The sequence below is a fragment of the Populus trichocarpa genome, chromosome 19, assembly GCF_000002775.5.
Source record: "Populus trichocarpa isolate Nisqually-1 chromosome 19, P.trichocarpa_v4.1, whole genome shotgun sequence".
NCBI lineage: Eukaryota > Viridiplantae > Streptophyta > Magnoliopsida > Malpighiales > Salicaceae > Populus > Populus trichocarpa.
Window position 1 is genome coordinate 10,861,747 of NC_037303.2, and position 62,964 is coordinate 10,924,710.

The following is a 62,964-nucleotide window of genomic DNA, read 5'->3' on the forward strand; positions in this document are numbered from 1 at the left end:
AGGAGGAGAAGAGAAGAAATTAGAGGAGCCAGGAAGAAATGAACCGCAGAGAGGGGGTGTCGGTTTTGTATTGCAGGTTTACCGACGGAATTCCCGATGGAACATAGAATAATATTTTTTTGGGCAGTGACATTAAATTCCATCGGTATTCTTTTGAAATTCGCACTAAAATTTTGAAAATCTCTCCAGATTTTTCGACATCCGTCGGCAAATCCATCGGTAACTGTGTGTCAGAGCACGCGCGTTGGATTTGCCGCCTCCATCAGCAAATCTTTTGGTAAATGTGCCGACCGACCAAGCAGTCTGACAGTCGTGTGCGTTGGAATGTGCGCCATCTGTCGGTGAATGCGTCGGTATATACGTTGGTGAATATGGCAGGGGCCGTAATTTTTTTGCAACTCTCGGTAAAATACCGACGGGTACCATTCCGTCGGTATAGCTGTCGCTGAGTGTGGCATAATGCCGTAATTGTTTTGCAACTCTCAGTACAATACCAATAGGTAAGAAGCCGTCGGTGAAACTGCCAATGTTTTGCAAGTTTTGTTTGTATTGCCTGTTTATCCTCTGCACAAAAACTTGAATTGCAAACTTACAGCACGCACAACACAATAACAAGAGCAAACAATTATAAAATAAATATTTCATGTTCCAAAATATCATCCATAATATTACATTGTAAAAATAAGGCTTTACAACATATTTAGTCAGAATTTTCATCTCCATCCTCAATTGAATTGTTATCAGTTTCATCGCACTCTTCAATGTGGTTATCATCTTCTTCATCAACATTCTTTAGTCCACTAGAGCTCAAAACAACATTCAACTCCTCTGCGTCAACATCAATAAGACTATCATCGAAAATTCAAATTTTATTCTAAGTCAATCGAAGGAGGAACTCGTTATGGTTCAACCAACTCACTAGTTTGAAAGACTTCATCTATCACACTTTTGTCTTCGTTCTCATCTTGAACAACCTCGACACGACTCCTGGGTTTGGTTTTTAAAACGGATAACCAATCAACTCTTGATTGGTCCTTTCTAAAGGAAGGGGTGTATGTGTAATAAACTTGTTGGCATTGCTTTGCGAAAACAAAGACATCGTTTACGTTGCGGTGTCTGGCTTTTGAGTTGATTTCAACGAGACCATAGTGAGGATCTACTCTGATTCATCTGTCAGTTGTGTCATACCAATAACATTTGAATAAAAACACTATATTCTGCTCGCTATGATATTGCAGTTCGATGACCTCTTCCAATCTACCGTAGTAGTCAACTTCAAACTCATTAGAAGTCGATCCCTTAATATAAACACCGTTGTTATATGTCTTTCTTCCATGCCCATATTCTTTAGTATGAAAGACATATCCATTGACAAAATACCTGTTATAGCACTTGACTTTTCTTTCAAGTCTCAGGCTTAGTAAAGACAGTGAAATAGCAACACTGCCTCCCATTTGATAAACCTTGTATATCAAATACAACAATAATCAATAAACGGATATTCTATAGAATTGACGTACAGTTAATTACCTTGCAAGAGATAATGAGTTTGTGATAGGACTTACATGTGTTCTAAACCACGTGGCAAATTGTTCATCTTGTAATTGAAAGATCTGAGATTCGGTCAGTTGTGAGTTATTGGACAGTAAGTATCGTCGATGTTGCCTGCAAGGTTGTTCCAAATTATATGAGTTTATGATATCACAATATATAAAGAGTACACTCTTGACAAAGTTTAAGTCGAACATCTACTTCCTTAATAAAAGGTCTCAGCTCATCACAGTTAAATATGACATAATCATGTGCTTGTCTGAACTCTATTTCAGACAAATATCTTTCCCTTACGACATTTTTAGGTGTGGGTCGTCCAGGATTGGAGAATATTGACAAGTTCCCACTTGAAAGCACTCCACCACCATCATCATGTCATGGAACACGGTTGATCCTCGTTCTCAAATGAGGTTCAAAATAGTATTAGATAAATGTTGAGATCTCCTTAATAATTTAGGCCTTACATATTGATGCCTCAACATGCGCCTTGTTCTTAAACTTTTTTTTTTAAAGATTGAACAAGTACCTGTATTTATAGAATTAATAAAAAATTATCAATTAAAAAAAATAAAAAAAACTTTAATTATGAATTACAAAGCAACTATAATATCTAACCTCTCGAATGGATACATCCATCTGTACTGGATCGGTCCTCCAACTTTTACCTCAAACGGTAAATGTACGGGTAGATGCTCCATTGAGTCAAAAAATGATGGAGGAAATATCATCTCAAGTTTGCATATTGTCTCGACGATATTCGTTTCAAGCCTTTCAAAGTTATCAACATTCAACTTGCTGGAGCATATATCTCTGAAGAAATGATTGATCTCCATAAGTGCTTCTCATATCCCCTTTGGCGACAAATCACGAAAAGCTAATGGGATGAGTGTTTGCATAAACACATGGCAGTCATGACTCTTCATTCCATATAATCTGCATTCCTCCGTATTAACCAGCCTTGATATGTTCAAGGCATATCCATCAGGGAAACGCAGACTCTTAAGCCATTTGTAGACTAGTAGTTGTGCGTTTTTCTCTAACACGAAGCTTGCTCTTGGTTTTGCGACCTGTGACCCATCACAAACCAACTCCATAATTTTACAGTTACAGAACAACGCTAAATCCAATCTAGCCTTGATGTTGTCCTTTGTCTTCCCCTTCACATCCATGACGGTGTTGAAAATGTTCTCAAACACGTTCTTTTCAATATGCATGACGTCAAGGTTATGGCGGAGAAGATTAGTCTTCCAATAAGGAAGCTCTTAAAAGATACTTTGCTTTACCCAATTATGAGTCAAACCAAAACCAGAAAAATTCTGCTTTCCTGATTAGAGACCAAACACAATGTCATCGTACTCTGACACAACATCATGCAATTCTTCACCAGAAAGACGCTGGGGTGCAACATGCTTTTCAATTCTGCCAACAAAGAAATCCTTTCTGTTTTTTCTGTACCTGTGATTCGGTGGCAAGAAACGACAGTGACAGTAAAAAAAAAAAGCTTTACCCCTATTTATTAGCGTGAATGCCTTATTGTTTTCCATGCAGTATGGACATGCTAGTTTTTCATGTGTGCTCCAACCAGAAACCATTCCATAAGTTGGGAAATCATTGATAGTCCACATCAAAGCCGCTCTCATAACAAAATTCTGTTTCCTCGAGATATCATACGTTAAAGCTCTTGAGGACCACAACTACGTCAACTCATCAATCAACGGTCGAAGACAAACATCTATATTTCGTCTCGAACTGCTCGGACCTGGTATGACCATAGATAAAAACATGAACTCCGGCCTCATACACATCCTCGGTGGCAGGTTATAAACTGTTAGTATGACCGGCCAACAAGAATAAGGAGCAGCAAATGACCCGAATGGGTTGAATCTGTTTGTACACAACTTAAGACGCACGTTCCTTGATTCAGCTGAAAAGTGAGGATGCACATTGTTAAAGTGTTTCAATGCTTGTCAGAAGGATGCACCATCACTCCATCAACCGCATGATGTGATTGGTGCCATGTCATGTGCTCAGCAGTCCTTGGTGACATGAATAACCTCTGCAGTGTAGGTGTGATTGGGAAGTATCTAAGTTTTTTATATGCCACGAGAGTCTTTCCCCTCCTGGTTCTGGGTTTGTAACGGGAATGCCCACATGTCATGCACTCGGTCAGCTCAGCATTTTCAAGGTAATATAACATGCAGAAGTTATAACACATGTCAATTTTCTGATATCCTAAACCGAGGGGTTTCATCATGGACTTGGCAGCATAAAAGTTCTGTTTCAGCCTGTTCCCTTCAGGTAAAATGCTTCTCGCCCATTCGAGTATACATACAAAAGTTATAATTTTTTTAAAAACTTTTTTACAGTTACTGAAAGCAATAATGCACAATTATCTTTGGCTTAAGTAGTTGTCAAACCTTTTATAAATGTAAAGAACTTGGGACAAGTTGGAAGAATGCGAGAAAATGATACTTTTACAATAATTAAAAGAAGCTAAATGGACAAGTTGGAAGAAAGTGAGAAAATGATACTTTTATATTAATTAAAAGAAAGCTAAATAGCCTTGGAAAAATACGTAATATAATGATAATTTTATTTTTTCACCTAAAAGAGTTAATACTAGATATACATTGAGTCACTTGGTTTTACCTGCTCTATTTGTTATTATTAAATTGACTGGGAACAAATAAAGTTTTCTTGATCTTAATTGCACTGTAGAACAACTAAAATATAATTGGAAGCAAAAAATTTAAAACTAGCATTAATGGGTAATTTTGTATTTCCACAATGGTTTTTTCGTTGTTGTAGTGTCAAGTGAGGAGCAATTTGCATTTGATCAAATATAAAAAATTATTAAAAATTAAAAGCATAATGAAATGAGGAAATTTCTCTTAAAATCAAAAAATTTAAAATTGAAGTTAAAGGGCTTTTTGTTCTTCTTACAATGGTTTTTTTTTTTTGTTATTATTAAGTCATCTTAGGAGAAATTTGGTATTTGACTATACATAAAACAACAAAAAGGTAGGGCGCACGAAGATCACTCCCTAAAAAATTATAATTTGGTCTACTTTGTTGTAGGTTTTTCAACTTCAGTCCTTATTCTTTTTATTCTAATTTTTGTTCTTGGCTATTTTATAGAAGTTTTATTTATTTTCAATTTCATCATTCCATCTCAATTTGCTATATATATTTTTTTTCTTCTAATTTGATCCTCATTCTTTTGATTATATTTTTTAGGCCTTTTATTGAATTAATGTTTATATTTAATTTCACCCTTCAATCTATAATTTTTTATTTCAATTTTGATCCTCATTCTTTTGATTCTTTTTTTAGTCCTTTAATTCAATTAATTGTTTTTTTCAATTTCACCCTTCAATAAAAAATAAAATTTATTTTGTATGTCAATTTTGATCCTCGTTCTTTTAACTATCATTTTTTTTATCCTTTTGTGTGATTGATATTCTTTTTCCAAGTTAATCTTTCAACATTTAATTAGTTAGGAATGGAGTTTCATGTTTTTTTTTTTTTCATATAGGGTATTTCCAATCTAATATCAGGGGTCAAGGATTTGAAACGTTATAATTCTTTTTGTTTTTTTATCAAGTTATTCCAATCTCATGATCTAGATTGTGAATTTGGCAGAATATCTCGTGTTGGCTCGACCTTAATTACTGGAGTACTTATAGGTTTGTCATGTTAACTCGGGTTAACAGGAACCATTATTTTTTATATCCTTTATTTACACCATTTTGTTCTTCTATATTTAATAATTTGTAAATTGAGATATATCTTTTATCTCTTTTTCTAAAAATATATTTTTGTCATGGTATCCCAATCACTTTTCTTTTTGAATTTGATCCATATACTATTGTTTCTTATTTTTTTATATCTAATTTAAAAAAAGTCAACTTATTCGACCCAATTAGATCTATGACCTGAGTTGTATTTTTTCTTTTTTGTTTTAAAACATATTTGCGGCACCTGAACACTAGTTTTTGTACAAAAAAATAATTTGGCCTATGGGAGTGTGAGCACAAGGCTAGTAATAATCTAAATTACTTCTTGCTATCTTACTAAATATAAGTCGACTTTGACACAAAATTAAGGCAAACTTCAAGAAGAAAAATCCCTTTGTACCAATAATTATCTCAAATAACTGCTGACATAAAGAACATAAGAAAGATAAATGGTAGTTATTTATAACATGTGGTAAAAAATATAAAAAAAGTATTTAAGATTTATATTAATAAAAATTATTGTTATTATTGTTATTTGCAATTCAATGTAAAAGTTAATATAAAACACCGTTGACATATTATGGTTGGCAAGGAATGGTATAATCTGCACTACTTTAAATTTTCTAGCCAGAAAACAATATTATAAACCTAGACCAGGTTTTCATATCCCTAGTGTAATAAAGAGCCAGAATTCATGAATCATATTCTTGTACACTGCTATGAACCTTGGAAATTATAGAACCGATTCATTAACTGACTAGGACTAACATGGTGCATGCCGATGATTGTTGAACAAACCTTACAATAGTGGCATTTTCTGGGTAAAGGAAAATTTTAGAGGAAGGCTATCTATATGTTATCTACTGGCATCTTGTGGGGTATTTGGCTAAGTCGTAGCAAATTGATTGGACTACAGTCTTGATTACTACAAAGTGTTCTTAAGAATATAGAAAGTAGAAATAAAAATAATAAATGAATTATTTGCCTTTTTAAGTGGCCTGCCTTCTTCAAGTCAATTCGATTTCAAAGCACAGAAAACCCTTGAAACCAAACCTCCGTATTTGTGTCTCTCTAAGTAACTTCGATGCTCTAAATATATTTTTTACAAACCATTCTAGTAATAGAATTCAAACAACTTTAAACCTTGGGCTCTTAAGAAAGTTTTTGTTTCAAATAAAATATTTTATAGAAAAATATTATTAGTATAGGGATTGGAGTTGACTAGTTACTTTGTAAATCCCCAGCTAGAATATTTCTGAGTATAATAAAATGGGTTAAATAAAAAAACATTAATTAAGATAAAAAAAATGTGAAATTAATGAAATGAAGAGTGAATATAGTACTAAATTGTTAGAAAGAAAAATATTATGGGGACAAAATATAAATACAAAAAAGAGAGGGTCAAGGTTCAATTAACAAGAGGATAACACTATAAATACACTTCTATTAGAGGTGTTCACGATCCGGTTCGGTCCGATTTTAACCCAAAAGTTCAACCAAACCGGAAAATAATATTCCTTGTTAAAATAACCTGGACCGAATCGAGAACCAGTTCAAACCAAACCGGTTTTGTTCGGTTCGGGTCGGTTTTTTAGTTTTAAAAACCAGAAAAACCAGAAACCAATGAATGGCTGAAAACACTTGCACGGTGTGTTGTTTGGTGTTCATGGGTCAGTGGAGGGATGTCCTTCTTGTCATTCAGTTTCCCGTCTAGTGTTAGGTAATCAATGCTCCATATCGATGGTCAACAATACAACCATTTGCGAAACATTAACTCTAGATGCTATTGAGAGCTTGGGAAAAGGCGATGTTATTATCCTAAAGAACCTAGAAGACTTCTTGTTGTAGCTTTGCCTTAGCATCTTGAAAAACTTTAAGACATCCGCCACAACATGAAGACTTGGTTGTGAGACAGGGCTATAGGAATTTGAGTAGAGGGTCAAGACAAGACACCTCTTGGAAGTATTGGTTGGTTGCTTCCACCAATTTAAGGGTTATTTATTTCAAAATCAAGAAGGTCGACTTTGTCACCATTATTGCTGGAATTGGGCGAAGTCTTCGCATCATTTTTATACCATATGAGAGAAACTGAGAGAGAGAGCACAAGGGAGGGAGGGAGGGAGGGAGGGAGGGGTGGGGGGCGGCTGGAAAGAGGGAAAGGGAAAGGGGAAGGGGGTAGGGGTGCGCCTGGAAAGGGAAAAAGGGATAAAATGATTTAGGGTTGGGGATGTTTCTTTTTATAGCTTTTTTAAAGTTATTTAGATTTAATTAACCGGATCAGTTTGGTCTAATTCAATCGGTTTAAACTTTTTTAAACCGGAACCGGACCGGATCGGGTGGTTTTTTTATTTTTTAATCGATTTATTGGGTTTTTTCTATTGGTTTGGTTTGGTTTTTTCAGTTAATTTTTTCTCGGTTTTTTTTATTTAATCCGTTTGTCGGTTTTTTTGAACACCCCTAACTTTCATTCTCTTTCATGCTATGATTTTTCAAAAACAAAAGAGGGGTTAGGGTTCTTTGATTTCTTCCTTTTTTCTTGATAAAATCCTCAACAAAAGACTAACTTGGGGTGATTAAAAAAGTTGGTAAGTGATCATAAAGAGGTATTTGAGTGATTTAGGAAGTTCTAGAAACTTAAAAGTGAGAACAAGGGTTGGTGAGAGAAGGAAGAAAGAAAAGGATAAATGGTTGATTTCCATCTTAAATCTCTTTTGAATCTTTGTTATTTCAAGGTAAGCATGGCTTTTTATTGTGTTTGATTTGAATAATTCCATGAATGAGAGCTTGAATGATGTTATGTATTATTATGAAATTTGAATTTGAGGAATTTGTTGATTTAATTTGGAATATTATGGTAGAATCTTATTTATAAACATGAATAAAGAAACATGAAAGAGAAATTTCTCATAACTAAAAACAATCTTGTCATTTTAAAAAACAGCTAGACCGATTTAAGAAACAGTCGGACCGTTTCTCAAAATGATCAGATCGTTTTGGCTACTGTCTAGTTTTGGTCTGATTTTGTGTTTGAGTTTTTTCTTAGTTTTTCTTTTTTTGTTCTTTTGAGTTTATTTAAGGGAGATAGGAATTGTTTGATGTAATTTAATATAATATGAATGTTTAATGATGATGACTGAAACACTTAATGTGGGGTTGAGGATCAAATTGCCAAAAAAAGAAGAAAAAGAAATGGACATTCATGCATGGTGAAAATTTAGAATTTTCAATTCGATTAAATTGAGAATTTTAAATCTACATGGAGAATGAAATTGATTTTTATGGTGATCAATGACAAATGACATTGATTCTAATAGTACAAGAGAGGTCACGAGACCTATTCAATAACAAGGAACCATTATACGCACTTAGACACTAGATGGATGTTCGGCACCTTACAACTATAATATTAGTTAAATTGTAATTGCAATTTTCTTTAATCGTATCTCGATTTTTATTTGGAAAATATTAAACAATTAGAAAAACTAATTCTCTGGTTAATGGGATTAATGTCATGATTAATAGGCGATAGAAGAAATTAATTCTCTGGTTAATAGGATTAGTGTTTTGATTAATAAAAAATTGAAGAAATTAATTTCCTGATTAATAGGATTATTGCCCTGGATAATGAAAGATAAAAGAAACTAATTCCCTAGATAATAGGATTAGTGCCCTGGTTAATGGACAATTGAAAATACTCATTCCCTAGTTAATGGGATCCTTTTGTTAATAGGATTAGCATCTTGGATAATGAGCAATTGGATAAAAATAACTTTATGGTTAATGAGATTAGTATTTTGATTAATAGGCAATTGAAGAGATTTATTACATGGTTAATGAAATCAATGTCTTGATTAATGAGCCATTAAAAAACCAATTGATTTAGTAATAGAATAAAAGCTTGGTTTAAGTTAGAAATGATATTGGCAAGTCTTTAAAATTGTGCTATTAGCATTGAATTGCAAAGATAAGGATATATTAAGAAATTAATTGTTTGATAAATGTTCTTGTCAATATATATCCAGGAGATAATATTAAATTATTAAATATAAAACTAATTGTATTAGACATTAAATAAATTTTAAAGTATCTCGCGCAACACGATGCTTAGTAGTAGATTCATGAATTTATATATTTTTATTTAATCAAATGATATAATTAGGAGAAGAAAAATTTTTCTTTGTAATATTATTTTGTATCCAAAAATATATTTACATATCTAAATTAATTATGGATAATACATTTAAAATAATTGTTGTTGAAGCATCTACCTTCAATTTTTTTAAAAAAATGAACGTGTGTCTTGACTTATGTTGCAACTAATTTACTTGTCATATTATTTGTAATACTTGAAGAAAATGAAAAGTCCATATGGTTAGATTAAGGAAGTCTCAAATGGTGGAACAAACATTGGAATTACTGTTTGCAAGTTATAAATATTTTGGAATTGATAACTTAGTACTAAAAATAATAGAGGAAATTCTGTCCGATTTTTAGTTAAATACAAAAAAAAAAAAAAAAAAAATCTTGTACTTTCAATAATAATAAAAGAGGTAGAGGTAGAGGTATACATAGAATGTTGTGTAAATAAAATTGGGGTCGTTGTTCCGCCAATATTAATTAGTGTATTTGAGACAACAGTACTGACAATAAAAACTAGAATACTTTCAAGAAGAAAAAATAAATAATAAAAATGGAAGGGGTGAATTACCGGATGAATCGAGTTAGAGATTGAAGATGTGATGCCCTGTAGGAGAATGAAATGGGCAAAACTCAAGAAGCAAAGGAGGACATCAAGATAATCAGACAGGTAGGATATAGACTTTTCCAGCTCAGTCTTGAAGTAATTTGAATATTTCAGTAGCAGTTAAACCAAGAAGATTGAATTCCCTCACCAGTAATGGTGTGAAATCTCGTCAGTTGTCATCCTGGTGGCTCGAATCCTCATCACAACTGCTGGATCGATTCTTATCAAATAGGAAATAGACCCCACACCTTTTGATCTTGGAATGCTCGATTTTGTCGTAGAATTCGAATGTAACTTCACTGCCAGAATATTCACTAGTAAGACCTGTTCTTGTGCTCTCATACCACAATAACATGTGATCCGAATCATCTAACTTGAATACAGCAGCTTTTGGCTGTGGATCCAAATCATACCATAATAAATTGACATGATCATGTTCACCATTATCACTTTTGGCATCGCATTTGCAACTAAAATTGGCACAATCAGACAGAAGTGGTGTGGGAGATGCAAAGACTATGCAGAAAGCAATTCCCTTGATCTGATGACAGTTTAAGGGCAACTTTTTGGTAACTGAAGATCCCATATTTTGACCGCGAAACCATGGTGGAATTTCACTCTTTGGTAAAACGATTTGAAAAATCTCACCTTTAATCTCTCCAGACTGTGACACCGAAAACATAGAGGAGAAATTAGAGATTCAAAATATAATTGATGATCGTGAGAAGCAGAGAGAACTTATGAAGATTCACCTGAATTTTACATTGCACATCTGCCATTAGTTTCTTTTGATCCAATTTGAAGCAGTTTGCAAAGTTCAACTCCTGGAAATTTCTTAGATTGAACCTCGATAAGGTTTGAAGTGATTTACAGTCATTTACATCTAGAGCTGTAAGTGACGATGGAAGCTCTGGTAACTCTTTGATACCCGTTCCGCTTAAATCCAGATGTTTCAAACATTTCAGATGTTCAATTGAAGAGGGTAGCTCTTTAATAGCTGTTCCGCCTAAATCAAGATGTGTCAAAGATTTCAGTTGTGCAATTGATGAGGATAGCTCTTCAATAGCTGTTACACCTAGCTTAAGCTGTGTCAAGAATTTCAGATATTTAATTGATGAAGGTAGCTCTTTAATAGCTGTTGCATCTAACTCGAGACGTCTCAAAGATTCCATGGGCTCCATGATTTCTGGGAAGTTCTCAAGTTTTGAGCAACCTGAAAGCCCGAGAACTTCAAGGGATTTCAGTTTACAGATGCTGCTGGGAATACTTGAGAGCTGTTTGCAGTTAGTCATATACAATCTAACAAGTGCTGTGAGAAACTCAATTGATGAAGGCACCTCTTCGATTGCCGTCCCTTGCAAATATAGATATTTTATGTTCCCAGAAATCTCTGGAAACTTTGTAATATTTGCGCAGAATTGTAGATCAACCTTTCTAAGAACTGGTGAATTTCCTGAAATTGCAGGGCATATTCTGACATTAATGCAATGATATAGATCAAGAATTCTCAAAACTTTCGAACCAATCCTGCTTGGAAGACTTCTAAGATTGTCACAATAACTGAGCTGAAGGACCTCCAGCTTGGTGAGATATTGAATAGAGGGGTTCACCTCTATTAAACTTTTACAAAATTTAAGATTTATACTCTCTATATTTTCGGCCATGGAGAGATCAGGGATTTCAAGCAAATATGGGGAGCCACTGAGATCCATACGTCTTAAATGCACAAGGTCCTGTCATAACAAAACAAGGGGGAAAAGTATAACAAAAGATTGACTATCTTTAAATTTATAATTCATATATAGACATGATCATACCTGTACACCTGTCCAAAGCTTTTCAATCTTGCTATCAGGGAAAATAAGCTCAACAATGTTTTCAGCACAAAAACTTTGTGGCAAGGTTTTCAAAGGGAACCCATCCCAATGGAGATATCTCAGCTCATCAGAAAGATAATCGAGGCCAGAATGAGGAAGGTGCACTTTATCTTTGTTGTCCATTATGAAAATTTCATCCAAGGAAAAATGATTAAAAAATTTGAGAATTCTTAGCCGATCCATCCTTGAAAAGGCATCAGATTTTAAGTGCATTTCACGTGATTCAGAGATATCCAAGCATATGCCTTCAACTGCCTCCGTTCCCTAAAATCAAGGGTAGAGAATAAGCAAACAATATACTCATCTCCGACTACTTGAAAACATGTAACAACATGGTAAAAATATCACATGCGGGAAATTAAGAATAGTTAGTGACTTTAGCTTTAACCTTCTTTTTCACCAATGCTTGATATACATCCTCAGGATCACATAACCTACTACGTTTGCCTGGAATTTTAGATTCTTCACGAACAATGCTAAAAGCCATCTCTCGTAGTGAATCATGCATGTTGACTGTGCAACCAGGTGTGGTGATGAGAGACTTTTCAAAAAGAACACTTATATCCAAACAAGCAGCTGAATAACAACCATCCAAAATTTTTGTAACACGGTCCCTATTTGCCCCATTGAAAAAGAATGCAAGATCAAGAAATATCTCTTGTTGTTCATCATCAAGCCCATCATAACTAATTCTCAACACATTCTGAATTTCACGGCTAGAAACTTTCCCTAACTTATTCAAAACACTACACCATTCCTCTTTGCTTCTACCATAGAGAGCAGAACCTAAAACTATAAGAGCCAAAGGATTGCCTTGTGCATAATCTACTATCTTTTCTACCAACTCACTATGATCAATTGTGGGGTTGTAATTCTTGAAGGCTTTCATGTTAAAGAGTTGAAGAGCTTCATGGTGGTTCAATCTCTCAACATCATAGATTTCATCGACCACATTCGTAAGCACTTGCTTATCCCTACTTGTTAAAAGAATTTTACTTCCTGGACCAAATGAAACATGTGGCTCTGGTAACAATTCTTCCAGTTGCCTTGAACTATCCACATCATCGAGAACAATAAGAACCTTTTTACGGAGAAGTCTATCCATTACAAAAGCATTTCCGAAGCTCAAAGGGCCAGTGTTCAGAATGTCTTGGTCTAGTAATTCTGGAAGGATATTTTTCTGCAAACCAACCACTGAATGTCTTTTTATTTCTTCCCTAACATTTGCAACAAAGAGGAACCCTTCAAATTGAGCAGAGACATTGTCATATACCGCTTTAGCAATAGTTGTCTTACCTATACCACCCATTCCCCATATCCCTACAATCCGAACATCTTGGGACTCCATTTTCAACAAAGTTTCAACCTTCTTAATACGTGCATCAATTCCAATCAGACTCGTATGATGAGTACTCATAGATGTTTGATGCAATTTGTTCAATATATCTCTAACAATGTCATCAACAAATTCAGACTCGGATCTAATAAACACAAAACACATATTTGTTAGTTGGAGAGAACCAGAACAGAACAATAGGCACTCTTTAGCAAAATCAATGCATACACCTTTAAAAAGATCATCATTTCCCCAAAGACTAAGTACATTGTTATCGGTAACTGATAATGCAACATAAATTAATGAAAATAAACACTCTTAAACTACTACAAATCAGATTAAAAATGATTTTTTTAAAATAAATCAAATATGCAATTGCCAGAAAACACTAGAGTTTCAAAATATGAAAGCCCAAGTTGAAATTCAAGAAAGCAGAAGCTTACTTAATGTTATGTGAATCCCACCCAGATAGATTGGCTGCCTCCCTCATGGCCGCTCTCCAGTTGAGCACCTTTTCCATCTTCTCCTTCAATAACTGGTCATGCCTAGCAAATGCATCGGCAAAACTTCCAGTTTGATTCCTAACATGAGATGGATCAACCCGATAGAAAACGGGTATAACCATCTGCCCTTTAACTTTCTTGCATTCAAGAATTTTTGCAAGTTCCTCCAAGCACCATTTGGAAGACGCGTAGTTGTCAGAGAAAACAACGACAGAAAGCTTGGAATCTTCAATTGCTTTCAAAAGGGATGGAGAAATTTCTTCCCCTCTGTTAAGTTTGTAATCGATGAAGGTTGAGATTTGTTTCCGCTTCAAAGCAGCATAGAGGTGGCTGACAAAACAAACACGAGTGTCCTCTCCTCTGAAACTAAGGAACACATCGTATTTTTCTTGAGGAGTGGTTGTTGAAGAAGAAGTCGAAGCCATGTGAAAAAAAAAAAATTACAATTCCTTGTGATTCAGCAGATCAGAGTCTATGGCGAAGAAAGAAAGGAAATGGGGCTTGCTTTGAACCGCGTTTTTGGGCATCATCACCTTCGAAACCTACTTTGACATGAAAAAATACCCCACTTGGGGGTTTTTTTCTTGCAATTTGAAAGATGTATTTGGTAAATAAAAGGGTCTAATTCCAAAAAAACAAATAAGTACAAAACGAACAGGTGTCCCAATATAAATGATCACTAAGATTAAAGTGGAGTATAAATAAAAGAATCAGAAAATGCACTCCTTCGACATTTCAGGTTTCTTTAATGGATTTTGTTTGGGCTAAAATATGGTTAGTTTCGAAGCATGGTTGGTCTTGATCAGATCAATCCTAAAATAATATTGTTTTAATAAGTTTTTTTTAATAAAATAAAGTGAGATTGTTTTGAACAAAAATTTTAAAAAGTGGAAACAATATAAATTGAAAAAAAAAAGAATTTCTAGAGTTGACCGAACCAGGTCTTGTCTAAATTTAATCAGGTCTACTAATTTATGAATTGACCTACCGGTCACCTAGATTTGATCGAATCAATGTCCATCCTGATTAAAAAATAAATTGATATCAGGCTAGGCACCAAATCAACGAATCATTAGATTGATCTGTTAGGCCAAGCCGAACTTGATAACTATGATCCAAGTAGCTAAAATCTACTCCTAAATAAGTCTATTATAAAACAAGAACTACAAAATGTTGAAACAATATTTTCAAAGAATGATATCAATCCAAAAGAAAAATTACAACATAGATGGAAAACAATAAAAAAAAACAGAAAGCACAAGAATATATAATTATATTAAAATCCCAATTAAAAATTTTATTACTTGTTATTTTTTATTCAAGTAGTTTGTGTCTCTAAGAGATTTACAACCTTTTAAATAAACTCAAAAATTAACCTAAACAAATTAGAAAATCTGAAAATAAAAGAAATGCAATAAATGTCCTAAACAAGTTGGGAAAAATAAAATTTTTAGGCATAATATTTAATCTCTTAAACTACATAGGAAAAAAAATAAAAAATAATTAATAAAACAAATAATTTTTCATAAAAATCCTCATGCATCAATCTCTTTAGGTTAAAAAGAAATTGCCCTCGAGTTCAAATTCTTCTTGCTTCAATCTCATAAATGTCTAATTAAGAATTTACAATTATTTTCACGCTCAGTCTTTCCATTATAAACATCATACCTATTAACAACTAACATGAGCTTTAATACCAACTAACGCACACAAGAACAACACAAGAAAGATAGCAAGCATAAAAACACAAAATTATACTAAAAAATATATCATGTATAATCTCTAATTTAAAATTTTATTACTAAATATTTTTTGTTCAAGAAATGTGCTTCTTTAAGAGGTTTACAATTCCTTAAATAAATACAAAAACTAATATAAAGAAATTAGAAAATCTAAAAATGAAGGAAAATCAATAAAAGTCATAAACAAATTAGAAAAAAATAAGATTATTAAGCATAATATTTAATTTGCCAAACTAGATAGAAAAACAAAAACTAAGAAAACAAATAACTTTTTCTAAAAAAAATGTCCAAGCCATGGAAATCTATTTGATTGTGTTATTAAACTAGACCTAGTGAACCAATCTTCAAAATCTTAACTCGACTTCTTGCTTAGCTTGATTTTAAATTGATCAAGTTGACTTGGTGGATCCAAAAGTAACTTGGACAACCTGAAAAAAAAAAAAACATGATTTGGCTTTAAAAATAAAATCAAAAAGATATTTTTTATAAAAAAAAATATTGAGATAGTGATATATTGGATCAACACGGGTCAAATCAGGTTAACTTGTTAAAATTCACAACTTAAGTCATGGATAAGACCATAATAATCTAACCTTGTTGCACCATTTGTCTCTTTCTTTTCCCTTCATTTCTTCTCTCCTTGGTTGGGCATTTATTGAACTCGGGTTGGATGAAATATGAGACTAAATTGAAGATTTATTAAACAATCAGGGACTAAATTAAACGAAGAGGGCAAAAAATGTGTGTTATGTGTAACACTCTTGTTGGCGTGTGAGGAAGCCACCACTTTTAGGAGGCGCATGCAACTTTTTTCAAGCGCTAATGAAGGCCTTCTTGGTGCCATTGAAATCGTCTTAGAATAGGCTTCCTTTAAAGGCAACGCGTGATTGCGGTGTAGCTCTAATGACCCATTATTCTCTTATTTCTCTTCCTCTCTCTTTTCTCTCTTATCACCTTGGTTTCATGCATGATCTCTTCTCTTCTTCTCTTTAAGGACAAAAAAGGACTTTTTTTTTGCCTCATTTTCAATTGTAGTCCCTTCATTTTCAATCCTTTAAAAAATAAAAAATCCAAACTATTTTTCTTAAAATTGAGCGCCAATCCAATGATATGATTTTTTTAACCCCATAAGAACCGCATAACTAGTCATCAAAACAAACTATTAAGGTCAATCTGGAATAAAATAAATATGGAATGACAACAATAAAAGAAGGCTAATTGACAAAAATAAAAAGCAAAAGAAAAATAAAATAAAATGAACCCACAATGCAATTGGATATAAAATTAACAATAAAGCAATTAGCTTTTAATGTTTTATTATTTTTTCCCTAATGAAAGATGTAAGGAATAATAAATAAAGTAATTAAAAAATTAATTAGGTATCCATAGTTGGGGAAAATTTTAAAGACTCGATCTAATCGATAGCAGTTATTGTTCATTTTTAAACACTTTTGAAATGTCATCATGAGTGATAAGTAAGTATCCTATATTTCTTTCAAGACTTAGAAAATATAAAATTCCTAAACTATTTTATCAAAAAATTAGAACATACTGCAATATCTCATTCATAAGTTTCAAAGGCCTAAGAGAAAACACTTGGTTATGAAGTTTAGACTTAAGATAAGTATATGGGGAAAAAAGTTCTCTAGCTAGAAGTCTAGAACTATGAAAGGTTATCTCTTAGGATATGATTGCTATTTCTTTTTATGGGATCTTCCACTATAGTATGACTTGGTATAATATATGTAATATAACTTTTATAATTACAATTTCATTTAATTATTTTTTCCAAAACTAATCAAAACATTTACACTCAAATCAAGCTAAAATGATGAGTAACACAAAAAGTATTTGAACTTCTTCTTTTTTCATTATGGTTATAAAGATGGAAATATTTCAAACTTGGAAATTGTAATTTGTTTTAGACTTTCTATTTTCTTAAGTAATAAAAGAATGTATTAGATTATTGAATTAATAGTTTTAACAATCATATATTGATCTTAAAACAATTAGACTGGTATGGCAAAGTTGAAGTCATCTTGTCGATCAACCTTTGTCTTTTAGAGTTTTCCCTTTGTATGAAGCCCATCAAGCTTAGGGGTAGCCACTACTATAGTGATTTTAAGGAATGGATCATTAACCACCCTTATCTTTTTGTCTAGAAAATAGATGTGTCCAGACTCTGGATTCTTTTAAATTTGGTTCTGGAAGACCACACACTCATTAATGACGTGCTTCTAATAGTCATGCTATTTATAATATTGTTTCTCCTTATTTTTATTAGCAGCAAGGGTTATATGATTTCCAAATAGCTTAATTTCCCTCGTACATGTTGAAGATCTCTCTAACTCTTTAATATCAAAAGAGTACTCATAATCTTTAACTATTTTGGTAGTGTTTACTTCTTTGCTATTAGGTTTAATAGCCTTTTAGGCTTATTTAATGTTACAATCTTAAACAATCTTTCATCCTTGATTTAAGGGAAATATATGAGCTATTATTGAACCTCTTCGAACTTTTAGAGTTTAAATCAGTTAGTGAGTGAGAACTCACAATATTATCTGAATAGCCAACAAGAAATGTCCATCTTATTGGCTTCTTTTTTTTGCTTGTTTTGTAAACATCTTCTCATAACGAGCATCATTATTTGTGAGGGTGTATATGTCTAAATAAGTAGTTCCTATGAACATTTTTTCTTATGTTCTATTATATTCTTTGTAGTAGTAACTTTATGCTCTTATTATCAATTATAATTGCAATGCACTTAGTTTTTAATTTTCTAAATCATAAGGCATAACTTTCTATAGCCTTTTTAGGGTTTGGACTATTTTGGCTAGATTAACCAATATGTATTTTAGTTGTTTCTTTTAGAAGCGCTCATAGAAATTAGTTTCTATCTTTTCCAACTATTGATTGAGTTTGATAGTAGTATGGAGAACCAATGAAAAACTATTTTAATCAATAAAGAACCAAACATCTTAGCTTCATGAAAGGGTTGGTTGCACTATTGACACCTTGATCTATGAATTTTGTAATATGTTCCCTTGTTAATTGGTTATCCTCTTAAAAAAATTACTTGAAATCAACAATTTTTATTCTTATAGGGATCATATGTAGCCTATAAACCCATTTAAGGTATGGATTGATTATAAGTAGGTCTTTTTATCCATCCTACTTCTATCTTCATCTCTCTTAAGTGTTGGGCTAGTTCAATTATGTCTATCCCTCTTTTTTATTACTGGTCAACTGCAAGAAATTGTTGAGCAAAGATATTGAGGTTCCTTTATTATAACACAACTTGTAGGGCATAAAATTGCTTAGTAACAAATTGTGGTGTGTGATAAAAATTCTATAGGGTAAGTAGTTGGCTTATGGTTGTTTGTATACTTAACGAGTGGCTAGCGTGTTGGGAGCTATCACCTCCAAGTTAGGCTATATTTATTCTTGTGTTTGATATGCTGAGAAATACCCTCGTAATAGGTATACTCATTTCGAACACCCCTACTAGAGTGCTCATTATTGTAGAATTCTTTAGGATCTATCCTTGCGATATGTACGTGTAGGTGTTACTAAGCCTATTCTTATAAATTTTATTATATATTTGATTCAATTAATCATATATAGCTTGTATGGTTCAATTGACCACTATTGTTATTTTGGTAGGACATGTTAGCCATCTTCTTCATCTCCATTTAGAAAGCCTTCATATTAGCATTAGAAAGATTTATATGTTGATAATAAGATGCTTCTTCAAGAGCAACCATAATTGGTTGGCTAAAATTTTTCATATCTATATGACACCACCTGACCCATACAATGGATATATGTACAACTATGTATAGGGTATTGATTCATCAATTTGTTTATCTGTGGTTAGTGGTGATGACCCCATTAGAACCAATAAGAATGTAAGGGACTATAGAGGGTCACTAAAGATAAGTCTAAATGATAAAGACCCATATCTAGGAGTGCTTACCATCGATTGAGCACTAAAATCTAAGGATGGTGGACTTTCAAGCTCTTCACAACTAAGAAAATGACATTCCTTTATTGTTTGTACTTATTATTCATCCAATTCAGCAAGGATAAGTTCACTTGTATTTTTTCTTGGAGGCATATTTTAATTGCTTACGGAACAAATTTTGAATTTTTGTCCCACTAGGTGTGCCAATTTATTATGCTGCTAGTTAATTTTACTTAGGACTAAACTTGCGACGAGATGACAACTTTCTTTAATCAAATAAAATGAGGATTCTTGATCTCATACCCTTAATAAAGGTAATTTGTTGTAAAAAAAAACCATCGTATAAGAAAATATATGAGTTTTAAAAGAGATGGAGTTTGCAAGAAACTTAAGTATAGAAAATAAATAAAGCAACAAATAAAGCAAGAAAAGAAATAAAACCTCTTGAGGGGAAAAGAATGTAGATTGCATGAATTTGAAAATATAGGGTTGACCATCATTCATATAGTATTTGACTTTATTTATACTATTATAGAGTTTGAATCTTACTTACATATATAATTCTAATTCTAATTTTATATAGATATTGATATTAGATAAAGAAACATATTCAATCCTAATACAAGTTAAATTTATCTTCTATTAATATATGTGTGAATCCTAGGATAATCCTTGACTTCTGATTAGTTATTATGTTGTGGACTTCCATTCATAATAAGATTGTATCTTTTTATTTCAATGTGTATTCAAACTTTGTTAATCAATCATTTTCTTTTGGTCGATCATGACTTTTGATTGTTTGGTCAATTCTCCTAGTCAAACATGAGTTCTTCTTCATGATCGATTCTTTTGATTTATGAACAATTTCAACTGTCTTCCCTTTCTTTTTGGTGAACAATCACTATCCTTTATATTAGATACATATATTTTAGGTATAGATAGCAAGGTATCAAAGCTTTTAGAAGGGAAAGACCTTAAGCCAAGTAAGCTTTGGGTGTAAGTCATGCACATACATTCTCGACTCGAGCTTGAGCTTAGGTATACATTTAATATAAAATAAGTTTTTGACCTAAAATATTATTTTTTAGGTAATCCATAAATGAATTGTCTGAATAATAACTTTTATTTACCTAAATATTTTATTTTTAAAGGGAAAATGTGTGTTTTTTAAGGAAAGAATATATTAGATTTTATTTTATTTCATGGCATAATTAAGGTAATAAATGACGAGAATCAAGAATTAATTATGTTCTGAATTAATTTTGGTTCAAAAATCTAGTATAAAAAGGAGTTGAATGAGAGGTATTCTGGACTACAAGAAGTAGCTCATTTACCTTATTTTCCTTTATATTTACTGCTTTCTGTACGTTTTCTTCTATTTTTTAGCTTAAATTTTGGTATTTAGTGGAGACATTTTGAATGTTTTTTTTTTTTTTTCACATTCATAGACCTTGATAAGATGTACAACTAATCAAAAGGTGTTGATGATATATTTATACCAAATGATGATCAAAAGTTTTAAGAACAATAGATATAATCCTAATGTGATATGCATTTCTTCATATACATTTTAAATATTTCAACAAGTAATTATACTAAATATTTTGTTTAATCTAAGTTTTAGTATACATTTTATTTCTAAAATAAATCATATATTATACAACGTTAAGTTTACAAGATTAACAAAGTAAGAATTTTAGTTCTATGTTCATTTGAGTAAAACTAAACATTATCTTACACAATCATCTCACAAAAAAGACTCTGCTTGGTCTGTCCTGCTGGAATCTCGATCATTCATAGTGTTAAACCAGATATGGCGTGGTTCCTCTTCCAGCTTATCAGTTCTTCACTTCCTCTGTTTCGAATCGATGCCATCATTATAGCAGGAGGCAGCAATCGACGCAAGCTCCCATAATATTATACTCTGATTGATTTCCAAAAATCTTGAATTCCTCATTACGAAAACACAAAAACCTCACTGCTGGGTGGAAATCACTCATCCAGGAGGTAAACTCCACACCTTTTCACCTTGCAACGATTCTGAAGCCCTGACGGCTCATCCAGGTAAAATTCAAATGAAATTTCTTTTCCAGAATATTGGCTGATGCAATCTCGTTTTACGAACTCGCAGGGATTGTACAAGAGTAACATCTGATCTGACTCAACTGATCGGAGTTCATAAGCACAAGTACTCAAATTGAAAATGACATCATGATGTTCATCATTTTCACCTCTAGCATGGCATTCACATATAAATATCCTGTTGCATTGCAATTCTGTTGGAGGATCTGGGAATACAAAGACCATGCCGAAGGCAAAACCATTGTGTTGATGGCAATTTGTGGGCAACTTTATGGCTACCGAAGATCCCATACTTTGATCACAGAACCATCCTGGAATTTCACTCCCTGGTAAAATAATCGTGACTTCGCGTCTCATCTTTCCCGACTGTAACACAGAAATCAGCAGTCACCTTTTATGTATGTATATATGTGTGTGTGTGTGTGTGTGTGTGTGTGTGTGTATAGAGAGAGAGAGAGGGAGAGAGAGAGAGAAACACGAAGAGGAAGAGAAAGTGACCTGAATTTTCATTTGTGTATCTGCCAAGAGTGGCTTCTGATCCAATTTGAAGCAATTTGCAAAATTCAAGTACCAGAAATTGCTTTCTTTGCCGATTGATAAGGTTTCCAGTGATTCACAACCAACAGCCTCCAAGAATTCTACTGACGGTGGAAGCTCTGGTAGAGAAAGAAGACTTTTGCAATAATTCAATTTAAGATATTTCAGCACAGGGAGTTTTTCAATGAAACTTGGAAGGCTGACAAGGTTATCGCATCTATTGAGTTGCAGCATGTAAAGGCAGCTTAAAAATTTAATCGATGAGGGCAACTCTTTAATAGCCGTTCCACTCAAATCAAGACATTTCAAAGATTCCATTGGCTCCAAGATTTCTGGGAAGCTCTCAAGTTTTGGGCAGTAGCTTAGCTCAAGTCGTTCAAGGCACTTCAATTTACAGATGCAGGTTGGGAGACTAGAGAGCTGTTCACAGAAATTCATCTCCAATACACCGAGAGTTGCAAGAAACTCGATCGATGAGGGAACCTCTTCTATAACTGTCCAAAGCAACCTCAACTGCTTTATATTTCCTGATATCTGGGGAAACTTGGTGATATTTGAGCAGCCTGATAGATCAAGAATTCTTATCTCTTTCACTTTGCTAATCGACTGGGGAAGTTCTTCTATTGCAGTCCCTTGTAACATCAATTCTTCCAAATATCCTGAAATTTCAGGGCATTTTCTGACCTTTTTGCAATGTGATAGATCAAGAATTCTCAGAAACTTCGATTCAATCCTTTTTGGAACAATCCCTAGATTCTTACAACCACTGAGAATGAGGATTTCTAGCTTTTCAAGATGTTGAATGGATGAGTGCACCTCAAGCAAACTCTCACAGAAACTAAGATCTATATACTCCAAATTTTTGGCCCTCGACAGATCTGGAATTTCTAACAAATATGTCGACCTACTGAGGTCAATCCATCTTAAATTCAGAAGATCCTGTCAGAAGCAAAACAGGACAAACAAAAGAACAAAGGCTTAAATAGAGATTAGGAGTCTTGAAGTTCATAATTCTCATATAGATACTCCATAGCAAAAACAAATCGTACCTGTACCCCCGTCCAAAGTTGCTCAACTCTGCTAGAATGTAGTGTAAGGTCAACAATGTTTTCGGCACAAAAATTTTGTGGCAGAGATTTTGCAGGGAATCTATGCCAGTGGAGATATTTCAGTTCATCAGAGAGATATTTGAGGCCACTCAGAGGAAGGTGCACTTTGTCTTTGGAGTCCATGAAGTAAAAGGGATGGTAGAATTTAAGAAACCTGAGACTATTCATCCTTGCAAATGTGTCGGATTCCAAGTGCATCTCCGGCATTTTAGATATATCCAAACAAATGCCTTCAACTGCTTCAGTTCCCTGATAACGAAGGGCAGAGAATAAGTTTGCAATACATAATTTAGAGCATGTGATAGATATATTTTGAGCTACTTGGAAAATCAACTGTGTTCACGATACATAACGACCTGTGCTTACGAGAGAAAAAATATTCACAAACTATAGAATTTACCTTCTTTTTCTTCAGTACGTGATAGATATCTTCATGATCACACAACCTGCTGCGTTTTCCAGGATTCTTAGATTCTTCACGAACGATGCTATAAGCCATTTCTTGTAGTATATCATGCATCTCTAGTGTGTTCTGAGAAATGGTGATTAGAGACTTGTCAATGAGAATGCTCAAGTCAAACTGCAGAGAGGAATAACAACTGTCTAAAACTTTTACAGCATGGTTACATTCTGCGCCATTGAAAAAGAATGCAATATCAAGAAATATTTGCTGCTGTTCCCCATCTAATCCATCGTAACTAATCCTCAACACCCTTTGAATTTCAGGGTTTGGAACTTTCCCCAACTTATTCAATGCACTGTACCATTTCTCTTTGCTTCTATCATAAAGAGAGGAACCCAAGACTATCAGAGCCAACGGATTACCTTTTGCATAATCTACCATCCTCTCTAACAACTCTATGTGATCCCTCTTGGGACAGTTCTTCTTGAAGGCATTCAAACTCAGGAGTCGAAGGGCGTCATGGTTGTTCAATCCTTGCACCTTATATATGGCATCAACTCCATTCTTTATAAGCACTTGCTTATCCCTGCTTGTTACAAGGATTTTGCTTCCTGGGCCAAACAAATCATGCACCCCAAGTGACAACTCCTGCAATTGCCTCGAGTTATCCACATCATCCAGGACAATAAGAACCTTTTTGCGGCGGAGACAATCCTTTGTAAAAGCAACTGCCAAACTTGGAGGCTGCTCAAGTAGATTATCTTCATCTAATATTTTAGATAGAAGTTTGTTTCGTAAATCAACTGCAGTATAGCTTCTTAGATTTTCCCTGACATTTGCAAGAAAGTGGAATCCTTCGAATTGATTACAGATTCGATCAAATACAGCTCTTGCAATGGTGGTCTTTCCTATACCACCCATTCCCCATATTCCTATGATCCGAACCTCTTGTGACTCCATGCACAACAAAGATTCAGTTCTCTTGATGTGTTCCTCAATTCCAACCAGATTCATAGAGTGACCAGGAGACATTTTATACAACTTGTTCAAGATATCTCCAGCAATCGCCTCAATAAGTTCAGACTCTGATCTACCAAACGTAAAGAATACATCTTTTAAGTTCTTGAGAAATTACAGAAAATAACACAAAGTATCATATCTAATTTTCAGAATCTGGGTTTAATAACGCTGCTAAATTTCTTAAAGATATTAAGTAAGCATATAATATATTTGATTTACTACATAAGAATAAATGATTTTAAATAAAGATCTTGAAGGGTCCACGACGTCTGTTTAATTACTGTATTCTGATATTTGTATGGACAAGACATCGCACATCATTAAAAAAATACATGTTATTTACTTTAGAATTTTGCTTCGTGAACCTTTCGGTCTGAACGAATGTTTGAACAATTTGAAGTAATGGTCTAGCTTATTGATATTTTTTTTTAGAACAAATCACTTAAATATATTTTATTTTCTTGGTTACTGATAATAAACATGGCTTAGTTCAGCAAATTCAACTAGGACCTTGTCTAAGTTGGATTTCAAAATAAACATAGTGTAAGTTGACTTTGTCAAACTCTGACGAGTAAATCTTGAAGAAGCTCACCTAATGTTCCGCGAATCCCACCCAGTTAGAGTAGCCACTTCCTTCAAGGCAGCTCTCCATCTCTTCACCTTTTCCATCTTTTCTGTTACTAGTTCAAGTTCACCGATTGAATCCCCAACAGTTTCAGTTTGATTTCTTACATGAGATGGATTGACATGGTAGAACACCGGTATAACCGTCTGTCCATTCATTTCCTTGCATTCCAGGATCTTTACAAGCTCGTCCAAGCACCATTTGGAGGATGCATAGTTTTCAGAGAAAACAATCACAGAAAGCTTGGATTCTTCAATTGCTTTCAAGAGTGATGAACAAATCTCGTCTCCTCTCCTGAGGTTGTTGTCTACGAAGGTCAGGACTTTTTTTCTACACAAAGCAGCATATAGGTGGCTGGTAAAATTATCACGAGTGTCCTCCCCTCTGAAACTGATAAAGACATCATATTTTCTTGCAGGGATGCTAGCTGAAGCAGAAAAGGAGGAAGCCATTTGAGAAAGTTGATTCCAGGTAAAGTATAGTCAATCTATGCATAAGATTAAATGGGAGAAAACAAAGAGTAGGGATAAGGCTTAGTTAGTCTAGTCTTGTGTATAAATACAACGGGGGAATCAGATATTTTGTTCACGCAAAACTTCCCACTTTCTTGGACAGAACTTAATCCTCCTCGGACTTCCTCATTGTTTGAAGACCAAGAAAAGGTCTAGCAGGCGAATACATGGGGACTTCCTCATTCTTTGAAGACCATGGAAAAGGTTTAGGCGAATTAATACATGGGGACCCATACTGTAGCTATTTGTCAATATGAATTTTGCTGGTGAATTTCTTGACTTTGGTCCCTCTAACAATTTGTTTCCAGCCATCCTTGCTTAATATTTCCATGTCCTAAGAATTATGCACGCTTGTGACACTGGCACGTGCCACAATGAACTTCAGTCTTCATCTCGTCGAGCTTTCGTTGCTTGAGATTTATCTTCTTGACGCAACAAGACTGGAGAATTCTTTGCCTTTTGCTTTATTAGTTCTGTTTAGATTTTGAAATTGGGCTGTTGCTTGCAAGGGTTCCTCTACCATAAAAAGAAGAAAAAGTTAAAAAAAAAAAAACAAAGAAAAATGATGACACCCAAAACAAATAATTTTGGCATTAAAATAATACCCTCATGCAAATATTATTAATATTACCAATACTAGTAATTATATTCAACCTCATCTCTAATTAAGAAAAATATTAATATAACCATGGGAGTGTAACTCAACTGGTCAGATCATTGATTTGCTTCCTAGAGGTTACCGGTTCGAGTCTCACAAACATCAGGGCTACTGGAAGCTTACATGGTCGTTAACTTCAGGGCCCGTGGGATTAGTCAAGGTACGCGCAAACTGGTCCGAACACCAACGTTAATAAAAAAAAATATTAATATTGAGAAATTTCCTAAAAAACAAATTATTAATAAAAACGAATCCTAAAAATAGAGGTCAATCCTGTTCTTACATTATTTGACATAAAACAACGTACTTAAATCACTAATAAACTGCATAGTTTTATATTAGAGCTTTGTTTTGACTATTAAAATACTAAATATAAATTAAATTAAATTTTAAACTGAATCCCTAGTTTATTTATAGTTATTATCCTCTATTATATTTCAGTCTTTTGCACTAACACTAATATTAGTAGAAAAGAAAATATTTGCTGAAAAGTAATGTATAAAATAGCCTAAAATTAATGACCTTTTCCTTTTCGGGGAAATAACTTGTTTGAGGGTTGAGAAGAAAAAAAATAAACCTATTTGTTTTTACCTTTCAAAAACATTTTAAAAAACATTTAAATTTAAATTTAATTTTTTTTCTTTACTTTAAATTAATATTTTTTTAGTATTTTTAGATTATTTTAATGCCCTGATTTTGAAAATAATTTTAAAAAATAATTCAACCACTGCATGCAAGAACTAACCGAATATTTGCTGCGAATAAATTAATTACAAAGAGAAGCGAAAATCACGGAAACGATTAATTATAATTGTATTCTCTTGACCCAAAAGTCAAGGGATTTGAGTACGTGTCAAGTTACTGGAGAAGACCTTGACCAACCGAAATAAAAAAAACCATGTACTTAGCAACGTAAATAAAATAAACTAGAGAAGACTTCGGTCGGTCGGTCAAACAATATAGTTACTAGTATATTTTATTACTACCCTACTATCACTCCTCCTCCTTTTTCTCAATTAGCACCGCACCATTATTATCATTTTTATTATTTTTATTTCTATCACTATTAATAAAATTAGTTTGTTTGTCATTATTCCTTTATATTTTTAAAATAAAACATTAAAAAATTTTAATTTTATTTCAACTCCGCCATTCTAATTTTGATTTCTCTATTCTCATTCCGGATATTTTATTACTATAATTTGGACGCTTTCTAATAGAAAATAAATCCAAAATATTTATGATGAACACTCGCTATAAACAATCTTAGACAAAGATTTAATAATGACACCATGTTTGGTCCTAGGTTAAAACAATATCTCAAAGATTGGTCTTGTATGTACATATACTTCTAATCAAATTATCTAGTCTTATTTATGGATTTAATTGATCTATCTACATAGAGATATATCATATCTTCCTATTAAATTTAGAAAAGTCATATTCTCACTATAAAATCTTCCAATAATAACTACGGAATTTTTTGTCTATCTAAGGTCTCTTTTAAATGGAATAAAACAACTTCTTTGAAAACCAGTTTGGCAGTATTAGCTTCATTTAAAGATTTTTTACAAGAAATAAAATGTGTCATCTTGAAAAACTTGTCAACAACAATAAAGACAAATTATATTCCTTATACAAGTTAACCTAAGAACAAAATCCATAAATAAATTCTCTTAAATATTTCTAGGTACAAACATGTATAAATGTGTGCTCTAAGTTAGTTCCTTAGCAGTTTAACAAACATAATAGTCCTATAAAAATCATCATTCATCGATCTTTAATCATGACTTTCATCATCCAATTTTTATTCCTTTAAAAGAAAAATAAATAAATAAAACGATAACCAACAATGGTATCCAATATATATATAATCTACCCTTGACACATGGCACACACGTTGAGAGAGGAAAAGGAAAATTCAAAAAATCATAAAAGACAAAAACATATATACCAAGGTATAAAAATAAAGATGAGAGAAGAAAAGATTGTTGAGGTAGTGGTCATTCCACATCCCAAACATACACATGTCATACCATAATATTTTCTTTATTGTTTTTTTTTTAAATTTAGTTTAGTCCTTAATTCCTATCAAACTCACGTCTCAATCCGTACTTATTAGATTTTGTAATTAGGCTTATCTTGATCATTTTATTTTCAATTTAACAATATCTTATTTTGATTGATTCATTACAAATCTATGGTTTTCTAATATCTATGGATATCTTTTCCTATTAAAGTTTTCATATACTTTAGTGATGAAGATCAAAATATTAAGGACACAATAAAATAAATTTTATCGTTTTTTTAATTGAAATCAAAGAATTTTTTAATTGAAATCAAAGAAATAAGGATTAAGTTGAATAATTTGATGATGACATAAGCTTTTATAAGGCCTTTGATAAAGGTGGCACCCTTTTTTACTCTTTTGTACATCATTTTAGTATACTTCCCCCTTAAATTGGAGTTGTCTGCACAATTTAAGGGTGTAAGTGGTGCTAACGGAGGAGCCACTTGTTGTGGAAGAGGTAGGCCTATAGTTGCTTTTATATAGGTAAAAGAGTTTGTTAAGTATTTCACTTGTTGAGCTGATTACTAAAGATTTGGTGATGATGATGGAGCACTTATGGTGCCCATGTCCTAGAATTTCTGGCTTGTTAGCCATGGAAAAACAGAAAAAATAAATGGAACTATCTTTTATTCAAGAATTCCTCACGAACAATACCACTAATAAGGTTTAAGGTAAACCCTATAAGATTAAGATCTTTTCAATATTGATGAATGGGCTAAAGGTTGAAGATATACTACTAAATTTGGAGATCATAAGCGCTTACAAAACAAGTTATATATTGGGCTTGGGTGACCTTCTAATGCTTTAGTTAGCATAAATAAAGGAGGAATAAAGTCTTATAATGTGTGTAGTGTGTGTGTGTTGGTAGAATTAAAAAGAGTCAAAAGCTTAAGAAGAAGAAGAATATACACTAGAAAATATAGAAATGGAACTTATCTTACCTAATGACTCATGAATATTTATATAGCCATGAACCACATCAACTTAAATGAAGATAAAAGAGAAGTGAGTAAAATACTATGACTCATGAATATTTAATCACTAAAGATTAGTGATTACTTCTAGTTTTATTAAAAGTCATTTAGAGTAACAACTCTAAATAGCTGGTGGTTTGTTATTGAGTGGAAATGATATTGTTTTTTGAGCATTTCATTTTATAAATCTAATTATGACTAGAGAATGCGAGAATATTTAATGCTTGATAACAATTATATGAAAAGTTGGTGCAATATTTTAGGGTTGAGGTATGTATGCAGCTTTGTGCTCTTAAAGGTGGTTTTATTTGGACCTGTGCCTTCATGTATTTTATCCATTTACCCTTATCTTAATCTACAAACTAATGTATTATGGATCAATTGGATCAATTAGGTTTTTTATTATTCAACCACCCTTTTTAGATCTAATGAAGCATGTTTAGGTCTAAAAAATATATAATTTGTATTCGAGCTTTAAACCTAGAACACATCTTGTCCTATTAGGTTTTTGAGTTGGCTCATTCTTTATGTCACTGGCCTACCTAGTGATTAGGGTCGTAAATCCTACACCCATCACAAGGATAGTTGAATTATTATTGAGAATTTAAACTTCCCTTCACATGCTTCTCTATTTATCTCCTGTTTACTCTACTCCCCTGCCCCCTTAACATATAACACCCCCTGCGGACAATTTATTTTTCCCAACACAACAAAATCCCCACTATTGAAACAGATTTTACTGTGTTGGGCAATATCGCATTCAAAGAACAAGTGGGATGTAGGTTCAATATCATTTCAGCAGATAGGACAGACATTTGAGCGGGTGGTGGAGTTTGATTCAGTCTATGCAGTTTCTTGGATGTGTGATGGCTCAACAAAGCTATGGTTCGGGAGGATGCAAATTCTTTTCAACTCTGTTGCCATGAAAGTTAAAGATTTGAGGAAAGTCAGCTTCATTTACACCATAAGACAAGGAAATGTAGTTGCTTGGCAAAGCAAAGCTTGGATAGGTGGGAGGATTTCATTGCCTGGTTCTAATTCTATGTTTCTCGTTCAGTTTATCTTATTTAATCCTTTTTCTTTAGTTTTCCATTCTCTTGATGCTCTGTTCTGTCTTGCTTCTCTTCACTAATAAAAGCTCATCGTTTTACATTAAAAAAAAAAAAAACATGAGTTATTGTATACAGCTTTTCTTAGTCCCTAGTTATGTCCCTCACTTTCTACAAGCAACAAATTTGGTTGTAAATTGGTCATTTACTTTAATTTTATGCCAAAGTGAAAAGATTTATTTATTCTGATCAAGAAAGAATAGAAAAGATTTGCTTGCACAAGTTTTAGTTTTCCACTTGTAAGAAGCCTAAAGTTTGGTTAAATCATTAATAAAAAAAAAACAACTAAGGTAGATTTTCATCCGTCAAATCATAATAATTTTCAAAGCCAATATTGAAAATTTACCATGACAGAATTGTGAACTTGAAAAAATTAATGCTACATCTCATGCATGGGCAAAGCATTAACGAAGAAGCATATCAGTCCCAAATTAAAGCATAGAAGTAAGTAATATATCCATTCTCAACCACCATTGTTGAAGAATGAATGTTATCCTAAGTAGCATTCTAATTACAATCCAAACCATAGGCTTATACATAATATAAAAAGTATTCTTGTCCATCTCCAGGTAAAAGTTCCATGGAGAGAGAGAGAGGGAGGGAGGGAGGGAGAGACGGCAGAGATTGGTGAAGCTGGCCTAAGTCCTAACCATGGTTGGTGGGTTAGAGGAAAAGAACCCAAGGGAACCAAAATATCTCCCTGGGTTACATGCAGGGTGCTTTGAGCTCCACATCCATTTATGGAGTTCTTAGCATGATGTTGTAATAAGATAACTAAATGCAAAGTAAACAAACACTACCCCTCCTATTGCTTACTAAAATGGGCTAAAACTCCCAAAGTTTAGCTCCATTGAATTTACAAGAAAGGAAAAACAAGAGTTGATAAGATTTTCTTCCCTCGCCGAAGGAAAGATCTTTTGTTAAAACACATTTAAGATTAATTAAAAGTAAAGTTGGTAAAAGCATTTATCGAAACATGACTGCACTGTCCTAGTTCTAAAATCCTAAGACTAGCTAGCTAGATGTTAATGCACAAAAAAACTGTGGGCAACCATGCCCATGATTTCGCTAAAAACTGCCTCTTCAACTCGAGGTGATTAGCCATGTTGGAGGGATTATCCATTTAAAAACTGTTCTTGAAAATGAAGGGTTTGCTGTCTTTCTTGTTGAATGTACATTTTTGGCAAACCATTTTTAAGTTGATTAGCCTTGCCTAGGCTAAAATTTACAAAATGGTTGTTTCACTTAGCCTTTCTGGGGCTACTGATTGAGAAACTTTTTTTCCAACCAAGCTAATCCAATAGCTTGAGCTGGTGATTACATACACATGTATTGGTTCTCTTCAAGGAGGAACCCTTCTTTCAAAAAGATGCAATGAAAAAAGATGCATGACTCTCCAATTCTTGGAGAAGATTTTAACCCCTATGGGGGGTTTTGTGTGTGCAAGAAGCCCAAGATCCAGGACATGGGCTTGTGTTAGGAAGAGAAAGAAAGAGAACCATGGTTAGGCCGAAGGAATTTGAGGCCTCGAATGAAACAGCTGAGGAAGCTCACAGAATAGAAGTGGCTAAACTGGGACACCCTCTAGCGATGAGGAATTGGTGGAGCTTGAAGAGCCAAGGTCACGCCTGTGGCACAGCAAAACACACTGTCAAAGATATCAGTACTCCTTCCAGTAAAAAAAGGCATAATTAATTAAGTATTGTTTAGAAAATAATTGTTAGGACCATTCCTTGCTGTAGAAACTTAATAGCATTAATCTATATAGGTTTTGTTTAAGAAATTATTTCTAATATAAGAGGATGTTGGGTAGCATAATTTAAAATCTTACATCGGAAAATGTGATCACTTGTCTTCTTTAGCTAAGCAGAAGAGGAAATAATACTATATATATATTGGTGACCTAATTAAATTTTCAGTTCTCGTTTTACAAAGCCTAAAATTGGCAGATGCAGTAAAGGCCATAAATATGAGAAGAAGCCGTAAAGATGGCAAACCTGATGGCAAGGCCGCAGTGGGAGCAAGAGACATAGGTGCACCATAATGCTGTGGATATCCTCCGGTGGTTGAATTAATGGCTGAATACTGGAACAGGTTGTATGGGTACTGGACACCATAGCTCTGCCCGGAAGTAGGGTAGCTGGTGGCGGCTCCTCCACTTCCTTCTCCAAATTGTAGATACGGGTAAAAGGCTGCAGCTGAACCATTCATCAGCCCACCATGCCCAGTTCCATACATGGGATACTGTGCAGTTGCCCCTCCATACACATTGTAGTAGCTCTGCACCATTAACCAAAAATCCAAACAATTCACTAGAGATATATAATCTATCCATGCTTTCATTTTGTGCATTGAGTACAAAAACCCAAAAAAATTAAAAAATATCAGCAATGCATGAGTGCGGGTTTATTTATTTGTTTGGATAAGAAAATTGATTCGTGGTAACATCTGGGGCATTGAATCTAGGACCTTAGCTTCGAGGAAATCTATGTTGCGAAGAAATAGGATAAATCAAAAGTTTTAACTTATTCCTACGGCGTCATTCTAGCAAATTAACAAAGAAAACCCTGCCGGCGGTCACAGCTGGTCCATGAAATTTCAGAAGAAAGTGAAAGTGTTACAGAGAACGGACCACAAAGCGTCTATTTTCAAATTGACAAAGAACAACAAGACAAAACAGCTTTAAATTAACTTTTGGTCACCACTTTGCATTAATTTTACATCTTTGGAGGCAAAATCACGATGATGACATTACTTTAATTTAGCTTATCGAGTACATACAATGATGGGCATCAGATTGTACAAATGCTACCATATGTTAACAGTATTTTCCTTCTCTAACCAAGAACTATTCACTAATATTATAATTACATGTTAGTACATTAATAATTTAGTGAATACTATGTGTTGCAGAAAAGTTGTACAAAATAATTGTCTTGCCATGCCGACAATTGAAATGATAAGAGGTTAAAATTAATATTATTAAATTTAGCTTGATTTTAACCAAGTATATTAGATTATAAATCTAACCCAGTTTAATTTAATAAGTTAATTTGAAATTTAGTTTAAATTAGGATTAAAAAAAACTTATTATAAGTTAATTTGGTTAAACCTAGGTATATTATTTTGATTAATTAAAAAAATATATAAATTAATAATAAATCGAGCGGGGTTTAATGTTATTAGATAAAAAAAAGCAACATCCCCCGCGAAACATGGCAGCATGGTGAATAAATTTTTTACCTAGAACCCACCCCACCATTTAAGCATTTGACTAACCCTAAAAACGACAAAATCGGATGAATATTTCTCTCCATCAATAATTTACATGATGGGAAAAGAATAAGTACTGCAACAATGATTATTTCACTCGAAGACTACCGATATGTGCCTGTCTTAAGAATATATCAGGCTTGTAACATCTTTCCAACTTGAACATTAAGAGAAAACATAACAAAATAGTTGTCTAAGAAGTGTGCACGTTAGACTTTTGAGCCAAGAAAATGTTGTCCTATGTAACTTTAGGTGTTCGACAAAGGTTATATCTTTCTCTTCTTTTTTTGTTTCGATTACAATGTGTTCCAGCTTTAATCTCGAAGAGAAATGGTGGATTAGAAATTAATATCATCTGATAATTTATCATTGATTCTTACGGAAATGAATAAAATTAGCCATCCTCTTCCTTGCCTAGTTGCCTATTAAAAACACTCTACTTTTTTTTCATATGTTGCAAATGGATATGTACAGTGCTTTTGACACGATTTGAAATGGCTTTTGAAGCAGTAAGTCATCCAAAACATATTCCTGGAAAAACCATTTGAGCAACTAGAAAAGGGAAACTTCTATATGAAGGAAGATAAATAGTAAAAATAATTGAAATAAAAAGTTTTTTCCTTAAAAGAAAAGTCACTGTCTGCTAAAAGTATGCTTGAAAACGCATCCAAAGATGTAGTGAGGAAAAAGCAAAAGAAAAGGAAGAATTTGTACAAACCGTTGGGTATGTGTAGTCTGGCGAGTATGAAGAGTACCTGAAATGGTGTAATTAAAGAGAAATGACAAAGCAAATAAAGTTAGTGCTCGGTGCTTGACGTCAAAGGAGTCAGCGAAGATTCCAAAAAAGAATAGCTGGAGCTTATGAAGCCAAAACAGTATAATGATTGCCTTTCAACTAGCATACATCTGTGGGTATGCATGCATAAAATGATAGGAGGTAACTTTTATTTCATTTTATTTTCTGGTTTTATATTTGTCGGCCAGAGACTATAAATGAGCACTTGATCTTCCATCACAATGCACCATTTTAAGCAGAAACCTTATATTTAAGCTATATAATTCTTACCAGAGACCATGGTGAGAAGCAAAAAGAAGCATGACATTAACATTCAGTGTGTCATATGCACGCATGAAAATGCACATGAATAAAATGTACAGAGGCAAGACTTTGAACATGGTTTTGCCAGTTGCAGGTGGGTCTCTCTGTCGTACCATAATAGATATATAAATTGAGTTCAGGAATGGTGATTGCCATGGTCACCATTCACATGTATACGTATCTAGGGCTAGTAGGGTCTTGAAGAAAGGAGATGGCCACGTGCTTGTAATTTTTTGTCGAAATGCACAGTGTCAAAGCCATAATGTGTCATATTTGTGCCAGCAAGTTGAGCAATTGTAGTAAGTCTTGAGTGAAAGATCAGCAAGAAGCATGTGGATGGCGAGTACATGATGATGGAAAGGAATAAATAAATGAATGGCTATCCTTTCTCTTCGTTTGAACCAAGTTCGAGAGACAGAGAGAGAGAGACAGACAGAGAGAGAGAGAGAGAGTATGATGAGGTGGCTTGATTGATGAAGCGTGCTCTCGACCACCCTAGTTTAAAGGGTTGGGTCTGCATGAGTTGGCGATGCACGTGCATGCAGCATCCCAAAAGATATGAGAGAGAGAGAGAGAGAGAGTGAGAGAGGGGGAGAGAGAGAGAGAGGGGGGCTAGCATACCCATAGACATTATAGGGCATCCCTTGTTGGATGGCATAATGAGGGAAGGATGCAGCTGGAGGAAAAGCTGTGCCCACACCACCTCCAAACCCTGTCTGAAAAGAGCTCATTACCCTAAAGTTCCTCCCTGCTCCTCCTGCTATGACATTTATTTATTATTATTGTTTCATATTTTTACACTAAAGCAGTTATTTTTCGACTGAAAAACAGCTAACATAATCAAAGCTCGACCAGATCAAATGAAAAAGAAAAAAGAAGAAGAAGCTGGCAGCCCTTTTATATATAAACTTCAACAATATTGATGGGATTAATAATAAAGCACAGATTCCTTAACAAGTAAACTAAGTTGTTTGCATGCTTGTAAAAGGCAATCCACTCTCTCAGTTATTACATCATGGAGTCCAGACTGTTCAAATTACGAAGAACAGAACCTTCCCCCATTTAGGAAGAATATTCACAATGCACGATGATTCGACTGTCAATGTGTTGCTTCGAAAACAGAATATGTTTTTGGACCTCCATCAAATTCTTATCCAAATTAATCAGCAATGAATATCCACAAAACTCTAATAACCTTTGCCCAAAGAATTAAATAATAACAATTTCTGAAAATATCAAAGCATCTCAATTTAGACTTAAGACAGTGAAAAGTAAAATGAATAAAAGTTGTAAAAACTTCTTCTTCTTTTTTTTGGATCTCAAATATATATATATATATATATATATATATATATATAGACATAAATATCCATATATATGATCACATTTAAAAATTGTATGGAAGAGAAATTAAAATAGTGAAAGTAGTAGGAGTAGTATACCATGCTTTGGGGTAGAGGGTTTGGATCTCTGAACACCCATAGATGCAAGATTACAATTAGCTCTTCTTCCATCTATCACTGGAGCAGCATCCACACAAGCCCTCATGGCAGCATCAGGTTCTCGAAAAGTTACCTAAAATAGCAACAGCACACTTTCCCAGATTAACTACCTCAAAAATAAGACAGGACCCTAGTATAATTCTTGATTCTTTTTCGAAATCCGTAATTTCCATGCGTAACCCATAACTAGATCTGTCTTTAGCTCCAAGATCTCACCAACTGCATGCTTACAACACAAAAAACGCAGGATAAAAACATATATAGATGAAGCAAAAAAGGGAGGGACATACAAATCCATAGCCTTTGGATCTGCCAGTGGCCTTATCAGTGATGACAACAGCTTCCAAGATCTCACCAAACTGCTCAAAGTATTTCTTCATGGTCTCCTTTTGAGTTTCCCAAGCCAACCCTCCAACAAATACCTTAGTATAAGTTGTGTCACCAAACTGACCTGCCAAATTTGCTGGAGTCATCTTTCTTGATTCTCTCTTTATCCCTCCTTTTCTTTCCTGAGATCTCTTGATATCACCAGTACCGCTGAAAACCAAAGCTCAGTAGCAAACAAAACTTTATAGTATATGTCAAAATGAGACCTAATATATGTGACTAAATTAACCTATGCGACACCCAATATGGACAGATAGAGGTGGTCGATCTAGATGTTATGTAAGTGCCAAAGATGAGAAAGACCCACTTGATTTGAAGGGATCTTTTCTTAGATTTTAGAGGTGAATTTTGGTGGTGATGGATGGTGGTCTTGATATTTGATCAAGGAGAGACAATTAGGTCAGTGAGATTGAAAGAGAGAGAGGGAATTGGGAGGGAAGAGAGAGCAAAAATGGCTAGAAAAAAAAAATAGGAAAGAAGAAAGACAACCTTGTAATACGGACATCAATTATATACTCAAACAGCAGCCCCGCCTCTTTTTCTCTTTCTCACGCGCCATTATTTCGTGTGTTTGCCACCATAAGATGATAATTGGTGTTTTGCTCATCATGTGTGCGATATACGTGCTGTGTTGAGTGTGGGTATGGCTTTTGCGGCATTATTATGTCCCTCATAGCTGTACTTTGTATTATTTTGAGGGGGAAAGTCGAATGACTGATTGGTATGCCGTTTTTGCTCATAATTACGAAACTACCAAACGGAACTGCTGTGATGAGAGCAAAAGTTCTTGGTGGCAGAAACGGAACGGGGAAGTTTAGGAAATCGAGGGCAGACGGATAAAATCACGCGGGAGGTCAACAGTCAACCCCTACGGATTAACTGGTGTGAAGTGGGGAGTATCATATGAGCAACTTCATGGTAAATTATTTTTAATTAGATTACCCTTTTCATGGTTAGTTTTTTAATCTAACTAAATATTTTAGGTTAATAATGAATGGAAAATAAATTGATTAATACATGAATTTATTATATTCAAAAACATTTTTAAAAAAATATGTTTCTCTTAATGCAATTGTGTATTAATTGCTTTATTATTCACAAATCCAACTAGGATAAATAAACCATTATTGAGTGTTATTCTAGGTTAATGATGAGTGGGTAATAAATTGATTAATACATAACTTTGTTATGTTCAAAAACAATTTTTAAATAATATTTTTTGTTAATCCATATGTGTATTGGTTATTTTATTATTTATAAAATCCATCCAAAATATATGAACCATCATTAAGCATTATCTTAAGTTAATGGCAAGTGGGTAATAAATTGATTAATACATTCAAAATATTTTTAAAAATATCATGTTTTTTCTTATGATTATTTCTAAAAATAAAAAACATATAATAACAAAAGTTTTATTTTCTTGTGAATCTGGACCTGTGGTCCAAGAATGCCCTCAACAACACCTTCTTGATCTACTTTTTTAGTTATCCAATAAATCATCTTCAAGAAGCAAAGTCACTTGTAATGACAATATTGTTTTAAGATTATAAAATTTAAATATTTATAAAATCTTAATGTTATTTTTTAATTGTAAATATTTATTTTTTATTTGAATTCTCTATGTTCATATTGATAAGTGTGTGATTTTAGTCTCATGTTCTTTCTTTTTAGATAACCTTTGATGTGGAGAGCAAATACAGGCTGGATTGGTAATCTTGAACAGTTTTATTCATATTATTTTATAACTATCCCCGCAGTTCCAACACCTATTTCAAAGGTGAGAAATGAGTTTTGTTACCAAGTCTAGGTCATAAAATCATTGTCTTAGATCATGATAGTATTTTATCTTTAATAACAAATACATATACTAATTGAGGCAAACTATTAGCATATAAGAACATGATATATAAGATGATTGTTATTTTTTCTAATACATAATCGACCTCTTATTTAAAATCTCTAAAAAAACAATAAGAATTTCCTAGTTACCATAAAATTAAGTGATGATTTTTTTTATTTTTACTTATTTTTACATGTGTTCACCTTGATATTGGTAGCGACAAGGAGAATAGATAAAGTGATGAACACCCACCCTACAATTCAAAAAATAAACTAATTAATTTTCATATTGGTATTCTTTTTTAACGAATGACACATGTGAATTTTTCATTTCTTCTAATTAAAAGGTTCAATAATCCTTAATAATGTAGAATCATTTGAGATGTATCTGAATCACCCTTGATGAAAGTTAATATGTAATAAGAGGTTAAATATGAAGAAAATTAATATGATCATTAAAATGTATTTTTTGCGAAGAGGTCATGGGTTTTATTCTTTTATATATATATATATATATATATATATATATATATATATATATATATATATATATAGAGAGAGAGAGAGAGAGAGAGATGGTGAGATCATAAATTTTGAAAGCAGAAGTGCATAAATATAAAACTAAGATAAATGTAAAATAATATAAGATTGAGTATATGGACCTAATTGTAACGCTCTTTTTGGAGATATAATATGGTTCAGTGTCAAAACCTTTCATTTAGAGAGATAAAAAAAATAAATAACTAAATAAAAACTAGGATGTTGAAGGCCTCATTCATTTTCAAGGACATGACAACGTACCAATTATAGTATAACTTGCACTTAGTCTTGGGTGGAAAATTAAAAAGCAATGTTTCTTTATGATAAGAATGAGGATTGAGTCTTTTTCTCGACCAAGCTTGAATTTTGTTCAAGTAGTTTAAACCTTAATAAACGAACTCATCAGTTAGCCATGCTTAAACTTAGTAAATAACATGACTTGTAGGATGAAATTTTTGTAGGTTAGAAGCAATCATAGTAGGTTACATCGTGTATAAGTATTTAAATGAAGATTATTACATAACCAACTTTTAAACTAAGAATCACATTACAATAGTTTATAGGTATCCTTATTTTCTCTAATAATTTTTTTTCTCTTTCATATAGCCTTGTTTTTTAGCTAAATATAAACTATGACAATAAAAAAAAAACTTGATTGTTGATCTTTTATTAATTTTTTATTTGAGTGTCTCACCTTTAGTTTTATATATTTATATTACTAACTTTTATTCTTTTATTTTTTATTTAGCACCGACTACTAGGTTAATCTATCTTTTAGATGTTAATATGTTCATTAATTATCTGATGACATGGAAAAACAAATTCATGATGTCTCAAAGCTAAGTTTTCTGATAAAGCTTTTAAGGATAAATAAAAAAAACAATTATAGATATATTTGTAATTGCAATATAGTTTTTTAGTGTAACTAATATGTATATATGTAGGCCGAGAGAAATCAATATATATGAGTGATTGAAGCAATTCTTTTAAAAACCCAAAAAGTTAACTTGGTAGCATATATAACTCTTTGGCACACCTTTTAACCTCATCTCTAACCTCTCATTCTTTTACTCTATCAATTTAAAACTCACACTAGTTATGTCTCAAACACGACACTGTTTTTTTTATATCAAATTACTCTTTCCAATTGTCTCATTTGGTAAACCTAATTCACACTCATCTTGAATTGTTATTAGTTTATAGACCATGTTGAAGGATTAAAACATGCTCCACTGTAATATATTCATAATAATATAGCCAATTGGTTGAAGAATAATCTAATTTACATTATCTTATTTCAACATGATTGGATGGTATTAAGTTGGATTATTTCTTTCCTCGGCAAGGATACATTTCTATATGTGTTAGGATTAATAACCATATATGATATATAAAGGTGTTAGTCAATGCTTTTGGTTTTATGTTATGTGGAAAGAAAATTTAAATCCACATTGCTTTAAGAGCCCAATAATGAAAATAAAAGTATGACTTAATTTATGAAAAAAGTAAAACTGTTTGTTGGCAAGTTAGTTCCTTCTGGAAAACCTCTCTCCTTTAAAAGAGTTGAATGCTAGTATTTTTAAACTGCTGGACACTAATATCATATCATTACTACTCTCAATGTTTAACTTGATCCTGTAAATTTCCATGATTTTTCTATTCATTTTTGCTCTCATGAGCTTTCGCTTACTAGCACCAAGGTTTCAATCTAACCCATAGCCAATATGTCCAAACATATTGTTCAAGGTTCCAAGCTATTCACAAACACTATGCAGTCATATTCATAGAAAGTTTTGATAAAACTTTTTAGAAGATGAATAAATTTTGTTGAATAATACATAAATTCCAAAGATGAATGAATTTGACTTAACCTTAAATCTATGTTGGAGAGATAAATAAATTTGCCTTGAAAGATGAAGAGTTTTACTTAAATAAGTTCATGAATAGTTAAAAAAAATTATAAGTCTTTTTTAAACTATGCATGAATTAGCATTGAATTACTTTTAATACTTGTATGAGAATGATGTAGTGAACATAATTTGATGAATGAAAAGAATTGTCTTTCTTTAAAAAAAAATGAAAGCCTATGATTGAATATTCTAGGAATTGCTTCCAAAAGGTTCAAGAGAAGTATTGAACATTGAGCCTTTTTGAAAGATGAATGAATTTGGTTGAATATTAAACCGATTTTAAAAGATGAACGAACTTGGTGACCATTGAACCTATGATGGATAAATTTGTTTTGAAATACAAAGAGTTTCACTCAAATAAATTTCTGCATAGTCTAAAAAAAATTAAAGTCTTCAAATTTTTCATGAACTTATTAGAATAAAACTATTTCTCTTTCAAGGAAAATCCATTCATTTCTCAAATATAGGTTCAATGTTCAACCAAATTCATTCATTTTTCAAAATTGATTCAATGTTCCGACCAAATTCATTAATCTTCCAAGAAAGATCAATGTTCAACACTTCCCTTTGAAACTTTTGGAAGCAATCCCTAGAACATCCAATTATTGTAGCTTCCATATGTTCTTCACTTCCTTGAAATTCAAAATGTTCAAGATGAGCAAAGTAGATTTCCTCCTCTAACCAACCATTCAAAAAAGGAGACTTCACATCTAGGTATAGGATTTCCCATTTCCAATGAGAATTTTAGAATAACTTTTTACAACCAATCTTGCTTTTAGCTTCTTTAAAGATCCATCGTGATTCACTTTAATCCCGTTACACCAATAATCTTTTTTCCTTCAATTCTATCTAAGCTCCCAAGTTTGATTTTTCCAATGAGTTGGAAGACCAATGAGAAGTCTTATAGTGTTCGCCCATGTTATAGGTGCAAAGGTTTCAATTTATTAATTATAGGCATTTGAGAAAAACCTTTTACAACCAATCTTGCTTTTAGCTTCTTTAAAGATCCATCATGATTCACTTTAATCTTGTTACACCAATGATCATTTTGCCTTTAATTTTATCTAAGCTCCAAGTTTGATTCTCCTTAATCATATAGATTTCTTCTTGCATTACAATCTTCAACCATCGTACTTGTTTGGTTCTAACATAACACTATTATATCTTTGATAAATTTCTTGAAGAGGCTTGGAACCTATTGCTTATTTATTATCATCAATTGCTTATTCAACATCGAGAACTTCAAATACGACATAATTATCTTTAATCTTAAAAGTCTAAACTCTTTCTAAATTTATTTATTTTCCCTATTTTCAGGTGGGTTTTTCATCAAATAGTATATCTCTACTAATAAAGATATTCTTAGTTATCAGGTTATAGAGTTTATAACCCTTAACTTGACTGTTATCTTGATAAACTTAGTTTTTTTTAGCTTTTCATCAAGCTTACTCTTCCTCACTTTAGATATGTTAGCATAAAAAATACAAATACTCTTACATATTTAAGTATTGATTTCATTCCATTCCAAACTTCAATTCGAGTTATATCTTTTAGTACTTTTGTCGACTATTTGTTGATCAAATACATAGTTATGTTTGTAGCTTCAGCACACAAATACTTGGGCATATTCTTCTCAGCTAACCTATGTCTTTTATTGTTAATTGTTCCATTAACTAGCGCTTTGCCACTGGTAGAATTATTATTTTTTAATATATAAAAAAAATATCAAGATTGTGGGAGATTTTTAAGTAATATCATTAAATCCAACAACTTGGACGATCAATAACAATATAGTTTAAATTTTAAAAAAAATGCAAGATGACAAAAAATCCTTATAAAAGGCAAATCAAAACCAATTAATTGTAAATTAACCAAATAAAACATATCAAGAAAATCAATTCAAAATTAACCAAATGTTTAAAAAAATCAGTATGACATAATATATATATATATATATATATATATATATATATATATAGACGAAATCATATTTGATTGACCTAAGCTTTATGGCCTATCCTGTCAAGCCCACGATTTGGGTTATGGAATCCATTGGGTTTAATATTTTTTAACTTTTTTTTAATCTAAATATAGGATAAAAGGCTAAAGGATGAAGCTGGAAGAAAACAAAATAAAGGAAAGGAAATTAGCAGGATGACTTTATTTTCTGAAAAAAATATTAACACGGTGACATATTGAAGCAGCATGGGTCAACTCAGGCTAACTTGTTAAACTCATGACTCAAATCATAAAACCATGACAATCATGTAAAAATAAATTTTGAACAAATTAATCCCACAAGAAAACAAACAAAACACGTCGATGGTTGAAGTTTGTTTTCAATATGGCATATATATATATATATATATATATATATATATATATATTGAAATGACAACATATTAGATCAACCTAGATATTATGGTTTATCCTATTAAATTTGCGACTTGGGTCAGGGCTCAACCGGGTTTAATAGAAAAAATTTTAAATTTATTTTTTACCTGAATATAAAATAACAAAATTAAAAAAAAATGAAAAGAGCCAAGTACACCCAGGTCTTTAAAAAAGTATCAAGGTTCGTGGCCCTTCTAACCTAGGCCCACATGTTTGGGTTTGGTTTTATTTTTATTTTTGTATCTTTGTAAGAAATGATTATTTATCAACAGAAAATTAGGAGGACCAAACTGAACTTTTTGTATGAAATTCAAAGTTGCCGCCTATTTCCTCCTTTTTTCACATTGATCATTTGTCATTCAATTTAACCCTCTCTTAAAGAATAAGAAGCAGTTGGGTTTCAATTTGGGCTAAGAAAATGCAATTGAGGAAAAGAAAGTTTGCGGACCAAAATAAAAATTCCAAGAAAGTGAATTTTTCTAGTCCATAATGAAATGTGAGACAATACATATTTAAACATGCACGGTGAAATGTCCATACCTCTTAGTTTATTTTGTAATTTTGACTTGTGTTATTGAAAATAAATGATAAAATGTAAAGTTACAAATATATCCCCAACCTATATATGTGACAACAAATCAATCCTAAGAAATTCCATAGTTCGCCTGACATAGTTTCTCCTATGAAACCATATACTGGAGATTGCTAAAATTAATATTTACAAGACAATGCTTAGAGGTAAAATCCTGAATTTTCCTTTAAATATGTGTTAATTTAAGTATGTGAGATATATAAAGGATATAGTAGCTTAAATGTAAACGTTGTAAAAAATATGTAAAAACAAAGGAAATAAATATAAAAGATAGATTGATAAATTTACCCCAAAGAAAAAACAACTTGAAAAATTTTGAGCAACGAACAAAAATGGCAATGTGGAGATACGAAGGCATTAGCGAGTGCAATTTGGTAATAATGGCTAGTTAAACAAACCTTTGATGCATACATGTTACTGGACATAAACCTACCATAAACACCTTCATTTGTTGAGAGCAAGGAAGCTTACATAACATACAACCTAATACAATACTCCTACAACAAACATGGTTAAAAGGATGAGTCTTTAATTTGTGATTTTGCATGATTTTGGGCCATAGAAGACAGAAATAGAAACAATACCAACAGCTAACATTCATAGAACATTATCAATGGAATCATGGATGGTAATTGCACTTTAGAAAACTTATCATCAGTGATTTTAATTTTGTTAATAACTTCATCGGTAATAAAATCATTAATAGAGTTTTAGATGGGAAAAACGAACAAAAATAATCTTTCAGCATCATTCTATTGGTAATGTCATCGGTGATTTATTTCATATTATCGATGAAATTAACTCATCAATGATTTACATACTGGTAGTGGCATTTATTGTAATTTTTTTAACTCTTTGAAACTCTAAGAAAGACTTAATCTTCTATGATTCCATTTGTAATGATCAATGGTAATTCATGTAATTTTTTTTCAACTCTCTGGAATTTTCTGATGGACTTAGTTCGTCGGTGATTCTGTCTGTAATAGGCAGTAACATTTCATGTAAATTGTTTTCAACTTTCTGGAACTTTTCAATGGACTTAGTCCGTCGGTAATCTCGTTAGTAATGTGTTTAATACTTTTAAAAAAAATTAAAATAAAGAGAGAAAAATTTAAAGAAATAAAACTAAAATAAAAACCTAATATTTATTACAAATTTAAAAATCATTGGTTTGAATACAATTCATCTAGAGGACAAAAGCTAAAGGAAAAAGAGACAAATCTTCACTAGGACTAGGTGGGCGAGGAGGTGGACCGCTTATACCACCGATGTTTGACAACAACTCCATATACAATCACCCAAGTTTGGTCGTCTCATCACTAAGTTGTTATGTCTCAACAGTAAGCTAGGTCGTTTGAACTTTCACTTTTTATCATACAATCACCTGGAACTTTGAACAATGGGAGCTCAAACTCGATTGGAAGGAACTAACAGTTAATACATTATGTCTCGTCTGCACATCATTAACCGTAGTGTTTGAGATACTATAAATCTGATTTTTATCTAGTCTACCAGACGATCCATCAACCAACTACAAATCCAAATCAAGGTTTGGATAGGTTGAAAGATCGTCTCCGTATCTTTCCTACAATCTAGTGGTAAGTGTATCCAGAAAAAAAATATTAGTCAGATAATTTTAAAAAATAATAACTTAAGAAAAAATTGTTAAAATCCAACTTACCATGAACTTTTGAGCTTGGTTATCCACGAGTTGTTGCACCCCTTTTTAACGATTATCATTTCACATGTGAGTTTCTACAAAAAGCTTCTTCGGTCTTGGTTCGCGTCTAAGAACTGTAGCCTGCAAAAAGAAGTTGTTGTTAGTTAAACATTTTCATATAAAATAATAATTTTAAAAAATGGATGTAATAAAAAAGAATCTTACCACTCGTTTTCCATGCAAAACGAACAATATGGATCCACTAGTATGCATGGTTATTAAACCATAAATCGCTTTTTTCTGGTTCTTCGTACCGGACTGCGATCGTCGCGTGAAATGTTAAGACACCACATGCTGGATATAAGCTTTCCATACAGCCTTTGAGACATGCAGAGGTCTAAAACCCCTCCACACAATCATATCTCCCTATCATAAAAGACCTCTCTCTTTAGCTTTTTTTTTTTTTTTTTTTTTGCATCTCATACCATAAATCACTTAACCTATATGGTAGAAATAAATTATCGATTAAGATTATGAAAAATAAAATTTTAACATTTGTATAAAAAAATAAAATTTTGAATTCAATTTTACCTAGTTGTACTGTGATTTTTCCAAACCCTTCTAGCAACAGCGTTGTTAGCTCTATTCTAGTAAAAGTTTTCCTTGCACGTCAAATTTGTAAAAGCAATATGTTCATTAAAATTGAAAAAAATTACTAACCAAGTTAAAATAATAATAATAATAATAATAATTATTATTATTATTATTATTATTATTATTATTATTATTATAACATTGAACTTTTCAAATCATGCATCAGTCATAGGTTTCTATTAATTAGGATTTTTGAAAACTTGACTTCACTAAAACAATTACACTTCTATCAACAATTTCATTGCCGATGTTATTGTGCGAGCAACCTCCATATTTGTAAACTTGAAATTCCATTTCTTAATTGAAATTTATTATTAAAAAATTATTCATTGTTATTTATTTTCAATCTTGCAATAAAGGAAAACACACTTACATTGAGTGGTCGGGCATCCATTGAGCAATATACTTCCTAGTACATACATGTCTCTCTAAATGAATACCTCCTCTACAAATTGGCATCACACTCAACGAGCCTGCATCGACAGAGGGTGTATGTGCATCAGGTGCTTGATAATGGTTAGCACCTAACGACTCATAGCCTTCAGAAGCGCAACTAGAAGAACTAGTAGCGCTCATGTTTGTATTACTCATTAATGACTTTCTCTTTGGCATCTAAAAATAAAATCATTAAGAAAATTAATAATATTCCTATTATTTTAAAAAAAATCGATAGCACCTCTCTTATACAAGAGACTACTAAAAATTCATATACCTATAAATATACATCAATAAATAAAGTCACAAACTAATTTATTTTATTTATGACTAAAATATTTTTATAAATTGATTATTTTATAAGATGAAAAGTCTATAGGTACTCATATCGGGAACCATATAAATCTAAGAGATAATTTGGATTTAAATATAAATTTGAGAAAGACATATACAATCATATTGAAAAAGAAACGATTTCCTAAGCTGAGTTCATGAAATTGCATTATTAATTGTTTTGAACAATATATGCATACAGATCTTTTTTCTTGACCATTTACACATTTATAAATTGGCTGCCATGAAATGACCACGATACTTGATTGAAAAAATAAAAGAAAAAAAATAGATATATTTAAGCACATTGAGCTCCTTAAAAGCTAAGGTTCAAAACTTCTTTTTACGTGCTATTCCCAGAAAACCAATCTGAAACATAAAAAAAGTTTTTTTTTTTACCAAATGAAAAGAACAAGGTTACTGGGTTTAAGGAATTGCAGTAAAATTAATTTGCACTAAATTTAAACATTCCAATTCTATATGATTAATTTGCACTAAATTTAAGCATTCCTATTTTATATGATAATAATAAATAAAAATAATCAAATAACAAGAAATAAATCCAACCAACATTCCTATATTATCAAGTTAAGCTCTCATAAAAATGTTAACCCTCATAAACTCAAAAACATAGCAAATAAAACCCAAAAAAAAAAGAATATGAAAGGCCTTACCATGGCTGTTGTTGTTTTGTTTTTGTTTTCTTACTATGTTAATCCAACTTAGTGAGACTTGCACAACTGCTTGCCAAAAAAAAACATTATGAGCATTATAAGGCAAAACAATAAGCTTTGAAAACTCAAAATGATAAAATATTTACCTAGTAAAGCCATAGAGGTGTGGTGGATGAAGGATGAAAAAGTTAAGAGGAAAAGAAAATGAGAGAAAAGAGATTGATAGAGAATGAAGAAGATTTTGACAAAGAGAGAAAAGAGGATGAAGGAAGAAGACGTTGAGTGAAAGATAAGAAGAGAGAGAAGAGATTGCAAAGTGAGTGAAGAAGAAAAGAGAAGAAGAAGCGTTTTCTTATGAAATTAAAGATCTGGTCTTTTAATTAGGGCTTTTAAATGAACAATTAAATATTTATATTTTTTAAACATCTATCAATAATTTTATTGGTAAATAAAACTTGAATTTTTCAATTAAACCTGAATTGTTTTAAAGACCCCTAAATTCTCAAATGAATTTTCAGTCTGTCAGTAATTCTATCTGTAATGATTAGTGGAAAAGGCATATAATTTTTCTCAACTCTCTGAGGGGTTTATTTCTTTGGTAATTTCATCTGTAATGGTCATTGGCAAAGCCATGCAATTTTTTTTAAACTCTTTAAAACTCTTCAATAGGCTTAATCCATTAGTAATTTTGTTTGTAATGGTTAATGGCAAAGTCATGTAATTTCATTTCAACTCTTTGGAACTCTTTAAGAAACTTAGTCTGTCAGTAATTCAGTTAGTATTTACATTCTTAATGTAATTCCATCGGTATAAAACAATTTTTACTTATAAGTGTTCTTGTTTTCTTTATCCATCCAGCCTGCAAATACAGTAAAATCACAATATGATACAAACCCTAGCGGAACTAATAGAATTCGTAAACCCAAGATCTATCTAATACAAGTTTGAGTATGAAGGTGGGCTTATCACAATGGAAGACTTGCTCCAAAGCAACAAGACTATAAATCACTAAATCACAATGCCTATTCTTAGAGACGAGCAAAAGAAGTATAAAATCACTAACAAAGATTGGTCAATTATTTAAAGAGTTAAAGTTCAATCAAGAACCAAGAGAGGCAATATTTTTATTCTGCAAAAAAAAAATTGTTCTTTAAATATTCTTCACAAACATTACTTATACTATAAAGTTAAGTAACCATAGTATCCATAATGGGTCACATATAAACCTGATTTAAATAATACCCAAACCAAACTAAAACTAGCCCAAACTAATTAAAATAAATAAAATAAACAAGTTTGAAACTCAACAAGTGTTGCCACACAAAACAAAGATAGATTATTAGTCCAACTGATTAAAATAAGACAAGTTTGGTCTCTTTTGTAATATACTGGCAGCATCAATGCCCAACTTCAAATAATAGTTCTCTCTTGCCTTAATGAATTAGAAGGCGTTCTATATATTATTAGAAAGGTATGGAAGTCTAATTTTCAGACTAACTAGAATCGCATCAAACTTCAACATGTAACTCTAGTTATTATTAAAACAGTAGCGAAAGGTCGAACTCTCAAATTTGAGTCTTACATTAAAGTCAATTTCATTGTAAATGAACTAGAAAGATTACATTAAAGTCAATTTTATTACACATTGATGTTTTACAATTTAATTGAATTGTCTTCTTCTTCTTCTTCTTCTTCTTCTTCTTCTTCTTCTTCTTCTTTAATTTCATCATCGTCGTGTCCATCGTAATTTTCTTCATTGAATTGATGTTCGTCGATATCATCACCTTCATCAACTTTTGTATGTCCACTGGTTCTCATTACATCATTTAACTCATCAACGTCAACATCAACAAAAATATTCTCAGCAACACAAAAATTTAAATTTTCTTCTAAGTCGTTAGACAGAATAACTCGATATGCATCAATTAATTCATCAATTTGATTGATATTATCTCTTATATTTACTTTATCATTACCTTCCTGAATAACTTGGACACGACCCTTGGGTGTGGTTTTCACTATAGATAATCAATCAACCCTAGAACGATCTTTTCTAAACAAATAAGTGTATGTGTAATAAACTTGTTGGCATTGCTTAGCAAAAACAAAGACATAGTCGACATTGCGAAGTCTAGCCTTTGTATTAATTTCGACCAAACCATGGTGATGGTGTACTTTAATCCATCTATCGGTGGTATCATACCAATAGCATTTGAATAAAAAAAAAACTTTATTAAGCTTGTTATGATATTGTAATTCAATAACCTCTTCAAACTTCCCATAATAATCAACTTCAAACTTATTAGAAGTTAATCTCTTAACACAAATTCCACTATTATAGGTCTTTTTATACTGACCATACTCTTCAGTATGAAAGACATATTCATTAAATAAATACTCGTTATAACACTTGGCCTTTCTTTCACGACCAAAACATAATAAATTCAAATTATCACCAGCATCCCTCTCATTTAATAAACTTGGTACATGATTAGAACCATTAATAGTACAAGAGAAAGGTTTAATGAAATTAATTATTATGAGATATAAGAATTATTTAGCGGTCCTTACATGTGTTTTAAACCACGTTGCAAAAACTTCTTCTTACCAGATTGAAAACCAAACACAATGCTTTTGTGAAATTAGACCATATCATACAATTCTTCAACCAACGGTAACAGCGGTGCAACATCTCTTTCAACTTTACCTACAAAGAAGTCCTCTCTTCTTTTTCTATAATTATGATTGATTGGCAAAACCATCGATAGCAATAAAAAAAAGAAGATATTTTACCACCATTTGTTAAGGTAAAGGCCTTGTTATTTTCCATACAATATAGACATGTTAATTTCCATGCGTGCTCCAGCCAGAAACCATCACATACACCGGAAAATCATTGATAGTCCATAACAAAGCTACCTTCACTTGAAAATTTTATTTCCTCAATACATCATACGTCAAAGTCATAGATGACCACAATGACTTCAACTCATTAATCAAAGATTGAAAACAAATATACATATATATATATATATATATATATATATATATATGGATTATTAGAATCGAGTATGACCATATAGAAGAACATGAACTTTAGCCTCATGCACATCTCTTGTGGCAAGTTGTAAACCGTGAGTATCACCGGCCAACAAGAATATGGTGCAACAAATTACCTGAACAGATTGAATATGTATGTACATGACCCAATATGTATGTTATATAGTTCCATTAAAAACTGAAAATGTATCCTATTAAAATATTTTCAGGCTACACCATCGAAAAGGTGCATTATTACTCAGTTCATCGTATCATGTGAATGATGTCATGTCATATGCTCAGAAATCATCGGAGACATGAATAACCTTTACAATCCAGGAGTGATTGAGAAGTATCTCATTTTTCTTTGTATAACAAGATTTTTTCCCCTGTCAGTTCTAGGTTTATACTGAGCATGCCCATAGGTTCTGCACTTGGTCAAATATGTATTTTTTAGGTAGTACAACATGCAGAGGTTTGGACACATGTTAATTTTCTGGTATCCTAGGCCAAAGGGTTTTATCATGGATTTAGCAGCATGAAAGTTCTCTTTCAGTCTATACCCTTCAAGTAAAATGCTTCTCGCCCATTTGATGATTATATCATAACTGGCCTTATTCAGCTTATAATCTGACTTAATGGTGAACACCGGTGCAACAACCAATGATTTACTATGATTTATGCATCCATCTCATAATGGGTCGTCAGAATCTTTCAAAATATCAAAAAACATGGTTGTGGTTGTATTTGGTTCTTCATTTACGATTGAACATTCACCTACATCACCTTAATTCATTTGCATTGCATCCATAATCATATTCTTATAATAATTACTATTATCATCTACAACTCTATGCATGTTATTAGAACTAGAAGTTGACTTAATAACCCTTTCTAACATAGTCTTATAAGGAACATATAGTTCCTCGTGTGCAAACCAACACAAGTATTTATTCATGAACCTTTTTTGTAAAAAATACATCGTAACAACATCTAGATGAAGAAACTTTTTATTTTTACACCTCTTACATGTACATCTAATACTGCCTCCACTAATATTTTTCGAATTAGATAATGTGTGTTTAATAAAATCCTCAACCCCATTACGATAACCAATCTTGTGCAACCCTTCGAATGAAATTCGACACATCCAAGAACGATCATCTATTACTTATATGAAACCTATATAAAATATTAATGACAACATGTTTTAATTAATAATATGAACTAAACAAATTATCAGTAGCAATTATTAGTTTAACTCAAACTTATTCAATCTATTTTTATAGTACCCTTAAATCATTAACAATTTTCTACAAAAAAATCAAATTCCTCCACATTTATCAAAATTTTCAACTTGACAATAAAATTGATAAAATATTAAACATACCCATTAAATAAGACATTATTTATTTTATTACAAAACACCTAAATCACATAATCAAGCTCAATTTCATCAAATTACAAACAAATATAATTTTTTAAAATCTCAAACAAACTCTACATTCATAAATAATGCATTTATACAACAAATATCCATAGAAAAAAGCTACAAAACAAGTAAACACATACATGCTACATAAAAATGCTAAAAAATTAACATTTTCAAAATGGACTACAACAAAAAATGGGTGGTTTTACTTACTTGGTGTAGCAACTTTTAAAAAACAAATTGAACCATAACAAGGATGCTGACATATTGAGTATTAGGATGACCAGATTTGTGATGATGAAAGCTTGATTTGTGATGATAAAAGTTTGATTTGTAATAAAATATGGGGTTGATGTGTGTTGTTTTCTGCATCATAATAATAATAAAAAAAAAATTGGGAGGAGATAAGGGTTTGGTTGTCATATTATCAACTAATAGATATTAGTAAGAGATATATTTTGCCTTAATTTCATCAATAGTAATGACATGTCCTTTCTCTGTCTTTCTTTTCATTCTTTCATTTTCAATTATATATAATTATCTTAATATTTAATATACACTCTTAGAAACTTTCTGTTAATAAACACCAATGAACATAGCAAAGAAATATTCCGTAGGTAAACATCACCGTAACGTAAACTACAGAAGAGTTTTGTTTTGTTTGACAATTTGCTGATGGTTGAAGAGATACACAAAAGGAGTCCAGGCTAGCAAATAATAAAAGAAGAGAAGTGGGGCATGATGGGGCAGCTGTCTCCGACATCTTTGACGGGAAAGCATCATCATCCATCCAACCCTAACCAGGCAACCCCACTCTCTCTCTCTCTCTCTCTCTCTCTCTAAAACCCTACACAGTGCGTCTGTCATATTATTGGGTATAGTAGGCATCACCGTATTTTTAGTTTTCTTTTTCTTTTTCTTTCTATGAATTGAAGAGGTAGCAAACAGACTATACGATGCTTTCTTTCTCGCACAAGAGCATAGACTAGCAAGCAGTGTACTTTCTTTCTTTCTTTCTCTCGTTTGTAGGCGCAGGGAGAAGCTACAGAGGTGTGGGTGAGTGTGCGAGTGACTGACTCATACACATGCATGTCTCGCAGCTTTACTTCCTTCGCACTTTCTTGCTGGCCCCATTGCCTGCTCTCTTTTTTTTTGAGAAATTGTTGCGCTGCCAATTAATTATAAAATCTTATAAATTATTAAATTTAGTCAGACCATTAATTCTATAAATTATATTTATAATATGAATAAAATATAATAACTAATAAGAAGTCAGTTATAAAATGATTTGAATAAATTTGATGATATGTAAAACTTTTAATTGGTTGCGTTCATAATCTTAGATATAATCGGCTAAATTCGCCAAACAATTTCTAGGCAAAAATGTTTTTTTTGTTGGTACAACATAAATATTATGGTTATAATGTGAATAAAATAATAAATATTTTGTTGGTACACTCATGATCATCGTCTCCCTTCTATCCTTCTCAAGCTCTCTTATATCCATCTGTGTTTTTTCCTTGGGATCCTCTGACAGCGTATTATCATGACTATTATTATTAAACTTGGTTTAGCCTGATGGATTAATTTAGGCCATGTTTGTTTCCTGGAATTTACTTTCCGGAAAACCACTTTCCAAACTTTCCTGTGTTTGTTTGCCATTAGAAAAGTTGGTCAACGGAAAACACTTTCCGGTCAACGGAAAACACTTTCCAGTCAACGGAAACACTTTTCGGTCAACGGAAAACACTTTCCAGTCAAAGAAAAATTTGGTTTAGTTTCTAGGAAAGTGTTTTTCCTTTTGGCTGTGTTTGTTTTCCGGAAAGTGGTTTCCGGGAAACCACTTTCCAAACTTTCCTGTGTTTGTTTGTCATTAGAAAAGTTGGTCAACGGAAAACACTTTCCAGTCAAAGGAAAATTTGGCTTGGTTTTCAGGAAAGTGTTTTCCTGGAAAATTTGGGCGGAAAACACTTTCCGGAAGTTGTGAAAAAATTAGAAATGTCATTATTTGCTGACTATTTCAAATTTGATCCTCAAACTTTTGATTGCTATATATAATTTGTTTTGTATATTTATTTTTCAATTTCATCTCTTAAAATTTAATTTTTATATTAATTTTGGTCCTTATTTTTATAATTGCTATTTGCTTTTTCCTTATCATTTTTTTATTGAAATTTTTTATCTATTAAATTTGGTCCTTATTCTTTTGATTGTTACTTATTTTATTTGAAATAATTTATGAAATGTTAATTATTATTATTTTAATTTATTCACCTTTCATTTTTTTTAATTTTTTAGATTTGATCTCTATTATTTTGATTATTATTTATTTTATTTGAGATAATTTATGAAATTATATTTTTTTTCAATTTCATTCTCATTCAACTTTTTAATTTGTAAGATTTGTTCCTCATTATTTTAATAAACTTGAGAAAAATAAAACATTAATAAGTTATTTTCCAGCTCATTTTCCATGACATAACCAAACACTGGAAAGTGTTTTCCAACTTATTTTTCATTATACTACTAAACATCGGAAAATACTTTCCTGAAATTCACTTTCCCGGAATTCACTTTCCCCGGAATTCACTTTCCAAAAAGAAACTACTTTCCAGCAAACAAACGGGGAGAATCAAGTTAGTTTACGATATTATCTAGATTTATTTTTAAATTAAATTAGATAAGATTTAATTCAATTAAATATGATTAATTTGATAGGCTAATTTGGTCCGATTTAAAATAATAAAATTAAAATAATATTTTTTAAAAATTAATTCAAGTTAATATACATAAAAAGCTTTAAATCAATCTAGACTTTGCTGAGGACAACGTTCCCTTCTTGGAAGATGGGGAGATAAAGGCCATTGGGCTAGTATCCAAAATGGCCCTTTAAATCTTTGGGGTTTTTCTTAAACACTTGTGACCTAGCGTGATACGAGTTTGTCCATCTCGGGGAAGTTTTTAATTCAACACAATAAATTAAAAATATTGGTGAAATAGCATGATTTTAAAAGAAATTAATAAAATAGCATAGTCTATATATATATATATATATATCACAATTGAAAAACAAAATATTTATAACTTCTTGTTATTTAGAATAGCAATATTTTAAAAAATATATATATAAAATAGGCAAGAGAGGAGATAAAAAATAAAAAAAGAAATAGATCTTGGATGCACACCAAAGTTCTGATTAGAACACTACTACCACTATTAGAAATATTTTGACGAGATAAAATTAATAACACCAAGGAAGGTTTCCATTGGTAACCCAAGTGGGCTACACTTGTCTCCAAAAACAAGTGAGTTACCCGCTATCTTTGAGCAACAAGTGTAACACGCTTAAGTTACCATTTGTAACTTTTCTTTGTATCTTTGGATTTATTTTGTCGAGATTTTTTTGACAATATTAGTGATCTCGTAATCAGAGTTTCAGTTGGCTTTCGAGATATATTTCTTTTTTTCTCTTTCTCCTATCTATTTCATAATTTATTTTTAAAAATTACTATTCTTAATAGCAACAAGTTATAAATATCATGTTTTTTAATAGAAACATATATTAACTATATTATTTTATCAATATATATTACATGTATTATTTTGTCAATTCTTTTTCGAACTTATATTATTTACCCAATATTTCTATATATAAAAAAAAAAAGAATCGCTAGTCAACAAAAATAGCCACCTTTGGGGCAGATTCTTCCAGATAGTACCCTTGAGATTCTAACCTTTGTGGCTCCATGAACTTGTGTTAATTATTTCACCTATTGGCCATTGGATCGATATGGTGTGACTTACCCCAACCATTTTGCTGTCCACATTGGTTGGCAATTGGACACTCAAGTCTTCAAAAGCCTCATTAACAATGGGCTGAAGATGCAGTAGTGAGTCTAGCTTTCCCACCCTAACGTAATAAGAGAAACAAGAAAACGCTTGGACTCCTACAACAAAAAAACGGATAAAAGAAGGGGGCAAGAACAGCAGGAGATTCCAGCAAAAACAAAGAAAAAATGCTCTAGAGAGTAGAGACACTTGAATCGACATTATCAGACTAGTTATCAACACAAGATGTTAACGATGGATAGATATCATTAAGTAGTTAACCTAATCTAAAGCATTTAAACACTGGAAATGGTGCTCTAAAGACAGGCACCAAATTAGCAACCAAGTGCTCCTGCTTTCCCAAAAATGAGATGAGATTTGACATCAGGCCTTGCCCTTCCTGTTCTTCTAGAAAACATTGTGCATACCAAAAACCCTCAAAGCAACCGAGATGAGTTTAACTTGTACAACATAAACTGTTCTACTAGCACATGTCTTCATGATAAAGATGAAGTCCAAGACCAAAGCGTGCACAGGCTCTACGAAATGCCATTGCTTCTGCCTTCTGCACAGGATCTCCAAAACCTATCTCAGCCAAAGCAGCAGTTCCGGTCGACTCCCTGTATAGCTGGTGGAATTAAAAAGGAGAGAGTTAACAGGAGATCACTGTTAGCAATTCTCTTCAATTCACGCAACTGAACTCAATGGAAATATAACTATTAGTAGCGTGGGTAAGAGATGGCTTTCAGAAGGAGATAAATTTTATAAATTCTCGAGATGCATATAAAAGTTGGACAAAAGCGGGTCATGGCTGATTAAAGGATCATGTAAAGAAACCCACTTAAGTAGACGTCTAAACATTTTAGTGATTGTTGCAATACCATTTTACCAGATATCAGGAGAGGGGGGGAGGAAAATGCAGTAAAAATATAACAAAGAAATATACATATTTTACAATTTCTTACCTTCCCCATCATGTAAAATTGGTTTTATCTTCAATTGAAACATAATAACAATCAACTTACCAATCAGTGAACATCTTCCTAAGTCTCACTATTCATAATAGTTAAAAACTGCCTAATAAAGCATCTCCTATAGCAGAAACCTTTGTGCTCCATATTTCAGTAAATAACAGCGCGCAAATTAGATATTTATTCCAAAAATTAAGTGAAACGAACCTCACATTTCATAGCAAATCAGCTACAATTTTTCGTGACTACTAACAACTACATCAATGTTCCAAAGTACCAATCTAGCCACCAACAATCTGAAAGGCTGAAACTATTTTCACTTTCACTTTTATTTTATTTGTTTTCCCTATTTTTACTTTTAAAGATTTTTTTTTTTTGTAAGATATGTTAAGCTTCATTCATTAAATTGAAATCTGTAGTCTGCCTCAAACCCTATCTTCAGTTAGCACGCTATTCAATCAACAAGGACAGTTGCTCAAGTTGGAAACACAGCAGATGTATAGCATTCCACGTAAAGAAGGCAAATTACCAAATCTCAACTTTCAGAATTTCTCTAGAAATTCAACTTCAGTTAACAAAAGGTACTATACCTTAACTGGAAAAGTATATCTCAGACATGGAGTTTTAGACCCCAAAATTTCTAATGTTGTTCTTTATTTTTTACTCCTTCACCAAACCGTTAGGTTCTGTTAAGAATAAGCCACTTTTGAAAAACATCAAGCTGAAGAACTAAGAAGATCAATAAGAGAAATCTCCCATGTCATGAGCTGTCCTATTAGCTGTGTTGTCTACTCTTTCATCAGAGAAATGCAGCGTCAATGGAGTTCTTAACACTCAAGACTTTATTTTCTCAAGGACACATTTTGCCTACCTTAGTTGAAAAGGCCCCCCCTTACCTCTCAAGCAAAAAATATGAAATAAGATCACCTCAAGTAAAAAGTATCAACCAGTCTGCTCAGGAATGCACATCTTCTTGCTCTCAATTTTATTAGCCTTATATGCCTTTCACAACTACTCCCTCTGGTTTAGGCATCAGAGTTCGATTAAGACACGACTACAACATGCCAAAAGATTATGACCATATATTAAGCAATCTTTCCAGGGAACCATTAAAGTCAATGTATCATGTCATGATTTCCAACTCCAGAGCCAGAAAGTAGTGATAAGGCAAGTGTGAGGCATCACAACTCAAGAAATCAGTCAGCCTATGCTGGCCATGAGAAAATGGCTATAGAAATTGAGCATACCATACACTAAAAACCACAAACAAAACGTGGGTAAAGCAAGAAAGATACCTCAGCATCAGTCCCATAAAGAGTGACACGGTAAACAACAGATACAGACTTGCTATCAGGTGAATAAGTGATGTTCCGAACCTCACCAGACCATTCTGTATTAGGTAAAGAAAGTAAATGTTAGGCTTGGATATCAAGTTAAAGTATAATCATTAGTAAAAAACTTGTGTGATGTGTGGATTAACTCTTAGCATACCTGGAGCATGTAAATTCATAATCCTGTTAACAAGATGCCTAATAAAAACAATAGAAAACGACAATAAATAACAATAAAATCAGCCAATAGCCTTCTAAATCATTATAATTAGAGATTGTTTCCTCTCTTTTTTTCAAATTGATTTTCAGCTGAAAAAATATAAATTAATATTTTTTATATTTTTTGTAATTTTAATAAACTGATATAAAAAATAAAAAAAAAATCAATTTTCAATTAAAAATATATTAAAATAACATTTTTTTTATCTTTTATAATAACAATTCAAAAAAAAAAAAACAAGACCTCGCCGCAAAACCTACCAAACAGGGCCTTGGATTCTGCTCAAGAAAAGTCAAAATGAGATTGTACGATTAAAACAAAATAACCCATTACCCAAATACTAGACTTTTTTCATCTTTATACATCATAAGCCTAAAAACCCCATTTTTTTTTCAGGAAAAAAAAGTTGAAATCAAAACATATGGGTGCATATACAGGTAAAGAGAGGAAGTGATTACCAAGGGACATATTTGATCGAAAACCCATTATCAACACGCTGACTAACAAGAGTATCAGGGACCTTTTTGTTGAGTTCTTTGAGTATTTCAGAGAGTGGCCTACTTATTCCTGAAGTGGGTACAGAATCGTTTTCAGCGTTGTCATCGATGTCACTAAGCTTCTCTGTTGCTGTGTTTTTGTTTCTGGCACCAAAAGCAGAAGACTTGGTAGAGTAGCTGAGAGAAGATGAGAAAAGGAGTGATTGTTTCAAAGGAGAGCTGGATAGTGGGTTTAGCGTAAGGAATTTCCTCGTAGACATTGCTGCCATTTTTTAGCGAGAGAGGGAGACAGAGAGAGGAAGGACAAAGAACTGTAGAACCAAACCCTCTTTTGTATGTGGTTTTGTTGGATTCGAGACAGTGCTCTGCTTTTTCTCAGGGGAGTCCTTTGTATTGTATGCCTGTATTGTATGGGCTTCTTATGGGTTTTGAAATTGATTGATTTTTGGAAAACTACATCGTTTTCTTAGTTTTTCTCCCACTCTTCAAGCATTTCTCATTTTGTGTTATGTCTATTCATTTGTTTTTAAATTAATAGATTTTTATCATAGTTTACTCATTAAATTGCATTTGATTAATGTTTGACGATTAAAAACAAATATAAAAGAAAAAAAATATCTGATTATAAAAACAAAGATAAAAATATAAAATCAATATATCTCTATTATAATTTTAAAATAATTTTTTTATTTCAATATCTATATGAGGTCTCTGAATGAAGATCCTAAAATGTCGCTGCATCTCACCAGTCTAACCTTATATATCAAGCGACATTCTTCAAAACGCTTCTTCAGGGACCATCAAATCATTCTCTCCGGCATAAACCACAATTTGAGCATTTGAAAGCATAGCCACAGATTTGAATTATGTTCATGCACAAATGTGAGAGATCTTACCTTATTAAGTCCAGCAATAAGATTTCGAATGCATGTTTTTTTGTTTATTTTTGCATTACAAAAATATTTTTAAAAAAAATTAAAGTTTTTTTATTTTCTTTACTTCAAATTAATATTTTTTAGTATTTTTAAATTATTTTAATGCACTGATATTAAAAATAATTTTAAAAAATATATATTATTTTAATATATTTCTGATTAAAAAATATTTTAAAAAACAACTATACAACTATATAGACTAACATAAAATAAACAGCATAAGAACACCTTCAAGGGATCCACCGCTAAACTTCCCTCCATTACATAGTAGACAAATGTAGTTTGGTTTCTGCAGTTGAATGATCGAGAAAGTGACGAGCCTTTTGCCAGTGACTCCCTATGTCTAATTCAGGAATAAGAGCAAAGGTAGCTCATCCAGGCCAGAGTGAGTTGCAACATAAATGAACATTCAGTTAGAGTATACTGTTAGTTTCAAAAAAATATGCAAAAAGAAAGGAAAAAAAAACAAGAATCTAACTGAGATAAGCATAAAAGAGTGAGCCTTTCAGAAAAAGTTTTGAATGAAACCTTGCTAGCTATCTTGAACACAGAACTGGTTGCTTTAAAATGTGGTTGCTATCTTCTTCGGATTTGAACTCTTTGAAGGAAATTCTGTCACCTGAAACTCTTCAAAATTGCTTTCCTGTACAATAAACAAATTTAATATGACACGAAAACCATTGTCACACACCACTTGCTTAATGATCAAAAGTTCTTCCTCGAGGATTTGCTTTCTGATATTACTGGTCCGAGTCTCATAAATCTCAGGGTTATTAAAGACTTACATTGTCATTAATTTCAGGGCCCGTGAAATTAATCGAGATACGTGTAAACTAACCAGGATACCCATATTAATCACACAAAAAAAAAAGTTCATCCAGTCTCACCGACGCAAACATGCACGCACACATTGTGGTTTCTATGTCTCTATGATCGTCAAATCAAGTGAAGGCAAAAAAGTGGAAGCACGTCCATTGCTGGGCATATATAGATTGTTTTTTCAACTAATCCGCAGCTTTAAAATTCTATAAGCAGGCAATTTGATTCTCAAAATAGAATTAGTTTTTCCTCTTGTTTCAAAAGCGGTGTTGTATAGAACCTCGCAAATTAATTCAGAAAACTTTTTAAGCAATGATTCCAGGACCAAAATACTAGCAATCAATAATAGAGCAAACCATCAAAGGCCTAATTCCTTGAAGGAATAAATGATATTTTGAAGAAATTGATTCGGCATGTTTTTTGCAAACTTGAAGAGCCATTACCTTCCATGGCTATTTTCAGTTAGAAATAAAAAAATTCTCACATCTTTATCCATAAAAGGTGCCATTTTTCTTGCAGAATGCTTACTTTGGGAAACAATTTTATATTCCTTAAATAAAGTGTTGTCTAAGAATAAACATAATTATAGAAGAAGAATAAGAATTAGTCTTTACATACTGATAAATTCTGCACAATTCGCTCAACAGGCATTTTCATCTCATCTCCATTTTCGCACAAGGCAGTGGTTTCAAACCCCATCTCCGATGAAACCCCGCCCTACTTTCTGAATCTACAAGAACCTCAACAGCCCTAGATATGATCTGATAGGCTAGTTTGGCTGCAACCGAATAATCGTTATCATCATCAGAACAGATCAATTTCCCCATTCGACAAAATCTACTCAATATCTTCTCCTCGGGTTCCCAATAATAATCAACCCCAAGCACATTATACCAATTTATCTCCCCGTATCTATTTTTCAGTAGCGTAGCAGCGTGTACTCGGTACGCAGCGACGCATCTATGAACACAGCCATTCCCAAAAGATGGGTCCACTAACAAAGCAATCTTGGCCGCATCATAGGCCTCTTTGAACTTATTTTGCAAGAACTCAGACTCGGCAGAATCCAGCAATATTTCCACTACATTACGCGAATCTCCAAGAAGTGCCATTAACGCGTTGGAAATAAGCTCGTAGGCTCCTCGCGCAGCCGAGGAGGGATTGTAATCAGGATGTACTAGTTTCAAGTTTTCGCAAAAACTAAGAATGATCTCTTTGCGTGATGCCCTGCGATCTTTGATCCCAAGAACGCAGTGCCAATCAGTATCGCCAGTGAGACTGTTCTTGCAAAGCGAGGACGTGTAGACTCGATAAACTGCAAGATGCTTTTCAATACAGCCATTGCCAAAAAATGGGTCGAGGGTTTTAGCGACCATGGCAGTGTCGTAAGCCGCTCCGAACCTTTTGCCGAGGAACTGTTCCTCGGCGAAACCAAGCATAATATCAGTCATTTTCACGGCTGTGATCAGAATTAGGGTTCCGAAATCGAGAGGAAGGGAATGAATGTGATGAAAGTGGTCGTTAGGGTTTCTGGATTTGGACGGAATTTGTTAGGAACACAGAGAAGTCGTAGAAAGAACGCTGCAAATTTCGATTTCGAAAAATATCTACTACATATTAACGGCTAGGGCGGTCATATTAAAATCTCGCCTCGCGCGCCTTCCGTCTCCTCAGGTTTTATTTTTGTTATCTATTTTTCAAATTGAAATATTTTTTAAAACTACTTATTTTACATTTATTTGTTAAAAAAATGTTTTTATATTTTTTTCCTATGGAGGTAACACATTTTATTTTCATTAAAATAGAGGCAAAAAAATAATCTAACCGTTAATTAACTGGTTTTCTCTGAAATTTCACTCAGTACAAGTTTTATTGGGTAAAATTAATAATTAAAAACATCGAGGACTTAATATTTTTAATCTATTCTCAAATTTTAAATAGATAGGACAGCATGACTACTTTATCGAGCTAAGCTACAAAATCAAAAGTTCTAGGGAGGTTATTTTTGGTATAACTTTCACGTGATTGATTTTGAATTACATG

The 62,964-nt window shown here is 32.4% G+C and overlaps 4 protein-coding genes across 9 annotated transcripts; all 4 read right to left on the reverse strand.

Annotated features, from left to right (window-relative positions):
* Window positions 1-9,800: 9,800 nt before the first annotated feature.
* Window positions 9,801-14,352, reverse strand: LOC18108407 (disease resistance protein RUN1). The gene is made up of 5 exons (XM_006371316.3): window positions 13,689-14,352; window positions 12,298-13,390; window positions 11,850-12,173; window positions 10,785-11,765; window positions 9,801-10,696 (listed from the first exon to the last, which is right to left on the reverse strand). Exons 1-5 carry the CDS (start codon window positions 14,171-14,173, stop codon window positions 10,202-10,204), a joined length of 3,378 nt encoding a protein of 1,125 aa, XP_006371378.1. The 5' UTR covers window positions 14,174-14,352; the 3' UTR covers window positions 9,801-10,201.
* A 6,783-nt stretch (window positions 14,353-21,135) lies between these two features.
* Window positions 21,136-25,725, reverse strand: LOC7458827 (disease resistance protein RUN1-like). Of its 2 annotated transcripts, none has more exons than XM_052449741.1 (5): window positions 25,198-25,725; window positions 23,583-24,675; window positions 23,123-23,431; window positions 22,035-23,012; window positions 21,136-21,902 (listed from the first exon to the last, which is right to left on the reverse strand). In XM_052449741.1, exons 1-5 carry the CDS (start codon window positions 25,680-25,682, stop codon window positions 21,447-21,449), a joined length of 3,321 nt encoding a protein of 1,106 aa, XP_052305701.1. In that variant the 5' UTR covers window positions 25,683-25,725; the 3' UTR covers window positions 21,136-21,446. The 2 variants fall into 2 exon arrangements, with proteins under 2 accessions (XP_052305701.1, XP_052305703.1); XM_052449743.1 differs by having other exon boundaries at window positions 23,583-24,670; window positions 25,198-25,335.
* A 5,233-nt stretch (window positions 25,726-30,958) lies between these two features.
* On the reverse strand, window positions 30,959-37,310 carry LOC18108408 (uncharacterized). Of its 4 annotated transcripts, none has more exons than XM_024591393.2 (6): window positions 36,719-37,310; window positions 36,369-36,501; window positions 35,548-35,686; window positions 34,546-34,582; window positions 32,552-32,834; window positions 30,959-32,182 (listed from the first exon to the last, which is right to left on the reverse strand). In XM_024591393.2, exons 1-6 carry the CDS (start codon window positions 36,899-36,901, stop codon window positions 32,139-32,141), a joined length of 819 nt encoding a protein of 272 aa, XP_024447161.1. In that variant the 5' UTR covers window positions 36,902-37,310; the 3' UTR covers window positions 30,959-32,138. The 4 variants fall into 4 exon arrangements, with proteins under 4 accessions (XP_024447161.1, XP_006371379.1, XP_024447163.1 ...); XM_006371317.3 differs by having other exon boundaries at window positions 35,548-35,683; window positions 36,719-37,309; XM_024591395.2 differs by having other exon boundaries at window positions 30,959-32,202; window positions 35,548-35,683; window positions 36,719-37,309.
* A 19,018-nt stretch (window positions 37,311-56,328) lies between these two features.
* LOC18108409 (DNA repair RAD52-like protein 1, mitochondrial) lies at window positions 56,329-59,657 on the reverse strand. Of its 2 annotated transcripts, none has more exons than XM_006371318.3 (4): window positions 59,129-59,649; window positions 58,611-58,648; window positions 58,415-58,509; window positions 56,329-56,776 (listed from the first exon to the last, which is right to left on the reverse strand). In XM_006371318.3, exons 1-4 carry the CDS (start codon window positions 59,434-59,436, stop codon window positions 56,633-56,635), a joined length of 585 nt encoding a protein of 194 aa, XP_006371380.3. In that variant the 5' UTR covers window positions 59,437-59,649; the 3' UTR covers window positions 56,329-56,632. The 2 variants fall into 2 exon arrangements, with proteins under 2 accessions (XP_006371380.3, XP_024446919.2); XM_024591151.2 differs by lacking the exon at window positions 56,329-56,776 and adding an exon at window positions 56,789-58,173 and having other exon boundaries at window positions 59,129-59,657.
* Between the last annotated feature and the right edge of the window lie 3,307 nt (window positions 59,658-62,964).

Bases quoted from the DNA above. Each gene is read 5' to 3' on its own strand.
- LOC18108407 (XM_006371316.3), bottom strand. From the start codon at position 14,173: ATGGCTTCGACTTCTTCTTCAACAACCACTCCTCAAGAAAAATACGAT. The intron at 11,766-11,849 runs GTATGATCATGT...TTGTTATGACAG, and splicing joins AGCTTTGGACAGGTGTACAG to GACCTTGTGCATTTAAGACG. The intron at 10,697-10,784 runs GTGAATCTTCAT...TCGGTGTCACAG, and splicing joins ATGTGCAATGTAAAATTCAG to TCTGGAGAGATTAAAGGTGA.
- LOC7458827 (XM_052449741.1), bottom strand. From the start codon at position 25,682: ATGGCTTCCTCCTTTTCTGCTTCAGCTAGCATCCCTGCAAGAAAATAT. The intron at 24,676-25,197 runs GTGAGCTTCTTC...TACGTTTGGTAG, and splicing joins TGGGATTCGCGGAACATTAG to ATCAGAGTCTGAACTTATTG. The intron at 21,903-22,034 runs GTCACTTTCTCT...TCTGTGTTACAG, and splicing joins ATACACAAATGAAAATTCAG to TCGGGAAAGATGAGACGCGA.
- LOC18108408 (XM_024591393.2), bottom strand. From the start codon at position 36,901: ATGACTCCAGCAAATTTGGCAGGTCAGTTTGGTGACACAACTTATACT. The intron at 34,583-35,547 runs GTATGCTAGCCC...ACACCATTTCAG, and splicing joins ATGCCCTATAATGTCTATGG to GTACTCTTCATACTCGCCAG. The intron at 32,835-34,545 runs GTTTGTACAAAT...TTAATGGTGCAG, and splicing joins CAGACTACACATACCCAACG to AGCTACTACAATGTGTATGG.
- LOC18108409 (XM_006371318.3), bottom strand. From the start codon at position 59,436: ATGGCAGCAATGTCTACGAGGAAATTCCTTACGCTAAACCCACTATCC. The intron at 58,510-58,610 runs GTATGCTAAGAG...TACCTAATACAG, and splicing joins TATGAATTTACATGCTCCAG to AATGGTCTGGTGAGGTTCGG. The intron at 56,777-58,414 runs GTATCTTTCTTG...TAATTCCACCAG, and splicing joins TTTATGGGACTGATGCTGAG to CTATACAGGGAGTCGACCGG.